This window comes from Notolepis coatsorum (assembly GCF_963971535.1).
Source record: "Notolepis coatsorum genome assembly, chromosome: 18".
NCBI classification, from domain to species: domain Eukaryota; kingdom Metazoa; phylum Chordata; class Actinopteri; order Aulopiformes; family Paralepididae; genus Notolepis; species Notolepis coatsorum.
The window spans coordinates 26,401,697-26,462,644 of NC_140182.1; the positions used below are offsets into that span (position 1 = coordinate 26,401,697).

General features: G+C 44.6%; 2 protein-coding genes across 3 annotated transcripts; both read left to right on the forward strand.

The window, feature by feature from the left end:
* The first annotated feature begins 4,686 nt into the window (after positions 1 to 4,686).
* faap24 (FA core complex associated protein 24) lies at positions 4,687 to 10,430 on the forward strand. 2 transcript variants are annotated; one of them, XM_084334798.1, is made up of 4 exons: positions 4,687 to 4,899; positions 8,921 to 9,063; positions 9,186 to 9,341; positions 9,984 to 10,430. In XM_084334798.1, the coding sequence occupies exons 1-4, from the start codon at positions 4,797 to 4,799 to the stop codon at positions 10,227 to 10,229; spliced, it is 648 nt and encodes a 215-aa protein (XP_084190924.1). In that variant the 5' UTR covers positions 4,687 to 4,796; the 3' UTR covers positions 10,230 to 10,430. The 2 variants fall into 2 exon arrangements, with proteins under 2 accessions (XP_084190924.1, XP_084190925.1); XM_084334799.1 differs by lacking the exon at positions 9,186 to 9,341.
* A 4,567-nt stretch (positions 10,431 to 14,997) lies between these two features.
* Positions 14,998 to 52,453, forward strand: cstpp1 (centriolar satellite-associated tubulin polyglutamylase complex regulator 1; the record flags this gene model as incomplete). The annotated part of the gene is made up of 9 exons (XM_084335505.1): positions 14,998 to 15,120; positions 15,479 to 15,581; positions 16,151 to 16,281; positions 26,584 to 26,668; positions 41,376 to 41,461; positions 44,067 to 44,268; positions 45,816 to 45,925; positions 50,171 to 50,234; positions 52,285 to 52,453. Exons 1-9 carry the CDS (start codon positions 15,066 to 15,068, stop codon positions 52,451 to 52,453), a joined length of 1,005 nt encoding a protein of 334 aa, XP_084191631.1. The 5' UTR covers positions 14,998 to 15,065.
* Positions 52,454 to 60,948: the final 8,495 nt, after the last annotated feature.

The following is a 60,948-nucleotide window of genomic DNA, read 5'->3' on the forward strand; positions in this document are numbered from 1 at the left end:
TGAAGCGTTGCAGAGTTGTGATGGCCCAGACAGCATCACCCAAGACTCCGTGGGTGAAATATGAATACCATGACGAAAATATGAAATATTGATCTCAAAAACGCCGTACGGAGTTATTGGCAGACAACGCATGGCGGAGAAACCCGCCTTAACACGTGATTGGCGGAGAATGGGTTAATACTCATTGTTTTACCATTTTAATTAAGTTCATAATCTTAATGTCTATTTACCCCACAATACATGTTATCAGCCACTGATTGTTTCATAATGTTGGATGAGACATTTGGCACAAGAGGTGGACGCGGGCAAATACTGAGGCATGGTCATGCTGGACCTACAAAAGGCCTTCGACACTGTCAATCACTCCATCCTGATGGACAAGCCAAAAGCAATTGGTTTTGATAGTCTATCAGTGAGCTGGATGCAATCCTACCTGGAGGGGAGAGAACAGAGGTCAACGGTACTCTACCCCCCCCCCTCACAGTGAGCTGTGGTGTTCCACAAGGAAGCATACTAGGACCGTTACTGTTCCTAATTTATGCAAATGACATGTCGTCAGCTTGTAACTGCAACTTGTTCCTGTTCGCGGACGACTCAGCCCTGCTGGTCTCTGACAAGAACAAGTTACAGGTTGAAAAAACCCTTAGCTCGGAACTCGGCAGAATCTGCACCTGGCTCGCTGATAACATTGATTGATTGATTGAAAACTGTATTAACAGATTGCAGAATGGGTACAATACAGTACAGCTCAATACACACAATTGTTAAGGGGATGCAGACCAGAGAAAGACTTTCGTCTTGTTTACATCAGGGTCCCCCATTTTCAATTCATCAGGACATATACATATATATACATGACATACAGATAGACAGTACTGCTACATCTATACATTTATGACATACCAGATTTGCAAATACAGTACTGTTTGTGATACAAAAAGAGTCCAGAAAAGGGAGTATATACATTTGACATGAAAACTATACATTGGAGGAGGTTGGTGGGGTTGTGTGGGGGGGTTGGGTAGGGAGGGGTTGGGGGGGGGGAAACACTGTACAGGCAAAACTGTACATTGGGATATTGACAACCATACTAGGTAATTTACATTGGAGGGGGTTGACAAACTATCATTACACCTGGGTAAAAAAAAATAAGTCCATTCTCTTCGGATCAAATAACAAACTCAGCAAGACCGACGGCTTCTCAGTTACAGTGGGTGACAATATTGTCACAAGGAAAGATGAAATTACATACTTCGGTTCCATCCTAGAGGCAAATCTTTCCTGTGACAAAATGGCATCCAATGTAATCAAAAAAGTCAACCAACGAACTAGATTCTTGTACCGGATCTCCTCTCTGGTAAACAAGAATACCCTGAAGACTCTGGCAGGAGCACTCATTCAAGGGTACTACGACTATGCTTGCACCTCATGGTACCAAAGCACCTCAAAGGCGCTAAAAACAAGATTACAAACATCACAAAACAAACTGGTCAGACTACTTGTAGCTAAGGGGCTACACAACCCTGACTGTATTTAAATAATGAGATTGACAAATACAAAATTATTAATTAACCGTTCTAAATGTACACAAAATGGCAGACACTATTAAATGGGAGGGTAGAGGGGTACCAGGTTGGGTGGAGCTTGTGCCTGCTTGGTGGCCAGTGTCATTTCAGCCGAACAGGATAATGGAAAAATGATCCCACCCAATGGCCAGACGTGTCTTATGGCGACATCTACAATTACCTCATTGAGTCTCCAGGTATACAGACTAATGTTTATATTAAGTGCAGTGGTCTATAGCCGCTCCACTACCACCACAAGCTCCCCCCTCCCCTGGAACATTCAACATTCAGATTTTTTTTTTTTTTTTTAATATCATGTGGCGACCCCCCCCCCCCCCCCCCCCCCAGGGTAGGATGTGTTGCGTTACATACTCCAATCCACAAGATGGCGATATTAATGTAAATGTCATGAACGTTCACTCATAACTTAAAAACCAAGAAGGAGGGATTTGACTTGATTGATTGATTGATTGAAAACTTTATTAACAGATTGCAGAATGGGTACAATACAGTACAGCTCAATACACACAATTGTTAAGGGGATGCAGACCAGAGAAAGACTTTCGTCTTGTTTCCACCAGGGTCCCCCATTTTCAATTCATCAGGACATATATGACATACATGACATACAGATAGTCAGTACTGCTACATCTATACATTTATGACATACCAGATTTGCAAATACAGTACTGTTTGTGATACAGAAGGAGTCAAGAAAAGGGAGTATATACATTTGACGTAGAAACTGTACATTGGAGGAGGTTGGGTGGGGGGGGTTGGGTACACTGGGATATTGACAACCATACTGGGTAATTTACATTGGAGGTGGTTGGGGGGGGGGGGGGCACACTGTATAGACAAGCAAAACTGTACATTGAGGGGGGGGAGACTCTGTACAAACAAACAAAATTGTACATTGGACTATTGACAAAACCATACTAGGTAAATGACTGTACATTGGAGGGGGTTGGGTTAGGATATTTACAGGGGCCAGTGTTGAATTGCAGTCTCCCGTAGGTGTCTCTTGAGAGAGGTTTTGAAAGTGGGTAGTGATCCACATCCCTTTACAGCTTTGGGTAGGGCGTTCCACATTGATGTGGCATAATTGCGAAACGTGTTTAGTCCCTTATTTGAGCCGAATCTGGGTTTAACATGATTTGTGGAGCTCCCTCTGGTGTTGTGATCGTGGTATTCACTGACCTTTGGGAAGTATTTTGCCATGTACATGGGTACCTTGGTCGTGTAGTGTATCTTGTAGACCAGGCCCATTGCAAGTTGCTGTACTCTGTCATCTACTCTAAGCCATCCTAGGTTGTCAAAGTGGGCAGGGGTGAGGTGGGTTCTAGGAGTAAGGTCAAGCAGTAGTCTGACCAGTTTGTTTTGAGATGTTTGTAATTTTGTTTTTAGCGCCTTTGAGGTGCTTTGGTACCATGAGGTGCAAGCATAGTCGTAGTACCCCTGAATGAGTGCTCCTGCCAGAGTCTTCAGGGTATTCTTGTTTACCAGAGAGGAGATCCGGTACAAGAATCGAGTTCGTTGGTTGACTTTTTTTATTACATTGGATGCCATTTTGTCACAGGAGAGATTAGCCTCTAGGATGGAACCCAGGTAGGTAATTTCATCTTTCCTTGTGACAATATTGTCACCCACTGTAACTGAGAAGCCGTCGGTCTTGCTGAGTTTGTTATTTGAACCGAAGAGAATGGACTCTGTTTTGCCCATGTGTAATGATAGTTTGTTATCAGCGAGCCATATGCAGATTCTGCCTAGTTCCGAGCTGAGGGTTTTTTCAACCTGTAACTTGTTCTTGTCAGAGACCAGCAGGGCTGAGTCGTCCGCAAACAGGAACAAGTTGCAGTCACAAGCTGACGACATGTCATTTGCATAAATTAGGAACAGTAGCGGTCCTAGTATGCTTCCTTGTGGAACACCACAGCTCACTGTGAGAGGGGGGGATAGGGTACCGTTTACCTCCACCATCTGTTCCCTCCCCTCAAGGTAGGATTGCATCCAGCTCACTGATAGACTATCAAAACCAATTGCTTTTAGCTTGTCAATCAGAATGGAGTGATTGACCGTGTCAAAGGCCTTTTGTAGGTCCAGCATGACCATGCCGCAGTATTTGCCTGCGTCCACCTCTTGTTTGATGTGGTCATTCAAATAGAGAAGGCATGTGTCAGTGGAGTGGGATGTTCTGAAGCCAGATTGGAATTCGTAGATTAGATTTTTTTCCGCTAGGTACTTTTCGACCTGTTCGTAGACTATTTTTTCCATGACTTTCGAGATGGAGGTGAGAATAGAAACAGGGCGGTAGTTGCCTGGGTCTAATTTGCTGCCCTTTTTGTGCAGAGGGGTCACCCTAGCAATTTTGAAGTCCTTGGGGACGTGTCCCTGTTTTATGGAGAGGTTTATTATGTGTGTGATGATTGGGGTGATGGCGGCTGCTGAGTCTCTGAGGAATTTGGAGGGGATGTTGTCATGGCCAGTGGCCTTGTTAGGTTGGAGGGCGCTCAGTTTATTGAGTACCTCATCTGTTGTTACCATTTCCAGCTTGAAGTCGTCCTTGCGGACCCCTAGGTTTTTGTAGTAAGCTACTATGTGTTCTACCCCATAAAGCCCTGAGTGGGAGGGTAGTTTGTTTACCAGTGTTGTGGCTATGTTTGTGAAGAAAATGTTTAAGTAATTGGCTACATCCAGCTTGTCTGTGATGAGCGTGTTGTCCGTTTTTATGTTTATGTTTGAGAATCTGGTTTTAAGTTTTTTACTGCATCCTAGTTGATTATTGAGTAATTTCCAAAGTTCACGTGGTTTGTTTTTGTTTTCCTCAGTTTTGTCATTGATGAAATTCTTTTTTGCAGTTTTGATCATGGAGTTTACGTCGTTTCTTAGTCTGTTTCTTTCTAGTTTGAGTTCAGTCACGTGGGCTTGGAGTTCACTGCTCGTGCTTTTAGTAAGCTTTGACTGACTTTTACGAAACTCAGAGCATTTTTTGTCTCTGGTTTTCATAGCGGCCAGTATTTCGGAGTGCATCCACGGCTCAGCGCGATTTTTTACCCTGGTGGTTCTTCGGAGGCAACCAAAGTGAAACGACTCAATCACGAAACCAGAGACTGTTCTTCTTAACCAGCTAATTATCTTTGACTGAACCAAGTTGGGGCAAAACTAGCCCCTTACGTGACTGCGATCTGCAAGCCAGGGGCTTTTAGAACCAGTTCTGGGACAATAACAGACATGGAGGCAAAAACGTCCGCTCTGTTGAATTCCGTTCCTCCTTATGGACATATTATTGCTCACGAGAAATGGAGAGGCTCATCTCTGATGGAAAGCATAAAGGGTAACGTAATGTTAACTTGTGTGTATGACATGTGTACACAGATGTGGACGCCTGGACGGTAATTAGGGGAGAGACCACCAAATAAGTCGCCTCACAATTCAAAGCGGAACTACGCCACATTTCAGAATTCATACAGGGTCCGTTTGATTGATTGATTAAAGTTTAATGGGTACAATACAGTACGGCTCAACAATACACAATTGTTAAGAGGATGCACACCAGAGAAAGACTGTCGTCTTGTTTACATCAGGGTCCCCCGTTTTCAATTCATCATAACATTTATGACATACAGATAAACACAGTGGCGGCCGGTACATTCTTCTCCATGGGGGGCGCTATACCAAACATTTTGCAAACATGTACCACGCATTGGCATCAGTGGCGGCCGGTACATTCTTCTCCATGGGGGGCGCTATACCAAACATTTTGCAAACATGTATCACGCATTGGCATGTCACTGGCAGCGGACAGCTGACCAAGCGAACACTGACTCCCCACAACACTACCAAACCACCAACAACACACAACCAGTCAAATAAAGTACAGTCTAATTCACAACTTGAAGCACAATATATAAATAGAAAAGTTAGAAACAAACTCGCTCCGTCTCCAAACACACGCATACGCACACAGAGAGAGAGAGAGGCCACTCAGGGCCCTTTCTCACTCACTCTATTCGTTTCTATTTCGTTCCGTTCTTCCCGTACCGAGATCTGATCCGAACTCTCCCCCCCCCCCCCTCTCCCCCCTCTAGTTTGTGTACACACTTCATTCTGGGTGCGCTCTGGGTTTTGTTTACGGTTTGCGTTTTGAGCTTGTAAGCTTGCCGTAGTCGATGATGTCACGCTCGAAATGTAAACACAGGAAGTGTTCACACGGAGACTGGAGAATGGATGTTGATATAAAGATACAAATAACTAATAAATATGAAGTTATATTTGAACCTCTGTTGTCAAGCCTTGTCAATATAACCCACCCCCATTTTCTCACGAATGGAACTCTGTTGTAGAGTCCGCTTTTGATCGTTTTGCAGCGTTAACAATAACGCTAAGCTAACGGCTAACGCTAACGTTACTGCAACATACTAGTAACTCGCATCGATTATATTGAATGTCATTGATCTACTGGTCGACCGAAAATGTAAACGGGAATGTCTTAACACGACTGCGGACTCTGGATGTTGATATAAAATGAACAAATTGCCAATAAATATGAAGTTATATTTTATCACGAATGGATGGTGTTGTAGAGTCCGCTTTTGAGCGTTTTGAGCGATCTACTGGTCGACCACGGCCGACTTGTTGGGCACCACTGGTCTAATAGAAATAAATGCATTCGAACAATGTTATAGACATAGCAATGGCAAACAAAATTTATGACGTTATGTCAGCACCAGGCGCCACGCCCGTGAAAAGGTACAAGCTCGCAAAGCCACACCCCCCGTTCTCCCGGGACCGACCCCGAGACCACCTCTGCCAGCTGGTCCCGTTCAGCGGGGGGTGAAACGATTCAGCGCCGTTTCGCACCCCAAAAGTGGTGAGTGAGAACACTGCCCCCGTGCTCCGGGACGGTGATTCGGTACAAAAGGCTGAGTGTGAAAGCCCCCTCACTCACCACACTACACACTGAGTAGCCTACTGTGTGCGTCAGAGAAACCACAAGCATACAAATATTTAAGTAGGTACAGTTACAGTACAACTATCACCATATTGAGCCGTACTGTATTGTACCCATTCTGCAATCTGTTAAATAAAGTTTTCATTCAGAGAGAGAGAGAGAGAGAATCACGGAATCACGTTAGTTAGTTTAGCATTAGCTGAGTGGCTAACAGCGGCTAACGTTAGCTGAGTGGTTAAGAGAGAGAGAGAGAGAGAATGAACTCACTTTGTTTAATTGAATCGTGGTCCAGCCGGAGGGCTTGATAAAGTGTATGTGTATGTCCACTGACTGTCCCCCAGACTGTTGTCGATGTATATCCACTGCCCACTGTCCAGACTCGAGACTGCATCACAACACATGAACACACAGCATCGAACATCCTGCAAACTCCACTTCTAAACAAAACCGAGAAATGCGGCTACGGAAAAGTACTGGCATCGCGTCGGCCAATCGGAGAGCGTCTCCGCGAAATACGGCTACGGAAAAAAAACTGCCGTCGGCCAATCAGAGAGCGTCTCCGCGAAATGCGGCTACGGAAATTCTAGACGCTGCTAAGGCTGCTTGCCTAGACCGCTTCAAATCGCGCCCGGCTTCCAACATAATGCATCATATTTCAACGCACAGCGCGTTACGCACTGATTGGCTGCGACGGATACAGCGATGACGCACTCGGAGCGCTATTGCGTCTAGCCCGGGCCGAGAGAAATACGGCTAGGAGAAATGCGGCTATGCGACAGTGAGTCACTTCCTGTTCAGGAAACGATTATTTTTATTTGATATATTAACGTTATATTGTGCATTGGAAACACAAACATACTTAAAATGAGTAAATATTATTAATTTTAAACATGTTTATATTATTTATAGGGCTATAAAACAAAAACAAATATTTCTTGTTCTTCTCTCTTTTAACAGGGGGGTCGGCGCCCGAGCGCCCCCAGTGGCCAGCCGCCACTGGATAAACAGTACTGTTACATCCAGACATTCATGACGTCCTATGGTCTAACATTTAGTGTAGTGAACACGAACAAGTTGGAACAACTATCTTAAATCTAAATACTGATCATGAGATGTTAGGTTTGTTATAATCAAGAGACGATATGACACAGGCGATAGCTTTCGAGTCCGTGCGTGCTTTATTTAACCCCCCCCCCCCCCCCCCCCCGTCACACATCAAGATTCCTACCGCACAAAGGTTCCCATACAAATATAACCTAATACTACACTGATGTTATTGATTGATTGAAAACTGTATTAACAGATTGCAGAATGGATACAATACACACAATTGTTAAGGGGATGGAGTCAGACCAGAGAAAGACTTTCGTCTCGTTTACAATCAGGGTCCCCCATTTTCAATTCATAGTATTTATGACGTACACAACATACAGATAAACAGTACTGTTACATTTATGACATACAAATATACAGTACTGTTTAAGAGACAGCGTTTCTAAAAGAGAGTATACATTTGAGGGGGAAGAAAGTTAAACTGTACATTGGGGGGGGGGGGTTGGATATTTACAGGGGCCAGTTTCGAATTGCAGCATATAGGTGCTCTTTGAGAGCGGTTTTGATTATGATTATTATTGTTACTCATACAAGGGTACTACGACTATGCTTGCACCTCATGGTACCAAAGGCACTAAAACAAGATTACAAACATCACAAAACAAACTGGTCAGACTACTGCTTGACCTTACTCCTAAAACCCACCTCACCCCTGCCCATTTTGACAACCTAGGATGGGTTAGAGTAGACGACAGAGTACAGCAACTTGCAATGGGCCTGGTCTACAAGATACACTACACCACTAAGGTACCCATGTACATGTCGAAATACTTCCCAAAGGTCAGTGAATACCATGACTACAACACCAGCGGGAGCTCCACAAATCATGTTCAACCCAGATTCGGCTCAAACAAGGGACTAAACACGTTTCACAATTATGCCACAACAATGTGGAACGCCCTACCCACAGCCGTAAAATAATGTGAATCCCCTACGGGAGGCTGCAATTCGAAACTGGCCCCGGTAAATGTCCAAACCCCCCGCCACCCAACCCCCTCAAATGTACAGTTTCTTCCCCCTCAAATGTATATATTCTCTTTTAGAGAAATGTAAATAAGCAGTACTGTATATTTGTATATCTTGTATGTCATAAATGTCTGGATGTAACAGTACTGTATATCTGTGTCGTGTATGTCATAAATGTTATGATGAATAAAAAATGGGGGACCCTGATGTAAACAAGACGAAAGTCTTTCTCTGGTCTGCATCCCCTTAACACTGTGTTAAGTCTCTCTCTAATTAAGGACCACACAACTGTCATTGATTACATTGATTGTCTTTTGTACTGTAGGTGGAGGTGTCAAAATTGTCTTTGAAAATCAACTTGGTGTAGTGGACTTTCATCTGCCCAACAGAAGCTGTATCTTCTATGTGTCTGAATGTGACATTGTGGCAGGAAATGACTACAAAAGAAAGCTTGTTCGCTTTAGAAACGTGAGTAGGAGGAAGTATAAAAAGCATTCATGTTACATTACTGTCTATGTATGATAACAGTTCTTGTATCCAGTCTCTCCATTTTATTCTGTCCAAAATAATGATTACCCTCTCTTTTCAAGGCCAACAGCAGTTCCTTGGAGATTGTGCTTGTAGAGAAAACCAGACTCACCGAGCAGTACCTCACTGCCATGCAGAAGTTTGTAGTGTTTGAACTTGGTCTGACACTGTTGCTAGTTGGCAGTCAGACAGAGGCCTCTCAACTTATTACTCAAATTGTAAGTAATGGCTTCAGACCAAATCAGATCAATTGTCTCCGATTATTATATACATATTGAAGTAACTATGTAAGGGATAATGTATAGCTACGAGGTCATTGTCGCAAAATAATTGACCGACACAGAGTTTAAAATACCGAGGCGCAGCGCCGAGGTGTTTTAAACGTCAGTGAAGGTCAATTATTTTGCGACAGTGATCGAGTATAGCTATACATTATCCCGCTTATTACATGGCTAACTTACTAACAATATACCTAATTCATTTTACATCGACAAGACGAGATCAAATGCAGACGCAGTTCTGTTCTGGCTCCGCTGTCATCGTCACACACACTCCGCTGTCAGCAGGTGTGTCTGATTGGCTGCACTGATACAGTGTGTCGGTGGCCTTGATCGCGAACAGCTGCGCACAGCGGTCATTATTGTTCCACAGAGGTCCGTTATCGAGTAATATCGGACCTCTGACGAGCGCTATTGACCAATCACAAGCAAGCATTTCGGCGAATGTGAAAACGCCATGTAATAACATTAGATATCATCCAAAATGTACAAATGCACATGGCCTCTCTAACTCTAAATGTGACATAACATATATAACGCCGGCTAATATTCACGTGGTTTGTAATGTTGTGCCTTGTGCAGGTGCATGGAGAGAGCAGTAGAGACAACCCGTTTAAGAGGAAGAGTGCATCTCGGCTGCTGGACCCTGTGGTCCTGGCCTTGGTGCAGAAGATTCCTGGGCTGGGGAAGGTCAAAGCCATGGCCCTGCTGCAGCACTTCTCCAGTATCCACCAGCTGTGTAATGCCGCAACACATGAACTGGAGCCCATTGTGGGCCAGGCTGCCGCCCAGAGCATCAGCAGCTTCTTCCATAACCCCATGGTATGATGACTGCTCTACCACCGTGTGTCCGGACACACAGAGGGACAGACGGACGCGGAGGACAGTCTTTCTCTTAGCTACCAGTATATCAGGGCTGAACAACAGCTTTGGTTTTGTTGTGGCTAAAAACATTACTATAGTCATCACCAGTTTAGGAAATTAACTTAAAGAGATTATTTTCACATTTATGATTTATATAATTTTATATAATAATTGTATTTGTATAGCACCTTTAATACATTACATTTACATTTTTTTAATACAAACATTGCAGCTCAAAGTGCTTCACAGCAGTAAAAAATAGAACAAAATTGGCAGATCAGTGTATCCGTTATGTAGACGTATAAAACAAGCATAAAGTGGAGTAGTGGGGATCCTAAATAAACTAAACTTGATTTGATCTTTATTTATCTCGTACATTTCAACCATACTTGTTTTTATTGCTACCTCAAAGCCATTCCAAATGGATACCCCACAAACTGAGATGCACTTGCTTTGGATTATAACCCCCATCTCTGCCCATGAACTAAACATGGTAAGGCAAAATTTCATTAGGTTTTTCACATTAGGATCTAACATCCCAATAGGCCTCTTTGTTTACGGTTTGATTCAGTTTTAAAATAGACAGTAATAGTGCGGCCGGGTAGCGCAGCGCACTAAGCGTCTGTCTACCACCACAGAGCCAGTGGGATCGAATCCGGCTTGGCCGACCATCCACACTAACACAATTGGCAGTGTTAGCGGGTGGGAAGCCGGCGCGGGTGGGTCCTGGTCGTTGTAAACAGCGACTCCTACAGTTCGGTCGGGGCGCCTGCACAGCAAGGGAAGGATCTGGGAGAGGTAGTGTGACCTTCCACACGTTACACTCTCCCAGTGAGAGTTCACGCTGCCAGGTGAAAAGAAGCGGTGGGCTGGGTACACGTGTGTCGGAGGAAGCATGCGATAGTCTCCGCCCTCCCAGACCGACTGTAGGGGGTAGAGTGCGCAACGACCAGGAAGGGGATTGGGAATTGGCATAACGACTAACATTGGGATGGGAGAAAAACGGAAAAAAGGAGGAAAAAGATAATAATAATAAAATAAAATAAATAGACTAATAAAAAAAGAGTCAAATAGAATAGACTGAGTAAAATGATGCAGCAGTGCAATAAAATAGTTCAATAAAATAAAATAGCCCTCATTTACAATACAATAATCAGTGTTGATGTAATGAGTATAGGCGGCAACAGAGCAGTGCAGTTCTAAATTACAACGGAGCAGTGCATCGCTCTTAACACTTTGAGTTTCTTTACAAAGTTCAGTTCTAAATTACTTTAGAGAACAACAGAGCAGTGCATCACTCTTTTTTGTTCATATTTCAAGGGGATTTTATGAACTTCCAGGGTATTCCTGTTAATCTCCCACCTTCATAGTCACTATGAGGGGGCTAGAAGGTGTGTGTGTGTGTGTGTGTGTGTGTGTGTGTGTGTGTGTGTGTGTGTGTGTGTGTGTGTGTGTGTGTGTGTGTGTGTGTGTGTGTGTGTGTGTGTGTGTGTGTGTGTGTGTGTGTGTGTGTGTGTGTGTGTGTGTGTGTGTGTGTGTGTGTGTGTGTGTGTGTGTGTGTGTGTGTGTGTGTGTGTGTGTGTGTGTGTGTGTGTGTGTGTGTGTGTGTGTGTGTGTGTGTCTGCGAGGGAGAATGAGAGAGAGCAAGTGAGCATGCAAATGGAAAATGGTGCATTTATATATAGCTTTAAAAAAAAATTGTTCCTCACATTCACACATTCACGGTGGCGGCAACCATGCAAGGTTGCCACCCTGCTCATCGGGAGCCATTAGGGGTCTTGCTCAAGGACACTTCGACACGCTGCCCGGGAGGAGCGGGAATCAAACCAGGAACCTTCCGATTACTAGATGATCTCTCTACCTCCTGAGCCACTGTTGTCCCCCATGCATGTGTACTATGAAGTCAATATTGTGTATTACGCCTACAATAAACCGTATCCTGGGACAACTTGCATACATTTGATACCAAAAGATTCACAAAATGACAACAGTGTTACAGTGATAACACTACCATCCCAGAGGGAGAAGAGTCTTGAAATCCTCCGAAATTCCCCGTTTCCACTTTTGACTATTCATTGACCCATGCATAGTGGGCTGAGCTGAGACATACAGGGACCTTGCCAGTATTGACAGTAACTTTCAGGGTTTGAATATCTTTAAATATATATATTATAAATCTTTTCCCCTCCAGTTTTAGATTGAAGTGATAACGTTCAGATCGGACTTTAACCCTTTCACTAGCACACTACAAAGGGTTAAAGCTTTCACTACCACACTACAGAAGGTTAACCTTTCACTATCACACTAGACGGTTAACCCTTTCACTACCACACTGCAAAGGGTTAAAGCTTTCACTACCACACTACAGACGGATAAAGGGTTAAATTGTACAAGAAGATGAGAGACGTATTCTTCTTCAACTGTTTATTTAGTAAGAAAATGCGTGGCAGTTACAGGTGCTCACTGGGAAGTCAAGATGTCCATACACTCCGGTCTGCTTGTCTAACGCTCTTCATCACATCTGTGAAAGGAGTTGTTGACTTGGTTCTTGTGAATGTATTACGACCCCTGTGTCCCCTGTTCCAGGAGCCCCACGTCGAAACAGCCCATGACCTCTGTTGTCAAACAATAAAAGTACTCTTATTTTTTTACCTGACTGCTAATCTCATGTCTGCTATTCTCTTGTGACTGTGTTGTAATAGCTGCCAGGTCATGTTGACCATGGCATTGACTATAATAATACATTTAATTTATATAGCACATTGACTTGGTCTCACCCTCAGTCTGGGTCTTGACTTGGTCTCAGTCTTGGTCTTGACTTGGCCTCGGTCTTGGTCTTGACTTGGCCTCAGTCTTGGTCTTGACTTGGTCTTTGTCTGGGTCTTGACTTGGCCTTGGTCTTGACTTGGCCTCAGTCTTGGTCTTGACTTGGTCTTAGTCTGGGTCTTGACTTGGTCTTAGTCTGGGTCTTGACTTGGTCTCAGTCTGGGTCTTGACTTGGTCTCACCCTCAGTCTGGGTCTTGACTTGGTCTCAGTCTGGGTCTTGACTTGGTCTCACCCTCAGTCCGGGTCTTGACTTGGTCTCAGTCTTGGTCTTGACTTCGTCTTAGTTTGGGTCTTGACTTGGTCTCAGTCTGGGTCTTGACTTCGTCTTAGTCTGGGTCTTGACTTGGTCTTAGTCTGGGTCTTGACTTGGTCTCAGTCTGGGTCTTGACTTGGCCTCAGTCTGGGTCTTGACTTGGTCTCACCCTCAGTCTGGGTCTTGACTTGGTCTCAGTCTTGGTCTTGACTTGGTCTCACCCTCAGTCTGGGTCTTGACTTGGCCTCAGTCTGGGTCTTGACTTGGTCTCACCCTCAGTCTGGGTCTTGACTTGGTCTCACCCTCAGTCCGGGTCTTGACTTGGTCTCAGTCTTGGTCTTGACTTCGTCTTAGTTTGGGTCTTGACTTGGTCTCAGTCTGGGTCTAGACTTCGTCTTAGTCTGGGTCTTGACTTGGTCTTAGTCTGGGTCTTGACTTGGTCTCAGTCTGGGTCTTGACTTGGCCTCAGTCTGGGTCTTGACTTGGTCTCACCCTCAGTCTGGGTCTTGACTTGGTCTTAGTCTTGGTCTTGACTTGGTCTCAGTCTGGGTCTTGACTTGGCCTCAGTCTGGGTCTTGACTTGGTCTCACCCTCAGTCTGGGTCTTGACTTGGTCTCACCCTCAGTCTGGGTCTTGACTTGGTCTTAGTCTGCGTCTTGACTTGGCCTCAGTCTTGGTCTTGACTTGGTCTCAGTCTTGGTCTTGACTTGGTCTCACCTGTAATGGAAATGTTTATCTATGTCCATCTGTGTTTAAATCTCTGCACAGCTTGACTAGTTTAATATAGGTCAACTAGTATAACAGCCCAGCCACTATAGCTACAGTCTGACTGTCTCTTTTAACAACAAACCAAGGTTGAGGAGATATGACCATGGCTATTTCTCCAGTCCTAGTGTGTGCCATAACAAGGCCATAGCTAATCTTTGTTATGATTCTCTAACTGGGGCATATTTTGTTGACCTTTTCTGTCATATCTGGTGTCTAATGTACGACATTTAAATTATGTATTTAATGTGTGTCCGACCAAAAGCTCTTGGTCACTTTGTGGTCAGAAGCTTTGTGTGTACAACATGTTGTCTCTGATGATAAACTGATCACTTCTTCTATGGCTATGGCCATAGAAATAAACTATGTTCTATATTTTTACAAATGACTATCTGAAATTCCTATACAGCTTACTGTCATGGCTCATTTTAAATATTCCACAACACACCCTTAGTCTTGGTCTACAAATATTTAACAATCAATACAGAGTAACAAAAATAAATGTAATCATATGACATACATTTGCCATACATCTAAAGATAGATAATTAGGTGGAGGTTGTATAGGTAAGTTAGATATAAATGTTAATGCTTTTATTATTATGATTTTTTCATTAATATTTTGTATTCTCAAAATGGAGTAATCACCAAACGAACTGTGGGAGGCAGCAATATGCCACGATGCGTCTAGTATGCCGAAAAAGAAGAAGAAGACATGATTTGGGAACCAATGGGAACCTTTCGCAACTGCATATTGTCTACGGGGGCTCTAACTATTGAAACACAACACCCAGCTGTTTCCATGGAAGCCTAATCTCGAAGCTGAACGATGCTAATGTGACAGTAGTCAGATAAATTACAGAAATGTCACGTATCGATTGATATAGATGACAAACAGATTAGTTGTTATAAATCAACATAGGTGGATATCTGTGACTGTGACGTTAGATCCTGCAATGAGCGCTAAAACGAATCGTTTTAATCCGACCCTTTCTGTCGATGAGTATCTCGGTACGTGAATCCTCTGGACTGGTCCTGTTAGCATAGCTAGTTGCTGGCGTTAGCTAATCTAGCCTCGTTAGTTTGCATTACTACCTGGTTTGCATTACTTACATTTTACGCTGGAAATTAAATGCATGCTTTTTTTTAATGCCACTAAGATTGAATTCAAACCAGTCCACCAATCCATGTATCTAACGTTATTCATCCATCCTAGCTACCACCCGTAATGTACAGACACGCGAGAAATTAAATGAAAACCCTGAATAAATCAGTGGAGAAACATAATGAATGCAGATGTTTCCATACAGGTGTATGGTGCAATTAAAATAACTTTCTCTCTGTCTCTGTCTCTCTCTCTCTCATATAGGAGAGACCAGTGTGCTGTTCTATCTGAGTGATGCAGTAACCCAGCTTCTGGAGCATAAGGAAGAGTACACCCAGTTTGGCGTTGTTCGCTACTTTGCTGAATAGTATGTTTAATGTCCCTTTCCATGTATAATAATATACACAAATAATGTTGCCTTGTAGCTCACTAAAGGGATAGTTGATTGGTAGAGTCGATTCTCAGCACAACGGATAATTAGCCACAAACAACCCAATGCAAAGTCAATGGGGTCGAGCACCTGTCTGTACAAGCTGACAGAAAACGACTGAAATCTACTCTACAGTGCACACAAAGTAGATTTCAGCTTGTACAGGAGCTCGACCCCATTGACTTTGCATTAAAAACACACCGATGCCTTGTGTGTTTTTAAAAACTAGATATTTTCTTTTTTTAGCTGCCTAGAGCTGACTTTGATCTGAATGTTTCTTTCATTTCATTGGTTGTTTTATTCATTTTAATTTTATTATCTTTATCCCCTTTCATGTAGCACTTTGAGTGGTGATTGAGAGGGATTATGTTTGTATGAGAATATACATTTTATTAGGATCATTATACTCAATATGCCTTTACGGCTATAGCCTGACACCTTTTTATTTGTAATTAAAAAAGCAGTTTTCACAGATTAACCTGCTTGATTGATTGATTGACTGTCAGTTTCAGCAGTGTGAAGAACAGTAACCATGTTCTGTTCAGAGAGTTCAGCTACATCAGAGCTACTCCTCACAACAGAGCCTCCTTCATCAGAGTCCTGTGGAGATGCTACAGACAGACTGGCAAGAGTGGAGGTAGGAGTGTCTGTCTGTCTGTCTGTGTCTGTCTGTCTGTCTGTCTGTCTCTCTGTCTCTGTCTGTCTCTGTCTGTCTGTGTCTGTCTGCCTCTGTCTGTCTGTGTCTGTCTGCCTCTCTGTCTGTATCTCTGTCTGTCTCTGTCTGTCTGTCAGTGTATGTCTGTCTGTATCCGTCTGTCTGTGTCGTGTCTGTCTCTATCTGTCTGTATGCATCTGTCTGTCTGTCTGTCTGTCTATATAGACGGTTTTAACATACACATTCTAAATGGCTTACATTTGATTTCCTGTCAAATATTGATATTAGACATCTCTATGAACATGGCCCGCACTCAATTCCGGTGAATCTTTCAATATTTATTTACATATTCAAGGTGAGCACACTACAAATGGCCAAGCATTTTGTCGTCCTTCAGTGGCTGTGTCCCGTTCATGTTCTGTAATGTTCCCTGCCCATAGTCTAGTGCAGGGGTCAGCAACCTTTACTATCAAAAGAGCCACTTTTCCCCCATCCCACAAAATAAAATGCTCAGGGAGCCGCACAATTTACCCTTAAAATGAAGATAACACAGTGTATAACGTTTTATATATCCCCAAGCATACCCCACATTTAGCATAAAACGCCTGACAATTTCATACCCAAAGTAATTTGCGATTTATTATACTTTATACTTATAGCACACAGTTTGTTGCATTAATGGGATTATAAAGCAACATATTGCTGTTTTTTACCTGTTATAACAAAGGAAAACCTCAAACTCTTATGAAGAGGAGAAAAAATACTGGCTGTGTAGACCTATTTTTAAATAAAACACAGAAGAGGAGACAAAACACTGGTGTCTGTAGACTGACTTTGAAATAAAACCCTGAACTATTAAGTTCAATTTGAGTCCTCCCCTTATTTGTGGAACATTTATAAAATAAAAAGTACTCCACTTTGAAAAAAGACTACCATGTGTAGACCTACTTTGAAATAGAGCACAGAAAAGGAGAAAAAACACTGGCATCTGTAGACCTACTTTGAAATAAAACCCTGAACTATGCAGCTCTATTAGAGTCCTTCCCTTATTTGTGGAAAATCTATAAAATAAAAAGTACATTTTTTGTTGTTCGCAAATTTTGCACCACATATCAGGCATACAGGTAAGCCTTTTGTTGACTAAATATCTTAGCTGATGAAATATTTTTGAGTACATTTATTTTCTTTTTTTTTGGGCCAGGGAGCCGCAGCTGATTGGCTAAAGAGCCGCATGCGGCCTCGGAGCCGCAGGTTGCCGACCCCTGGTCTAGTGTGTTTTCCTCTGTTGTATTTATGACCAGTCTGTTTTCTCAGTATCTGTATTATGATTTTTAGTTCTGTATCCTAGTCTGTTACTTGTTTTCCCCAGCTGTTTCCTGTTTTCGTAATTAACTATATTTGTACATTAGACCACCTCCCCTGTTTCTCCAGTGTGCGGTCATTATTCATGTTACGTTTCTCCCTGTACTCTTGTGTATTCTGTGTCTTGTAGACCTGCCTATTCGTGCCGTGACTACTGTTCCAGTATTCTCCGTTTTGTATTGCCCAGCTCGTCAGAGCCTTCGTTTTGTCCTGTGAGCTTTACTCTCAGTTCTCGTGTACCCAGTTCGTTTGTGTTCCTGTCCTGCTGTTCGCGGATTTTGTTTCCCTATGCCTTGTTCCAGTAAGTTAGGTTAGTGTTCACGTTTTTTGATTGCTCTTTTGTTTCGTGTCTAAGTTCGTTTTCTGGTTAGGGTTTATAGTCTTGTTTGTTTGTTTTCCCTCGAGCCAGCCTGGCCGCTTCTACGTTGTGCTTGTAACGTTGCTTGATTTACTGCTCAGTGAAGACATTTCATTGTGACCGTTCGCCTCCCGACTCCTTCCTCGCTCACTGTCAGCACAATATGGGTTCCGCCACCAAGCCGACCCGTAACCGATCCAGCTGAATGGTTCTGCGTCGGGTCATGTTTATAGAGCTGTGTGGAGCCTCCCTCCCCGGGACCCTGCGTCGGGTCGTGTTTATAGAGCTGTGTGGAGCCCCCTCCCTGGGACCCTGCGTCCGGGTCGTGTTTATAGAGCTGTGTGGAGCCTCCCTCCCCGGGACCCTGCGTCGGGTCGTGTTTATAGAGCTGTGTGGAGCCCCCTCCCTGGGACCCTGTGTCAGGTTGTGTTTATAGAGCTGTGTGGAGCCTCCCTCCCCGGGACCCTGTGTCGGGTCGTGTTTATAGAGCTGTGTGGAGCTCCCTCCCCGGGACCCTTGTTCCGGGTCGTGTTTATAGAGCTGTGTGGAGCCTCCCTCCCCGGGACCCTGTGTCAGGTTGTGTTTATAGAGCTGTGTGGAGCCTCCCTCCCCGGGACCCTGTGTCAGGTTGTGTTTATAGAGCTGTGTGGAGCCTCCCTCCCTGGGACCCTGCGTCGGGTCGTGTTTATAGAGCTGTGTGGAGCCTCCCTCCCTGGGACCCTGCGTCAGGTCGTGTTTATAGAGCTGTGTGGAGCCTCCCTCCCTGGGACCCTGCGTCGGGTCGTGTTTATAGAGCTGTGTGGAGCCTCCCTCCCCGGGACCCTGCGTCGGGTCGTGTTTATAGAGCTGTGTGGAGCCTCCCTCCCCGGGACCCTGTCAGGTTGTGTTTATAGAGCTGTGTGGAGCCCCCTCCCTGGGACCCTGCGTCGGGTCGTGTTTATAGAGCTGTGTGGAGCTCCCTCCCTGGGACTCTGCGTCGGGACAGTCTGGCTACAGAAGCAGCTTCTATGAGTGAGCACATTGTCTACCAAGCAGGAAGTGATATTACCAAACACTGCGACAACAAATACACTTGGGTCTAAGCTGTTGGATTACGCAATTTAAAGGAACATGCCAACATTATGGGAAATATTGTCTTCTCCAGAGTCAGACGAGAAGATAGATACCAATTTCCTCTTTGTGTGTTCAGTAGAAAGCTATCCGGCTGCAAGCTAGCCTAGCTTAGCACAAAACATTGGAAGCGGATATGGACCAGCTAGCCTAGCGGTATCTATCTTCTTGTCTGACTCTGGACAGAAGATTTATGGCCGGTTCACAGGTGGACTATGATGTTGTGTGGGTGTAGCATCTCTCTATGCCCCTTTTCCACTGCATGGTACCTACTCTACTCAGCATTTTCGGTTTTACATTACCAAAGTACCTGGTACCAGGTACTTTTTGGGTACTTTTTGGGTACTTTTTTAGTCCCTGCTCTGTCGAGGTTCCAAGCGGGTAGAAGTGGTACCAGAAAAGTCACGTGAAACACTGCAGACCACTGATTGGTCAGAAGAGAGACGCGTCACTCCTTGGAGAGTCTGAACGAAAACAGAAAGCCGCCATCTTTAATGTCTCGCATAGGATTTCATTATGTTAGCAGCAGGCACAAGTGCAATAAACAAAGGATACAGTCACTGTGTATTCTGCCTCATTTATTGATTAAACAAAACCGACAACACAATTTGCCACCGAGCGGAGAGTTTAGTCTCGCAAAAAGATCGCTGACTTGTTAAGGCTTAAGCTTGTTGTTAGGTGCTAATGTTGTGCTAGCGTTTTAGCATGGCTATCGTACATAACGTGATCAATATAACTCGCTATTGATTGTTTGTATGAGTAACGTTAATGCTAGTAGAATAGACACAACGTGAGGTAATCACCATCCATTTTAAACCGGTTATTACCTAATGCTAACGTTAGCAAATAGACGCTGTAACGGCCAAAATGGACTTAATGTGCAATGGATTTATGTGACCAGGGGGTGGCGCTTCTTTTATATAAGCGTCAGGTACACCTGTAGGAGGAGGAGTTTTGACCCGGAAAAGGCAATGGTTTTTGACCGCACGCACGTACGAGGTCTCAGGTCGAAATGTTTGTATCCAATTAGGTATCATATTCATTATCATTTAATCAGTTTAAGGAACAAAAAACAAGGATATTCTGTTTGCACGGTGAAGCAAATAAATATCATTTTCCAAGAAAGCTGCCTGCATTGTGTCATTGGGACAAGGACTGTTTGGTATGAGACCAGGAATATAACGGCGCGTCAGCCAGTCTAACTGGGGATCAAGATTTCTCAGTAGCTCCGTATAAGACGGGAGCTCCTTTAATATTAGTCAAAAACCGCGCACCAGTTGGACTCTTGCTTGGAGACTGGGGAAGATTCGATGCGTTAGGGGACGTCGGAGAATCTCCACCGGAGGAAGGCGAGGAGCTGCTGCTGTTGTTCTACTGTTGCTGCTGCATCGCGGATCCGCCTGCAGCCGTTCGTGGAGGAGGAAGACACCGGTGCTGACCCGAAGTGGCTGAGGATCAGTACTGGACCGCGAGTACTGATCCGTGAGGCGACATCATGGTACCCAACGCAAGGAGGTATGTGAATAGCGCTATATAAATACATGGCCATGTAAAATTGTGTGCACACATAACTTGGGGTTGAGCGTAAATCCATGGTTGCTGAAGAGGAATAACACTTGACTACGCGGACCTTTTTTGTAGTGACTATGTTGCGCGACTCGTCACCAGCCGTCTCGTTTTAATTCAGACAATCTAATAACATGGCGACGCGCAAAACGGCATCACACGTTTCCATGGAGACCACAGCGCGCTCCGCTGTTAGCGGTGACGTCACTGGGAAACGTGTCGTTAAAATGACTGCCAAGGCTGTTGCAGAACATTGTGGCAAATTGGTTGCCAGCAGAAAACGTAAATTTAACATGGCAGCCAAGATAAAAGATTCAATTCTTGGTTTCATGTTAAATAATGAGAAGGAAAAAGTAGAGAATGCTCTTACAGATTTGAATCAGGTGTGTTATGAGGCGAAATGCATACATGACAATCTTCTGTTGGGTTATACGTTACATGATGAAAAAGAAGAACAAGACACCTGGTTTAAAGCAAAAATGTTGTCAATCAATGAGTGTATTTCAAATGCAAAACTGTGGGTTTCAAATATTGAAGGTATAACGAATGTATATGATGGTAAAACAACTGAAGGTGATTTGCATTTAATGGATGATGGTATTGCTCCAAATGACAGTGTGTCAAACATTGTGAGCAAATACTCAAAAACAAGTAGCAGGTCATCTGCCAAGATTTTAGCTGAAGCCGATAGAGCTGCACTTCTCGCTCGTGCTGATTCTCTAAAAGAAAAACATGCTTTGGAGGAGCAGGAGCATCAGTTGAAGGAGCAGGAACTAAAGTTGAAAAGAAAAAAGGAACAACTAGAGGTGGACACTGCATTGGCTGCAAGCACTGCAAGGTTGGCCGTGTTGCACTCCTCTGAAAGTAAGCGTTCATCTCGTGCACCTTCAAATGCAATGAATTCCTATTTTGAAAGGGAACACCACAAGCTAAATCCTGTTGCAAGGGAATACCAACCTGGGACATTAACAAAACGAAGTCAATTGACACAATTGTCAATACCACCAAACAAGCCTGTGGATGTGAGACCAAAGGAACGTGGTCAATGGCATAGCACTGCTGCTAACCGCCAATATAATCACAACCACAAGGAACAGGAAAGCAGAATGGGAACAACTGACAATGTTCAAATCAATTCAAACCAACCTGCAAATATGCTTACCATCATGGAGAGGCAAAATGAGAACTGCTGCTCTGGTGCAGCAACAGCATTCCAGGTCTCTGCCACCACGAAATATCCCAACATTTGAAGGTGACCCTCTCCAATACAGAACATTCATCAAAGCATTTGAACAAGGAGTGGAGGAAAAGGCAACAGACGCTGATGCTTTGTATTATCTGGAGCAGTTCACAAGAGGACAGCCACAGGAATTGGTGCGTAGCTGCCAGCATATGGCTCCTGAGCGTGGTTACGCAGTGGCAAAGGGTCTTCTTAAAGAACACTTTGGAAACCAGTACAAAATAGGAAGTGCCTACATGCAAAAGGCCTTGGCATGGCAAACAATAAAATCTGAGGATGTCAAGGCACTTCAAGCCTACTCCTTATTCTTGCGTGGCTGCTGCAATGCAATGGAGGAGCTTCAGTACATGCAGGAGTTGGACATGCCTGTCAACATGAGGGCCATTATATCAAAATTGCCATTCAAGATGAGGGAGCAATGGAGGAGTACGGCTCATGGCATAATGGAAAATACACAGGAAAGAGCTCACTTCGGTGATATGATAAGGTTTGTGGAGCAACATGTTAGCCTTCTTTCTGACCCTCTGTTTGGTGACATACAGGATCCAAATTCTGGTGTGGTTGGCACAACATCTCTCACCAGGTTTGAATCATATCCCAACAGAGTGAAAAGAAACATTGTCGCCACCACAGTAATATCTGAGAGAGCCAAGGAGCTGACATCACCAACACCAGGTACCGTGAATGCTAGGAGAGCTGGATGCCTTTGCTGTGCTCGCAGTCACTCGTTGGAGGAGTGCAAACAACTGCAGGAGAAGAGGCACAAGGAGAAAATGTACTTTCTGAGGGAAAAGGGAGTTTGCTTTGCATGCTTATGTGTTGGTCACATGAGCAGAGACTGCGAAAGGCGCTTGGTATGCAAAGTCTGTGGTCAAACTCACCCCACCCTGCTTCACATCAAAAGGCAACCATTTTCTCCAGAACAGTTACAGCAACCAACTTCACTGCAAACATGTGGACATACAGGGGCCGGTAAGGACCGGTGTGTATTAGCCATTCTCCCTGTGAATGTGAAAGCAGCAAACGGAAACATAGTACAAACATACGCCTTCTTAGACCCTGGTAGCTCAGCCACATTCTGCTCTGAACGCCTAATGCAGAGGCTGAATATCACAGGCAGAGGAACCACCTTCCTACTGAGCACCATGGGGCAAGAGACGGGTGTTCCAGCTTACTCCTTGACTGGGTTGGAGGTAGCTGGTTTGGACAGCGATGACTTTTATGTTCTTCCGGAAGTTCTCACACAGAAGAAAATGCCAGTCACGGCTGAGAACATGGTGACACCTGAAGAACTGTCTAAATTGTCATATTTGTCCAACGTACACATCCCACGCCTAAAAGCAAATGTCGACCTGTTGATTGGAACCAACACTCCCAAGATATTGGAACCTTGGGAGGTCATCAACAGTCACAGGAATGGCCCGTATGCTATAAGGACAGTGCTGGGATGGGTCGTTAATGGTCCACTGAATGGAAACAGTGGTGTTGTGGAGTCAGAGTTTCCCTCTGCTACAGTGAACAGGATCTCTGTGTGCAGACGGGAAGAAATGCTGGCCGATCAGGACAAACACAACTTCAAAGAAGTAGCTGTGAAGGAGAAGGAAGTGTCCAGAGAAGACCTAAGCCATCTGGAAAAATTTGAAAGTTCAGCTGTGCTTCAGCAGGAGAGGTACTGCTTGAAATTACCTTTTAACAAGGAGGTCTGTCTGCCCAACAATGTGGGAGTGACTAGGCTGGATACAGCGTTTGAGGATGGACTCTTGAGAGTTGTAGGAACATTGAGCAGAGGATCAACACCAGAGGAAGCTAAACCTCCACTCATTCTCTCCAAGGACCAGCATGTTTCAATGCTCATTCTCAAGCATGTACACCAGAATCGGAGACATGGTGGAAGGACTCACACAATGTCCAAAGTGAGGAAGAAATGTTGGTTCACCAACGCCCATGCAGCTGAGAAGATCATCGCTGAATGCAGCTTTTGCAAACACTACAGTGACAGTGCAGTGGAGCAAAAGATGGCGGATCTTCCAGCAGACAGAATCCTTCCTGACCTACCACCTTTTACCAACACAGGGGTGGATAAAGGAAGAGGAAACAGGAAAGGAGGAGGAACAGGAAGTCGAAGAACCAGGAAAGGAGGAGGAGCCAGGAGTGCTAACTCGCTTCAGAGAGGAACCGGTGGCATTCATGGGTGACATTCAAGCCATGTTCCGCCAAGTGAAGGTCGCTGAGGAAGGCAGTGATTTTCTGTGCTTTCTCTGGGACATAAGTAGAATTAGTTTGGCAGCTGGAGATATTGTAGTCGTCATGGACTCTTCAGCTCTTCGTGGGTCCTGGCCACTTGGCAGGGTTCTGGAGGTCTTTCCAGACGAACAAGTAGCACCATTGTAAGGCCAGTGACAACTGTGTTTGGTTCATGAAAATGTGGATCCATGCACTTAATCCATGACATGTTTTGGCTCTTATTTGTTTTGTTTATTTTTTGAATTGTTATGTCTGCTTGCCTTAACAATTAGGGGCCGGTGTGTAACGGCCAAAATGGACTTAATGTGCAATGGATTTATGTGACCAGGGGGTGGCGCTTCTTTTATATAAGCGTCAGGTACACCTGTAGGAGGAGGAGTTTTGACCCGGAAAAGGCAACGGTTTTTGACTAATATTAAAGGAGCTCCCGTCTTATACGGAGCTACTGAGAAATCTTGATCCCCAGTTAGACTGGCTGACGCGCCGTTATATTCCTGGTCTCATACCAAACAGTCCTTGTCCCAATGACACAATGCAGGCAGCTTTCTTGGAAAATGATATTTATTTGCTTCACCGTGCAAACAGAATATCCTTGTTTTTTGTTCCTTAAACTGATTAAATGATAATGAATATGATACCTAATTGGATACAAACATTTCGACCTGAGACCTGCGTACGTGCGTGCGTGCGGTCAAAAACCGTTGCCTTTTCCGGGTCAAAACTCCTCCTCCTACAGGTGTACCTGACGCTTATATAAAAGAAGCGCCACCCCCTGGTCACATAAATCCATTGCACATTAAGTCCATTTTGGCCGTTACAGACGCGACTGGTAACGTTACAGCTTTGTTGTTAGCCTAATGCTAACGCTAACGTTAGCATACACAGCCTAGCTAACGTTAACGCTTGTAGAATATACACAATGAGAGGTAACGTTAGCGTTAGCAGAATGGACACAACGAGAGTCTCGTTAATGTTGTTATTGATTGATTGAAAACTGTGTTTTACTCTGGCTTGCGCCTAGCTCACGGACATAGCTATGCTGGAGCTCTCACAGAGCTATGGAGCTCTCAGCTGTACACCAGCAGCCCCGCCTCCCCACACAGAGACAAACTGAGTACTTTATTTTAGTACCTGCAGTGGAAAAGGAACGAAGTACCAGGTACCTAAAGCGAGTAGAGTAGAGTAGGGTAGAGTCGAGTAGGTACCATGCAGTGGAAAAGGGGCATATGTTGCATTCTGGGTAAATGAACAGTTATCAAGTTAAACGTTAGGCCTATAATGGATTATTTATGTGGTGTATTAGTTAGATTTGATTATATACAAATGTATTGTCATCATACAGCACAAGTACAACGAAAATAAGTTGGCATCTAACCAGAGTGCAAATGTAACAGTAAAGTGCAATATAGAATAGAATAGAAATACTTTTATTATCCCGAGGGAAATTTTACACTGCAAATCACTCAACATTAAACATTTAGACAGAACAAATCACGAATAAGAATGACAAAACAAATTGCCTAAGAATAGAATAAAATAAAATAAAATATACAGTAAAAATATACTGAAGTCTACAGTAGGTGTAATATTGCACAGTGCTGTTTCAAAGTCCAGGAAGATGGTAACTGTCACTCTGCTCAGTGATGCACTGAGGCACAGTGATGCATTGTATAGGCTGATGGCTGTCGGAATGAAGGACTTCCTGTGCCGTTCAGTGCTGCATTTAGTTAGTGTGAGCCTAGCACTGAACATGCTCCTCCTGTCAGCCAAGTCTTTGTATAGTGGGTGGGAGGGAGGGGTTTTCCCTGATGGCCTGGAGCTTAGTAAGGCTCCTCCTCTCCACCACCCTCGCTAGAGAGTCCAGCTCCATCCCAACCACGCTACTGGCCTTCCTGACCAGCTTATCCAGCCTGTTTGTGTCCCCTGCTCTCAGTCCGCTGCCCCAGCAGGTCACAGCGTACAAGAAGGTGCCCGCCACCACCGACTCATAGAACATCCTCAACATCCTTGTACAGACATTGAAGGATCTCAGCCTTCTGAGGAAGTAGAGTCGGCTCTGGCCCTTCTTGTACAGTGCCTCTGCGTGTTTTGACTCGTTCAGTTTGTTGTCGATGTGCACACCAAGGTATTTGTACTCCTCAACCATGTCCACATCGACTCGACTCCCCTGATGGAAACGGGGGTCACACAGGGGGTCATATACAGTGAAACTGCAATACATATAAATGAGTACTACTGAGTAATAATGCTAATCTGATTTATGTACAGTGTTAGAGTATTAGTATGTACAGTGATACAGGTATAAATACACTATGGTAACTAGTAAGAGTAGGTAAGGGATACAGTATATATACAGATTATGAATGCGTTATTGTAGCTATCTGTGTTATTTTGTGTGTTGTAGACCTGTTGTCCATGCTCGAGTACAGCTCCCTGCTTCAGCTGCTGTGTCCAGACTTCCCAGTGGAGTTGGTGCAGGGTGCAGCCAGGTCAGTAGCTACAGCACCAAACGTTACTACACTCAATAGGATATAGAACCCACAAACAAACCAGGGACTGCCCAACTAGCGTTGATCCAATCAGGTGCCAAACCAAGGACTGTCCAACTAGCATTTTTCTAATCAGGTGCCAAACCAAGGACTGTCCAACTAGCATTTTTCTAATCAGGTGCCAAACCAAGGACTGTCCAACTAGCATTCATCCAATCGGGTGCCAAACCAAGGACTGTCCAACTAGCATTCATCCAATCGGGTGCCAAACCAAGGACTGTCCAACTAGCATTCATTCATCCAATCGGGTGCATTCCACCTGGGGAATTGGGAAATAGGGAGGGGATACATGCACGCACATAACATGCACATGCTGCCCAAAGGTTGATGCCAAGAAACTTCCAGAAATAAGACAATACAGGCAGAGGGGAGGGTCTCTGCAAGTGCTTCTACTGGGTCACAAGTGGTGATTGAGAGGGATTATGTTTGTATGAGAATACATTTGATTAGGATCATTATACTCAATATGCCTTTTACAGCTATAGCCTGACACCTTTTTATTTGTAATAAATAATTTAAAAAGCAGTTTTCACAGATGAACCTGATTGATTGATGGAATACATATAAATCGTTTCATTGTTTCCTCCGGTTGGTCCTTTTGGACGGTCGTGGTGATCGATTATGCGACTCAAAGCACCATGATTGACTTTCAAATTAAATACGTTTTCATACGTTATGTTTATATGTTTTAGACGAGAAAGAAACGCTATTATCACCGTGTTCCATAATTATGAATGCAAACTTCTTATCCGACAAAACAAAAAGCATCCTATCTCTAAAACAACCAGTATTCTACTACTGACTACTGAGCAGCTATACCGGAGCAATTGGGGTTAAGTGCCTTGCTCAAGGGCACATAGGCGGTGGGTGTTGAGCGTGTTGTTTCTTGTCTTCCCCCACCTGGATGTTGGCACTGCCCTGCTTCATATTCAGCTTTCTATGGAAGTGCTCATCACCAGTGTTAATTTTGTCAACTAAAATGATGACTAAATATGGTCGTCAACAAAGCTTTTTTCCCTGACGACAACGAGACGTGACGTCACATGTGACACTAATGTGACTAAATAATTCATGCAATATCGTTGACAACAACTGACGACACAAAATGTAGTTTGCAAAATACAATTTTGCTTTATCGTCAAGACTGTTTACTTGCTAGCTAACAGTAGCTTGTTTGCAGTCTGCAGACAGGAAAGTATCAAACATAATTGTCCGTGCGGAACCTTATCCCCAACACAGCGTTCCGTGTGTAGGGGGCACCACTGTTATGCTGTGGGTGTTGTTTCCCCCCAGGAGATATGGGAGGACAGACTGCAACGGAGTGCTACATTATGTTTTGACCCATGCACCACAATAGAACATTAAATAGCTTACATAATGATAGGAAAACATACCTGCCCTCCGTCGTCATGGGAAATGTAAGATCACTGGTCAACAAGACCGATGAACTTTCGGCCCTGGTAAAAATCCAAGTGGAATACAGAGTCCAGCTTGCATGGAAATATCCCAGACTGCGGTCAGTGCGGTGGAACTGGATGTCTATCGCCATGATGCGATCATGCGAGCCGACAGAAACAAAGCCAGTGGTAAGTGGAAAGGTGGCGGGGTGGTTATTTTAGTTAACTCCAGAAGTGGTGTTGTTGTGATGTTTCAGTTGGTTACTTTATTGAACGTCAGTATCACATACAGCTGCTGTAGCGTTCTAGCTCGTGCCGAGCTTGTTTACATTCCAACACCGTAGAAGAAGAGTGACATCCGCTAGTCCTCCGAGGTAACCGTTACTGGATATTACCAGCCGGAGGAGTAATAACATCACCATAACAGTGTAATCCCCGACATGTTACGGTCAAGGAACATATAATGTACTCCAGACATAGAACTATTGGTGGTAGAACTGAGACCGTATTACCTCCCGAGAGAATTCTCACATGCAGTCGCCGTGTTTACATTCCACCAAGCGTGTGGCGTCATCCATTCTACCGTTGCTAGTCTGGGATACAGACAACACATCCCAACGCATTCATACTCATCAACAGGGATTTGAATCATGTCAAAATAACCAGGACCCTGACAAACTTCACACACTTTGTTTTTAACAAAGTACTAAATAATTGTATGTTATGTATTAACTGTTTTTTAGATGGCTGTGTTGATGCTGTGATGGACACCTGAATCTCCCCTTGGGCATAAATAAAGGTTTTCAATCAATCAATAAGTCTAACCAGCTAGCACTAACGTTCGCTTTTTTTGTTTAGAAAAAACTCATGCCAACTTATGAGGCTGTGACTGAGTGGCGAGACAAAAAAAAATTATTAAAACTAATAATAATAATAATACATTTTTTTTGAGACTAAACGAAGACTAAAATGCTCAGACCTGTTGTTGACTAAAACTGACTAAACGAAAAATAAATGAAGATGACTAAATATGATCAACGAAAAAGGAGCATTTGACACATGACTAAGACTAAAACTAAAATGAAAATAGCTGCCAAAATGAACACTGCTCATCACAAGGGTGCGTTCCAGAGGCTAGTCATAACGAAGGTTATATGAATACTGGCTGAGCGTCTCGCTCTGCCTATTGAGATATCATCTCTCCAGCACCTACTGTGCCAGTGGAAAATTTCACATACACCTCACTTGCACGTGACCACGCCTACTCCCGTGCGTGCCTCTACAAGATGCCGGAAGTGGTCACCTTTACACTAGTCATTTTAAGATTCACCGAACTTTCAAGATGCGAGTGCAAGATGCGAGTGCAATTCGTTTCTTTATATCGCTTCCTCCAGGTTCAAACTGTGTTGTTGACAAAATGCCATCATGGTGTGGTTAGCTACGGAGCATCAGAACGCTCAAACTCAAACACGCTCTCTTTCTCTCGCTCTCGGGCGGGATGCAGGAGAGGTCCCGGACCTCATGACTGCCTGGGAGACAGAACCCCCAGTCATGTCCATGAGGTAAAACCTAACGAAAGGACTCGGGGAGGACCAGGAGGCCGCAGCGCAGATGTCCTCCACCGAGGCCCCCCCCAACAGGGCAGCGGAGTCTGCCACACCACGAGTGGAGTGTGCCCTGATGCCCAACGTGTAGCAAAGGGCAATGCCCTCGCACAACCAATGTGACAGGCGTTGCTTGGACAGCACCTTAAGGCCTCTGCATGCTACAGAAACTTCAGAGCAACTGCAACACAACATCGGCGCGATTTCAGCGCGGTTGTTTTAGAGGGTCTTGTAGACTGTGTTGCTTGGACGTTGCGTACATGTCCCTCAAATCTAACCTAAACAACCGTTGCGTTGATATTGCGTAGCAGTGATTGGTTGGTTAGCGAATGGGGGCGGGGCTGTCATAGAATAATATTAGTCCCGCAGAGAATATCATCCTCCATTGTTGTTTCCAGCGTTGACGCTAAATAATTAGCGTCACATAGCTCGCCTTTTTCTGAAAACCCAAGCACATATTGTTCCATAGCATACGCCTTCAGTTGATCATGACAAATCCTCTCTTACCTTGACGATTAAAAAGCCTCCATAATTTAGTAAATAAAGCTGTAGCCAGCCAGCTAGCATTGGGTCTATTCAAAATGCTATCCACATTAGCTACATAGCTAACCAAGTAAATACAATGGTATCCGTCCTGAGGTAACGTTAAATACAACGTTTGCTAGTCGAAATGACTGGACACACACAGGGACAAGTTAAACATCAATCAATTAATTTATTCCAATAGGTAGTTTGAGCTGCATGTGAGCCGAGGTCCTCTCCATTGGAAACTAATGATGTTACGGTAACGTTAGCTCGAAAAGCACAGAAAGTTAAGCTGCTAGCAACAGACACTATAACACTTCCGGTCGGGGGGTTTCAAAATAAAAGAGCGACGTCTAAAATCACCGGAAATACGTTTATTTTGTACATTATCTAATGTTAACACAAACCTAAACTAACTTTAGTTAAACTAACTTTGCGCGTCGATGTTGCAGAAGCATAAAGGCAGAGTGTCTAAAACAACGTTGCTTTGTCGATGTTGTGTTGCAGTTGCTTTGAAGTTTCTGTAGCATGCAGAGGCCTTTACCCGCGCGAGGGCCACCATAACAAACAGTTGATCGGAAGCCCTGAGATCCCACGTGCGACTAAGGTAAACCTTCAGTGCACGGACAGGACACGACAGGTGAAGGCTCACCTCCAACTCACTAGCGTGAGGAGGAGGGTGAAACGCCTGAAGCACAATATCCCTGGAGCGATAAGAGCTCCGGATATTCTTTAGCACGAAGGCCGGATCAGGCCACCAAGTCACCTGCTATCGGCCCGAATAGACAGGTACTCTGACCGTACCGAGAGAGCACACGGCTCACCCACGCATTTAGCGGAGGTGATGGCCAAAAGGAACGCAGTCTTTTTTTTCTGATCCACTTTTTCTCCCATTTTCTATATTTTCTCCCATCCCAATTTCGTATCATCCAATTCAACCCTCCCCTGTCACGAACGCTGTTTCTTGCCTCCCACAAGCCGACTGCAATGTGGACTAAGTCATACATAGCACAAGTCCCCTCCGGTACTTGAGGTAACAGCAGTCGCATCTTTTCACCTGCGCAGCTCGATCTCTCAGTGGCGAGGAGTAACGCGTGGGAGGCTCACGCTGCTTCCTGATTCTACTGCGCAGGCGCACCAACCGACCTGTAGGAGTCGCTGTCCACAACGTCCCGATCCCCACCCATCAGTTTCCCACCCCCTAATACGGCCAATGTGTATTAGTATGAACGACCAGCTAAACTAAAAGCAATGTGGAGCGCTGGGCTCGAACAGGCGAGCCCAGCGTCTCTGCATTCGTGGCGAGCGCCTTGCCCACTACGCCACGTAGCCACCCTAGGAACGCGGTCTTAAGACAGACGATCCAATGGTGCCTGCTCAAGAGGCTCAAACGGGGCCCCCAACAGCCTTTCCAGAACAGTTGGAGGTCCCGACTCGGAGACAGAGAACGTTCCACAGGCTTGAGACGGCGTGTGCCAAGCAGGAAACGTCTCACGAGAGGGTGGCAGAACAGTGTTCTGCCCTCAATCAGCCCACAAGAAGATATAGCTGCGGCATATACCTTCACTGTCGAGGCCGACCGCCTATCCAGGATAGACTGGAGAAGGACAGAACCGAGTCCAGGGGGCATGACACCGGGTCCAGGCCCCCAACCTCACACCACTCTCGAACCATACGCCACTTCCCTGCGTAAGCCGCGGTAGTGGACGGAGCGTGTGCGTTCCGGATGCCGTTAACCACAGTAGAGTTAAGATGCATCCCCTCCAGATTCACCCTTTCAGCAGCCAAGCCATTAGAGGCTGCCCCAGAACAGGAGGCAGAAACAGAGTTCCGCGTGCCTGAGAGAGGGCCCGCGGTGACCACGGAACAGGCCACGGCGGGGCCACCAAGAGCTGAATCAGGGCCGGGAACCACACAGCTGTGCCCCGGTCCGGCGTGACCAGGATCAAAGTCCCGCGCTCCTGACGTACCCGCCCCAACAGCTGAGCTATCAGGTGTATGGGGGGGAACGTGTACAGAATCCCGGGCGGCCACAGACCGAATCGGCCGCCATCCGGTGGAGACGGCGGGGAGCGTACTCCTCCCTGTCTGTTGACATACGACGCCGATGTCGTGCTGTCCGTCCTGATCAGAACATGCTCGCCCATAACATGATGGCCGAGCCGTCCGAGGACTAGAAGCACTGCCTTCAATTCCAACACATTGATATGTAGTGCAGACCGGGCAGCATGGTCATTGCCAGCTGCCCCCTACTGCGTCGGTCCGACACGTCCCCCCCATCCCATGAGGGAGGCGATGGTGAAGACCGTGATGTGTGACAGCCTGCTGTCCATCGGGACCCCGCTGGTGAGGGCCCCAGGCCCCCCCCAGAGGGCGAGGTCCCCCAGTACTGACATGGGAACCTTCAGCTGCTTCCACTTGACTCTCACAGGGTCTATTTTCACACTGAAAAACCCACCTCTGTATCCTCCTCATGAAGAGGAGGCCAAGAGGGACCACAGCTTGAGCAGATGCCATAATACCGCACAGGCGTATCACGGTCAGCGCCGTAACCATCCTGCCAGGACGGAACCTCCCGAGCGCGCCGAGAATATCCTCTCGCCGCCGCTCTGAGAGGGATGCGCTTCACTGGAAGAACGCGGCCCGCAGTCAAAGGGGACAAATCAGAGCCTTGAGTCCCGTAGTGTAGTGGGGGGGGAGTAACCGGAGAGCGTGCTAGACACAGCTAGATGGCAACGGTTTTTCAGGGTGTGCCCATCTAATATAGCCGATTCCTCGGCCGCCGAGGCTGTCGGCACCGTGACCACCTGTTCTCTTTGTGTCCAGGTCATCTCAGGCGGGGGACACATGGCCGCTGGCCGGGGTGTGGGGCGGCATGGAGCCCAGGTCAAATACCGCCCGCGCCTCCGTGGACAGACCAAAAGGTCCATCCGCGGAGAGGGGAGCCCTGAGGAGGAGAACTCTCCTCCCCTCCTCAAGGGGAGATTGCTCCAACCAAAGATGCCTGTGAACAAGCGTTGACAGCATCCTAGCCCTCCCTGCGGTTATAGCTTGCGGCTGGGTCAAAAGCTGAATAACCTCAAACCCTCGCGCGATGGTTTTGACGTTGGCTGGCCCTAAGGCCCCACCACCGACACCATTTTTGACAGAAAAGCAGCCAATTGAGCAATGTTATTAGTTGCTGCTATTAGTCATCAGCCCACTCAGCCACCTGCCGGGCCGACTCGCCTCTTGGCGTCGGCCGGGCGGGATACCGTTCTACCATGTCAGGGCAAAGGACAGATGCCACCTGCTTCTCTAAGCACGGAACACCAGTGGCGGCTGCTGACCAAAGTCTATTACTAGTGAAGCACTGCTCCACTAGTAGTTATGCAATAACCTCCACTGCGGCACACCTGTGCACCCGTGTAAGGGATAAATGAATGAATGATCTACATCAGGGTCCCCCATTTTCAATTCATAGATTCACAAATGCACACCTGCCCTGAGCCCTGTCGTCAGGCCATCCACCCGGATAAAGGGTAAACAAGCCTCAGCCAAACCCCCAACATTAGACACCGATTGACCGTCAGTAATGAAATGGTTAATCGGAGGGAAAACTGGAGACAGTCCCGGCGGGACACATGGGACGGCCCCCCAAAACATTAGCATTAGTATCAGCTGCGCGCGCTAAACATTCAACAATGAGTCATGATGACCACATTTATCCAAATATCCAGCCTCCTGCGCCAATACATCGCCCGGTCGTCTCACGAGACAACGAGTAGTATTGAATATGCCAGTACCAACGCCTGTCGGCGTCGGTCCTACCTGAGCACGGCGTGGCTCAACTGCCAAACGCCACGCGTAGCCCATCGGTCCGCTGCCAAGCGACGAGGAAAGCACAGAATAGGACCGACGTTCCGTCTGGACGTGCCGAGAAGGTTCCGGGGGCTGGCGTACTTCTGGCGAAAGTCCAACATTGCGTAATTTCTCCCTTTTCTTCATAACAACGTTCCACCTGGTTGAAGTGCTGAGCAGCTCGACGGATGGAAAAGATAATGGAAGGGTGTAAACGTGACCACTTCGGGCGTCTTGTAGAAGCACGCACGGGAGTAGGCGTGGTCACGTGCAAGTGAGGTGTATGTGAAATTTTCCACGGGCACAGTAGGTGCTGGAGAGATGATATCTCAATAGGCAGAGCGAGACACGATTGGCCAGTATGATAATATAACACCCTTTACTCCGTTCTCTGTACTCAATTACTCTGTTTTTGTTACCTTGTTGATGTGTGATTTAAAGCTTAGGTCTGAGTTAGCAAAGATAGCAGACAGGGGTAGGTGGAAGGTGCAATATGGTTGTACAAATAATCAAACACACAGTCAAACAGCTTTAGCTCCCCGCTGGGCAATGGCCAGGGGCATTTATTTAAACAAAACAGAAAATTAAGAAACCAACAAAAATCATACTGGCTCCCAGTGAAGCACCTAACTGTCTTTGCTATAGTCCAGTCTTTAACTAGGCCGGGCCGCGTCTAGTTTTTTACCAACGGATTTCCAGTTCCGCGTTCGTGTTCTGCGATCTGATTGGCCACTGACGTTTCTGGTGCGATCTGATTGGCCACTGACGTTTCTGGTCATGTGACATGTGCGCCCAATCGCATGACGCGGCCATTTCCGCCTCTAACAGTCTGCAAACTACCTAACGCCTAGTTTATCACTGGTTAAGCTTAGGCGACTCTTTCGAAGTTGGTTAAGGTTAGAGTTTGGAATCAGGGCTGGTGTTCTATCGCCCTGCTCTAAGACGAACTCTAACCATAACCAACTTCGAAAGAGTGCCTAAGCTTAACTGGTGATAGAAACAGGCGTCACACGATTGGCGCAACCAGAAACGTCAGTGGCCAATCAGATCGCAGAACGCGAACGCGGAACTGGAAATCCGTTGGTAAAAGTAATCAGGCGGCCGGCCGCTGTCCGGCTTACCGGCTGTTAACTCAGTTTGGTTGTCTCCCAACAGCTCTCCCACTCTCCATTCCAAGACCCCCTCTGATGTTCTTGGTCTGTCCTCTTTGAGAGGCATGCTGATTGCTAATTGAAAGACAGCTGTGTGTGGGTCTGCATGTGTGCAGCTGTCAGTCTTCTTCTCTCCATTGCGGGGAGCCAACAGGCAGGAACATAGCATCCATTGATCACCATTCCCCTCAGCCCCTTACAGAGTCTATAATAGCACTAAGGCCCTGTTTAGACGGAAACGCTAGCAGGTGAATCCGCAAAAATATTTTTTCGGATGTGCCTTTCGTTTATACGGAAACAGCGTTTTTACGGGGTGAAACCGTAAAAAAGTGAGACCACCTTCCAGGGTGGAATTCCTAGAAACGATAGACCTTTGCGCTCTCATCTAAACTGTCAAACCGCATAAAACGATGACGAAAGGGTTGTCAAGGCTCTCGTCGCGCATACTGCTTACATCACAGGCATGCGCCAGTAGCCTAGAAGCGTAAACAAAGCGAACAAGCATGTCTGATTCTATCTACGGACTGGAGATCACCTGAAGGCTACATTGGCAGTACTTTTTTTTTGGCAGTACAAGAATCTGTCCCGCGGACTGGAGCCACTGTCTGTGAGTGACTCTGCTTTGGTCCAATCACATTCCTCACCCACAGTCTGCGAATCAGAGGCAGAGTAGGTCGGGTCTTCACAGCACGTCATGTGACATATGCGCCAATCGTGTGACAGCGGGGCTCAGTCGTCTCGAGTAGTTACAGCCTCGTCTGCACGGAGAATTCCACCCCAAAACACTAGTCTAAACGCAAAATTAAAAGTGAGACCGCAAGACGACTTTTGCGGTTTCTGTTCAGACTCTCTCCGTCTAAACGTAGCCTAAGACTTTGGGTTTGATCCAAGGAGTAAGTTGCCCCCATATTGCTCAGCAGTATTTATCTTTTTGTTATAGGGCCAAATAGTAGGATTTAATTTTTGTCCTAATTTAATTTTAGGAAGTTGTTGGTCATCCATTTGTTTATGGCTAAGAGAGAGGCTGAGATGGAGTTACTAGCTGTGGGATAATTTGGTTCAGCAGAGATGTACAATTGTGTGTCATCTCAAATCAAATCAAATCAATCAATCAATCAAATCTGTGTAGCTATGGAAACATGCATTGTGTTTTCTAAGGATGTCCCCAAGTGGCAGCATGTATAGTTAGAATAATAGTGGACATAATATTTTCTCCCTTTGATAAATGTTCTCAACCAGTCATACATAGTCAGAAAGACCAACTAACTTTTCTGCACTTTGGTTTAATAGGACAGGTATTCTAGTCTGAGGTCGCTAATTATTTTAGTAAGAGCAGTTTCAGTGCTGTGGTATGTTCTGAAGCCTTCTTCCATGATGTTGTTTTCTTTAAGAAAGAAGTTTATTTGTATTGTGACTATTTCTTGCTGATGAATGGAAGGTTGGATATAGGGCCTATAGTTGGTTAGTACATTACTGTCTAGTTTGGGTTTCTTTAGTAAGGGTTTTACGACGGCTGTTTTGAATGCATCTGGTAAAATGCCTGTTAGAAGCAATGTATTTATAATCTTTAGGACTGAAATACGTTCGAATATTCGCTTAAAAATACTGTGGGTATAGGGTCAATACAGGAAGTGGAGGAGTTGCATTCCATGACACTTTTATAGAGATCAGTTGTTTTCCCATGGTTACATATGGTATCTGTGTTTGCATCAGGACTAATGCTGGCTCTGATTGATGTCATTTTGTTTTTGAAGAATAATGCGAGTTCTTCACTTTTTGATGCAGGGGACTGCGGAGGGGTGGGGGCAGTGTTGAGTAGAGTTTCCAGCATTCTCTGTGATAATCTTAGAAAAGTAGTCCTTTCTTGAGAAATATGTCTTTGTTATAGGCAGTCATGGCTTCTTTATATATCGCAGTGGACTGAGCTTAGTTTCCCTGTTATTGTTTATCCATAGAGAGATTCTGACCAACACTGTTATTGTTTAACCATAGAGAGATTCTAACACTGTTATTGTTTAACCACAGAGAGATTCTAACCAACACTGTTATTGTTTAACCACAGAGAGATTCTGACCAACACTGATATTGTTTATCCATGGGGAGATTTTACATTTACATTTAGTCATTTAGCTGACGCTTTTATCCAAAGCGACTTACAAGTTCGACAAGTCATCAGGAAGGGTACAACTCTATCAGCTGAGTAACAATGTTCATCAAAGTGTTGCGTGTTACAGTGTAGGTTAGTTTATTAGGACAAGTGCATGACAGTAAGGTTAGTTAGGGTTAGAGTTAAAAAAAAAATTAAATAATATTATTATTTCAGATAATGGTTGAAGAAGTGCGTCTAAAGTCGACGGCGGAAGATTGGACGGGTTTCGGCTGTCCTAACTGGGGTGGGTAGTTCATTCCACCATTGTGGGGCAAGGACTGAGAATAGGTGGCATCTCTTTGATGACCCTCCCGGGGCTTGGATAGGAGTAGGTCTGAGGCGGCCAGAAGATGCAGAGCGTAGGGGTCTTGAGGGTGTGTAGTTAGAGACCATTGACCGGAGGTAGGCGGGAGCGGTTCCCTTTGCCGCACGGTATGCTAGGTCGAGGGCCTTGAAGCGGATACGTGCAGCAATGGAGAGCCAGTGCAGGTCCCTAAGAAGTGGGGTGATATGGGCCGACTTCGGTAGGTTTGAGATCAGGCGGGCCGCTGCGTTCTGAATGAGTTGAAGAGGCTTGGTGGCAGTGGTCGGGAGGCCACTTGACTTATTGACTTGACACTTGAATAAGTCACTTGACTTATTTTTTTTACCTCAATGGAGCGACAGCATCCAGTGTAAATTATAGGCTGTTGTTGAGATGTTCAACCATGCAGTTTAAAGAGCAGTCCAGGCTGCATGTAGGTTTTTACCAACGCACTTTCAGTTCCGCGTTCGGGTTCCGCGATCTGATTGGCCACTGACGTTTCTCTCAGCGCCAATCGCGTTATGCCTAGTTCTGCCTCTAACAGCCTGCTAGCTAGCTAACGCCTAGTTCTATCACTGGTTAAGCTTGGCGACTCTTTCGAAGTTGATTATGGTTAGAGTTTGGAATCAGGGCTGGTGGTCTATCGCCCTGCTCTAAGACAAACTCTAACCTTAACCAACTTCGAAAGAGTCGCCAAGCTTAACCAGTGATAGAACTAGGCGTAACGCGATTGGCGCTGAGAGAAACGTCAGTGGCCAATCAGATCGCGGAACCCGAACGCGGAACTGAAAGTGCGTTGGTAAAAACCTACACGCGTCCAGGCTGGATGGTTCAGTTAGGGGGCTTTCACACTAGCCATTCGGGGTCGAATCAGAGCGCGATCGCACCAAAAAAGGGTGTGATTGTCCCTGATGAGAACGCTCCCCTGCGTCCCCGGGGACGCTGATTCGCTCCAAACCTGGACCGCTGGAATAGGTGGTCTCGGGTGCGGACCAGCGCCCCCGACGACGGAGCGGCCGTGGTGTGCAAGCTTGTACCAAAACACGGAAGAGGCTTGCTGTATCAACTTTGTGACACACATGTCATTACTGTAATGCTTTCATGCTTGCTTGAATTTTGGGCAGATAAAAACATACAGCAACAACTGAACAATACCAACAAAAACGATATTTATGGGCAATTTGGCGAGTTCAGACCTCAACCAAACAAGCATGTTGAGCCTCACGGCTCAGTGGATGAAAACATGAAGCCACGTTACAAGCCCAAGACTTCCCTGGCTCGCATTAGGCCTGGCAATTCTTTTTGCCATTGTGTCTATACATTGGTTTCTTGTTCGAATGCATTTATTTCTATAGACCAGTGACATGCAAATATAATTGACGCAAGCAATGGGCTAACGTTAGCTGCTAAGTTATCCCATAAATAGGTTAATCTAACTAGCGTTAGCCACTAACCCAGGAAACGCTCAAAGCGGACTCCACGACACAAGTTCCATTCGTGAGAAAAGGGGGTGGGTTATATTGACAAGGCTTGACAACAGAGGCTCAAAGATAACTTCATATTTATTGGTTATTCGTTTCTTTATATCGGGCATCCAGTTTCCATCACCATCTGTTCAACTGCTTGTGTTGACGGTCGAGAGTGACATCATCGCCTACGGCAGCTTACACGCTCAAAACGCAAACCGTAAACAAAAACCAGAGCGAACCAGACTGCAGTGTGTACACAAACCAGGGGGGGAGAGGGAGGGGGGGAGTTCGCACTGGAGTTCGCACTCAGGACGGAGCGAGGACGGAGCGGAGCACCCGTTTCTAATGAGAAAGCCCCCTTAGTCTCATGATATTTGAGAACTTTTCTTCTGCCATGTCATCTAGTACTCTTCACTTAACAACGGTTACCGTTTTTGTCATTTTTGTTCATTTTAGGTTAGCATAGAAAAATACAAAGTGATGGTCGGATATAGGTAATTCGATTACTGACACTTAGACTTAGTGATAACAGCCTTGTTGTTATCACTAAGTCTTGGGTGATACCATGTTGGTGATACATGTTGTATTGGCTCAAAGCTGTCCAGTAGCTTGATAAGCTCAATAGCCTTGGGGTCATTCTTCTTCTTTTGAATATGAATATTCAGATCTCCATGTATGATTAATCTTTCACATCTACTGATACTGACCGAGATTAGCTCTGAGAATTCCTGTTGAAATTGTGATGAGTATTTCGGTGGTCAGTATAATGTGATGATGAGCAGAGACGGTTCAGCTTTGACTTCAATAGCAAGATATTTAAATGATATAACCACCAGGTCAATGTCATTACATACAAACGATGTAGATGAAATAGCAGCAACCGGCAAGGACGGGCTTCTATCAGCATTGTCGCACCAGTAATGTTGTTTAGCCAGGTCTCGACTAGGAACATGCATTGCCACATTTGTTTCAGTTATTAGATCATTGATTAAGAAAGATTTGTTGCTCAACGATCTGACATTAACTCATTCAGAGCCACGCCCTTATGACCATATTAGAGCTAGCGTGCCAGCACTGAAGTCAATGGGAGGATGTGAAAATTTGCGAACGCTTAAACTATATCTTAAATTATGGCTATGGGTCTAATACACCCGTCGCTTATCAATGACTTGCTTGCAGTCAACATGTACGAAACGGATTGTATTTTCATTGGTACATTTCCGTTTTATACCGTTTTGAATACGAGTATAGTTTTGGAGATGTCTAGTAATTCCAGAGAAATTCCGCGATAATAGCTCTTTAGTGGAATACACAAAACAAGTTGGCATTTTTCGGCTGATTTAAGAATAGTTTTCAAATAAACGCTAGATTATCGATAGTATATGTGTACTTATGCACGCTAGAGAAGCGGGCTGAAAAATCGCTTATCCATGACTTGGTCAGCACTAACGTTACGCACACACACACACACACACACACACACACACACACACACACACACACACACACACACGCTGCGATGGCGGAGAAAAAAACATCTGATTAACCCAATACTGGTAAAATACGGTCCTTACCTCACACCAGATGTTCTGCAAAAAGATTAATCCAATTCCTGATCGCCATTCCAAATATTGATCGTGTTTATTGATCCAACGTTATAGTCCAAAACACATAATCGACGCTGCTCCCAGCCTCCCCAGTGAATGTGGTAACAGCTACTGCATGCCCGAGAAGGGAAACCCCGGGACCGGAGTTTTTTTCTGATGCACAGTCCCATCCAATCCAATCCAATGATGTGCAATACCATCCGGGAGACGATAGGCGGCGGTATTCGCCCTTTTCGAGCTCAGAGCCATTCCCAATGATAACGTCAGGCTGGATGGATGAAAAATGAATGGATATTGCTAATAAAAGAAATAACGATTAAAACCCGAGTTTTCTCTGGTCTTGGCACGCAACACATGGCGAGTTAACCCGACTAATCTCGTGGTTGGCACTGAATGGGTTAAGAAGGGCCATTTTCAGTGATTTTGTGATGGTAGGTCTGAGGTTAATAGGTGTTACAGAGTGTGTTGAGTATTGCTTCTGGTAGTAGTGAAAACTACTAGCGAGGACACATCTATAAACCTTTGCCATGGACCCCAGGTCTATGCATGAATAAATACTGTAGAAAAGTGACAACATAACATCTGTTTTCTCTCCCGTTAGGATTGTATTGATGGATGATGCCATCGACTGCCTGATGACGTTCTCTGACTTCCTCTACGCTTTCCAGTTACAGTTCTACTACCAAGGTACATGGGAACTCTTTTTCCTCTCTCCTCTCTCCTCTTCTCCTCTCTCCTCTCTCCTTTCTCCTCTCTCCTCTTCTCCCCGTGGCATAAGTGCCGAGTCCCATTGTATCCACAGTCACATTAACTGTGCCCTCTTACCGCAATGGCACACTGGCGCGATCCCACCAAGTGACCAATGAGCATGGTGTTCGCGTGTCGAGAGCCAATCACGTCGGTCGAATGCTGTAGCTATCTGGCAACGATTTACAACATGAGGCAGAGGAACCTTTTCATATTTCTAATAACTATTGGAGGACCTTTTTCATAGTTCTAATAACTATTGGAGGACCTTTTTCATAGTTCAAATAACTATTGGAGGAACCGTTTCATAGTTCTAATAACTATTGGAGGAACATTTTCATAGTTCTAATAACTATTGGAGGAACCTTTTCATACTTCTAATAACTCGGGGGAACCTTTTCATAGTTCTAATAACTATTGGAGGAACCTTTTCATAGTTCTAATAACTATTGGAGGAACCTTTTCATACTTCTAATAACTCGGGGGAACCTTTTCATATTTCTAATAACTATTGGGGGAACCTTTTCATAGTTCTAATAACTTGGATGAACCTTTTCATAGTTCTAATAATTATTGGGGGAACCTTTTCATAGTTCTAATAACTATTGGAGGAATGTTTTCATAGTTCTAATAACTATTGGAGGAATGTTTTCTTTTTTTTTATCTATTTTTTCTTCCCCTATTTTTTCCATATTTTTCTCCCATCCCAATTTAGTCGTTATGCCAATTCCCTTCCTGGTCGTTGCACGCTTTTTGCCCCCTACTGTCGGCCTGGGGAGGGAGAAGACTACCACATGCCTTCTTCCGATACATGTGGAGTCAGCCAGACGCTTATTTTCACCTGACAGCGAGGACTCTCATTGGGAGAGTGTGGGAGGATCACACTATCTCCCCCAGATCCCTTCCCTGCTGAACAGGCGCCCCGACCGACCAGTAGGAGTTGCTGTTTACAACAACCAGGACACATACACCACGGCTTCTCACCCGCTAACACTGCCAATTGTGTTAGTAGGGACGACTAACCAAGCCGGAGGTACCACTGACAGCTGGATTCGATCCCAGAGTCTCTGCTGTGGTAGGCGAGCGCTTAGTCCGCTGCGCTACCCAGCCGCACCCTTTGGAGGAATGTTTTCATAGTTCTAATACGTATTGGAGGAACTACCCTCTTCTGTTGTGTCCACACTGCAGGAACTGAGGATGACTAGTTCTCAGAATGCTGTCGGACCGGCTTACGTCACACTGGAGCATTTTGGGGGGTTCAGTGCCTTGCTTAACACATTGTCTGCCACGCAGTTTGCCCATCTTATACCACTCTCTGCCAGTGCTGTAACCCTATGGAGTGGCTCACCTTCTTTGCAGGGCTATAACTTTTTAAATATTATAGCTATATCGACATTACTATGGCCCATTCAACATCGGGTATCTATCGTTCCGGATGTGGGAACGTTATATTTTTCCATTCATACATTGTCGTGTTAGTACCGTCGAGAATATAAGTATGTTTTTAGACTGTGTATAGCAGTAATTCCTAGAACGTGCAACGCACGTTATAGGCCCTGACGCGTATTATCGATTGGCGTTTCGTCCCTATACACGCTTTCAAATGCATATGATCGCTATACATTATGCTCCATCATGCGTGAAGGAAAGGGGGGGGGGTCGTTTATGATTCCTTGATTGTCAGTAACGGCTTTCTTTAGTAAGACACCATACGTTGATCAGATGGATTGCAATGAAATAAATGGACAATCGAGCTGGAAATAACGTTAGATTCCTCTTACCTCTGGCCGATGCGTCTGGAGAAAATATTTTCCAATTATTTGATGTTGATCTGCTAGATCCATTTTCCGTTTGTATGACGCAATAAAGTTTCAAGTTTCAAGTTTCTTTAATAGTTGTCATACAGAAGTACAGAATACTTTTATACAAAATGCTTCTTTCTGTAAACGCCGAAAGCATATTGATTCTTGCATCTCGAAAGTGATCCCATGCACTCGAGGTGTGTATATTGATCCACGTTACAAGATATCTCTGGCAGAGCTTTTTCCCTGATGCACAGAGCGCCACTTCCGGTTTAGAGTAGAGTGTAACTCGCCCAAAATCCACCAGGCAGCGGTATTGAGGCGTTGCAATATCAGACAGGGTCCAGCTGGCTCCCGGAGGCTTCCTGGATGAATTATGAATGCCAAATAGCGAATAAAATAAATAACGATCATAAAAACGAGTTTACTCGTTGTTGGCGTTATTAGATTGGCGGGCAATAACGAGTAAACTCGTTTTTGGCGCAGAACCAGTTAAGGGCACGTCGGTGATGGTTGTTGAGGGGGAGAGGAGTGATGTTACTTCACTTCTCTCTGATTTTCACATCTGGTCCAGGGATTCAAACTGCCAACCTTCCAGTCACCAGTGCCCCCCCTCTCTCTCTCTCTCGCCCCCTCCTCTCTCTCTCTCTCTCTCTCTCTCTCTGTCTCTCTCTCTCTCCCCCCCTCTCTCTCTCTCTCTCTCTCCCCCCCTCCCTCCCTCCCCCTTCTCTCTCTCTCTGCAGAGTTCTTGGACAGTGTGCTGACTATGTACCAGGACCTGTTATCAGGGAAGAGTCCCAACACTGTGATTGTTCCCACATCCACCTCAGTGGAGCACTTCCCCCTGGTGGTGGGAGAGGAGAATGACAGCCTGCAGCAGCAGGAGGTGGAGTCTTCTCTCCTCGCTGAGTGTATAGAGGGCTTCTGTGACAGGTTTAAACACAGGTAAAATTTATTATAAGACAAATAAAAATAAAAAACATAATTATGGAGGCACCGATATAACCTTTTCACTGCAGATACAGATTCAGAGTTCTAAACATTCAGTATCGGACGATACCAAGTACTGATCCATCCATTGCTCTTATTTTACTGATGCATTGAAATGTATTCATACTACATATCTCTAATGATATATATATATATATATATATATATATATGTCATTAGAGATATGTAGTATGAATACATTTCAATGCATAGAGTTATACACAAGCTATGTGTGTATTGATTGATTGATTGAAAACTTTATTAACAGATTGCAGAATGGGTACAATACAGTACAGCTCAATACACACAATTGTTAAGGGGATGCAGACCAGAGAAAGACTTTCGTCTTGTTTACACCAGGGTCCCCCATTTTCAATTCATCAGGATGTATAACTGTGTATATATATATATATATATATATATATATATATATATATATATATATACTAGGGCTGACCCCTATTAGTCGATTAGTCGACTAATCGGTCGAAAGGAGCCGTAGTCGACTAACGGCAACTTTTGGCCAATCATAGTCGACTATCCAAATCCTTAGTCGGGGAGAGGCCTAATATATATATATATATATATATATATATATATATATATATATATATATATATATATATATATATATATATACATACACACATAGCTTGGTTTGACTCAGAAAAATAAGGGCCTGTGTAAATGTTCCTCTCTCTTTCTTGTCTATCTCTCTCTCTGTCTCTTTCTCTCTCTGTTTCTCTCTCTCTTTCTCTATCTCTCTCTATGTCTCTCTGTCTCTATCTCTGTCTCCTCTCTCTATCTCTCTCTTTATCTCTCTCTTTATCTCTGTCTCTCTATATCTCTATATATCTATCTCTGTCTCTCTCTCTCTGTTTATCTCTCTCTCTATATATCTCTGATGCGCGTCGGTGGGGGCCCTTAGACTGCTTCATTACCAAATTCCTGTCCCCCAGTCTCCCATGTCCCCCCCCTCCCTTCATTCCGCCCTCCCTCCAGTCACCAGGCGCGATCCATCTTGTTTACTACTCGGTGTTTGAATGCTGCCGACTATCGCGCATATGGTGTCTCAGGCCTCCTGTAAGATGACATGTGTCAACAAATGTACATGTCTGTTGAATTTATGCTGTGCCATTGTTACTGTAAAAATGTAATGATTGTGGTGTTGTTATTATTAATGAGACGTTGAGCTGTATGTGTGTGTCACGAATTTCCCCAAGGGGATTAATAAAGGAATATCTTATCTTATCTTATATATCTGTCTATCTATCTATCTGTCTTTCTCTCTATATCTCTCTCTCTCTCTCTCTCTCTCTGTTTCTCTATCTCTGTCTCTTTCTCTTTCTTTCTCTATATCTCTTTGTCTATCTGTCTCCTCTCTATCTCTCTCTTTATCTCTCTCTGTCTCTCTATATCTATCTACTCCTGTATATATCTATCTCTGTCTCTCTTTCTATATATATCTGTCTCTCTCTCTCTCTCTCTCTCTCTCTCTCCAGCTATCCCTCCAGGTCTTGTATGAGAGAGGTGTTGGATCAGAATGTGAAGACCTCCTACTACAGTTTCTTAATGGCTTTGGCTAAACACGACACCGTCAACCATGACATAGGTTTGCTATGATTTCACTCATAACCTGATCACATACAAAGTCTTGATAACAGACTTCTATCTCTTTGAATGGGGAGTCATCCGTATCTTAATATAGGCTATATTCACTCTGCACATCAACATGTTGTTAGTAATACTGTATCCATTAGCTGTGTGCTCTATGAATTAACAAGTTGTTAATACTGTCATTAGCTGTATGCTCTATGAATCAACATGTTGTTAATACTGTATCATTAGCTGTTTGCTCTATGAATTAACAAGTTGTTAATGTTAATACTGTATCATTAGCTGTATGCTCTATGAATCAACAAGTTGTTAATGTTAATACTGTATCATTAGCTGTATGCTCTATGAATTAACAAGCACCTCATAGACCAGGGGTGGGCAATTATTTTTCCCAGGGGGCCGAATGAGCAACTGAAAATATGTTGGAGGGCCGGGCCAAAATTCCAAACTCAATTATGCATAATATACAAGTTCAAGTTCTTTAATAGTTGTCATACAGAAGTACAGAATACTTTCATACAAAATGCTTCTTACTGTTACGCTCCAGAGACTGTGCTAGACAAGATAGTATCAAATAACATAATAACATAATATAGCATGAATTTAGAAGAAGAAAATTAGGTCACAGTGTTCGGTATAGACATATGTACAATGTTCTGAGTTACCATATAATATACAATACACAATACTATGCAGTGTACTAATGTACAGTACTATCTAGTGCAAAGCAGAAATGGGATGAGGTACAATTTTAGGTACAATTTACAGTAAGGTGTACGAGTTGTAGTGCAATCCTTCATCCATAAATATAGTGTGGGGAGTGGGTGCTACAGTGTGTTTGTTTAAAGTGGGTGTGTGCTATAAAGTGTGTGGAGTGGGTGCTACAGTGTGTTTGTTTAAAGTGAGTGTGTGCGTGTGGATGTGTGTGCTATGTGCGTTTGGTGGTTGTTGTTGTGTAGTGTTCATTCATTGTTCGTTTAGCAGCCTGATGGCCTGGGGATAGAAGCTACTTCTGAGTCTTTCTGTGCTCGCCTTGAGACTCCGGTATCGCTTGCCTGACCGCAGCAGTTCAAAGAGGCAGTTGTTCGGGTGACTGGAGTCTTTAATGATTCTCTTAGCCTTGCCCTTGCAACGCTTGTAGTAAATGTTCTGGAGGGTGGGGAGCCCCCCTCCAATTGTGCGTTCGGCTGAACGTGTCACTCTTTGTAGTCTGCTTCGGTCTTGTGCAGTGCTATTCCCAAACCAGGAGGTGATGTTGCCGGTCAAGATGCTCTCTATTGTACATGAGTAGAAGTTCTTAAGGATCTTCTGGCTGACTTGGAACTTCCTTAGGCGCCTGAGGAAGTAGAGGCGTTGTCGTGCCTTCTTCACCACACTGTTAATGTGTGTGGTCCATGTCAAGTCCTCGGATATGTAGGCTCCGAGGTACTTAAAGCTGTTGACTCTCTCAACCGGTGCCCCGTCGATGCTGAGGGGGCTGTAGTCCTTGACCCCCGACCTCCTGAAGTCCACAATCATCTCCTTTGTTTTGCTGACGTTCAGGGAGAGGCTGTTTTCCTGGCATCATCCCGCCAGGACCTTGACCTCTTCCAGGTAGGCCCTCTCGTCGTTGGCAGAGATCAGGCCCACCACCACTGTGTCGTCAGCAAATTTGACGATTGTATTGCTACTCCGCTGAGCCACACAGTCGTGTGTGTACAGGGAGTAGAGGAGGGGACTCAGAACACAGCCCTGGGGGGCCCCTATGTTGAGGGTGATGGATGAGGAGGTGCAGTTGCCTGCTCTCACCACCTGGGGTCTGTCAGGAAGTCCAAGACCCACTGGCAGAGGTCATAGCCCAAGCCCAGGTCCCTGAGCTTGGCTATGAGTATGGAGGGGACTATGGTATTGAATGCCGAGCTGTAGTCGATGAATAGCATTCTCACATAGTTCCCCTGCCTCTTGTCCAGGTGTGATGCTGCTGTGTGCAGCACATGGGATATGGCGTCCTCCGTGGACCTGTTGGGGCGGTATGCAAATTGCAGGGGGTCCATGTTGATGGGGAGGGAGGAGCAGATGTAGCCCTTTACTAGCTTCTCAAAGCACTTCATGGCTATGGAGGTGAGAGCTACAGGGCGGTAGTCGTTGAGGCAAGCAGGCTTGGATTTTTTGGGTACAGGGATAATAGTGGACTTCTTCAGGCAGGTGGGGATGACAGCCTGTTCTAAGGACAGGTTAAATATGTCAGTGAATACTGGGGCCAGTTGGTCGGCACAGACTTTTAGGACGCGGCCGGGGATGCCGTCCGGACCTGCTGCCTTCCTGATATTCACTTTTTTAAAGGTCCGCCTCACCTCATGCTCTGTTACCCTGAACACTGCGCCTCCATCAGCAGCCGACCCCCCCCCCCCCCATTGCCGAGGCTTGTGAGCTGGTGTTGTTATTACCAGCATCAAACCTCGCATAGAAGGTATTGAGGTCATTTGCTAAGGAGATGTCACTGTTCAGTTTGAGGGAGGCGCCTTTGTAGTCTGTCATCGTTTTGAGCCCCTGCCACATAGCTCTAGAGTCAGCTTGTTCAAACTGGAGTTCAATTTTATCCCTGTAGCGCCGTTTGGCCTCTGACACTGTCCTCCTTACGTTGTGTCGCGCCACCTTGTGGTCATTCATGTTGCCTGCCACTAGGCCGTCATTGTATGCTTTGGTGCGCTCTCTCTATATAAAAAGCAGTAAATGGCATTGTTTTGACCCCTGGTAAGAGTGTATGTTATTATTTGGCAATTAAAAGGTGAGGTTAGCTTTCAAAAATATAATTTATTCAAATAGAATTTATTTCCAAAATGATAAACAAAATGTGAAACATTAATAACAAAGGGCATTTTGAGTTTCATATACTATTGAAACAAGGATTTTCTTAGCTTTCTAAAGACATCACATCATCTTATAGCCAAAATAAACAAGACATGTCACTGAACTGTGTAAAGAAAAGTGTCCCAGTTTTGTAGCCTTTTTTACTTTACATGCCTATATTAAACATTTAATGTTTTCAGAACTGTGCAAAAAAAGAAAAGAAAAAATATCAAGTGTCCCATTTCACTTGTTATATTTCCACATTTTAGTGTTCTTCAGTTCTTTTTTTTTTCATTCAGTGTGAGAAATCCAGTCTCTGTTGAGCTTTAACAAGTCCATCAAAGTCAGGTTGAATGTCTGAGGTGGAGATGCGAAGCACAGCTGCCAGATGTTCATCAGTGAGAGAGGATCTGTACCTGGACTTGGTAAACGTCATGACCGAGAATGTCTGTTCACATATAGGTGGATCCAAAGAGAACCAACATCTTCTGAGCATGTCTCCTCATGTTTGGAAAGTTCTCCTCCTTGAGAGCAGAGTAGAACTCTAGCAGTGATGCTGACTTAAAGTGCTCTTTCAGTAGTGAATCAGACTGCAGGTCAATGAGTTCAAGCTGAACAACTATCAACACTGCAGGTAAAGGGAGAGGAAACCAGCTGCATTTCATCCTCAACCTTTTTGAAATCTTGAAAACGCCTTGAAAATTCATCATGCAGTGCTCCCAACATGGATGAGTACCTGTGCCGGTGATCAGCTGATGGTTTGACTTCTTTCAGGGTTTTCATGTGTTTGAGATTGTTGCTGCCTAGTTGCCTTGAAATTAATTGCAACTTTGTCATGAAGGTTTTTACATGGCTATGCATTTCATGAGCAAAAATGCCCTTCCCTGCAGTTGTGTGTTCAGTAGGGATGGGTAACGTTCACATTTGAACCGATACGGTACCGGTACCTGTGAATCGATACCGGTACCCAACGGTACCTTTTTTCTGTACTTTAGTCTCTAAAAATGTAATCTACCTACCTCAGTTGTAAAAAAAAAAAAATCCAAACTTCAAATAACCACACTTTCGACCGTTTTCGGCTTGCCCCGACTGCTTTGTTGTTGAATCAAGTCAAATCCTAGGTAAGCGTATATTGTGCGTGTGAACGTTGACATGAAAATAAAAAAATTCAAAATTAAAATAAATCTAATTATCATGTAATCTTTTGCGGGCCGGTCAGAGTACAATGCCCAGGTCTGTCATAGACAATCATTCAGTAATTCAGTCATTCACTCACGGTTAGCCACTCTGCCCCCTAGTGGCGACTTACATGCAAGACACCTTCTATGACCAGTTCATGCGCCACTGCTTCTATGACACTGTGTCCTTGTTACACAGTAACGGCTTGTTGAAAGTCTCTCTCTGTCTCCAGGAGTGTTGCCCAACAAGTCAGACCTGCTGGTCGACCCAGAGATGGACCAGGAGCTGGATAAACTGTGAGCACATCTTTATTTATGTCCACATAAAGACAATGTTTAAAGGACACAAATATTATCAGTGCACTTGTACATTGTGGGTTATTCTGATACATTCGTGCCCAAATTGACAATGGCAACCAAAGTTACACACACACATGGATGATGAACCTGACAATCAACACACAGCTCATGGATACAGATAGCAGCGTCTTCTCCAAATTGCGCGGCTGCCAATAATTGCTGACACTGAGCAATATCTTGCTAATTGTTTGGCTCTTCTCTTCGGAAGACTGGCCATCTGAAGGCCTCTAACACCCAACTTATGAACATGACCCAGGCTTCCAAATATGAAGACTAAAAGTTTACAGTTGTAGCCGAGTTGTGATATGGTATGCTCTAACAATTGGTACTTTAATATTTTGGTTGTAAAGGCTTCCTCTAGACTGTAGTCAAACGTGCAGCCAACTTCTAAGGTGAGAACCTCTCTGTTATTCTCATTAACAACAACAACATCGGGGGTGTTTGCTGAAATACCTGAGAACAGTGAATTGTCCCTACACAGATTGAACATATATGGCTTCACACTGGTGTGCTTATACAGCTTATATGTTGCAGGTGACCCGAGTGTGGAACTGACACTGTTTGCAATCAGATCCACGATCCTATCATGCCTACAAATGTAGAGCATGACAGCCATTGAGTATGTGAGACATGGTTTCTGTTGTCTGTTCATGACCATGGTGTATGCAGTGTGGGCTATGACTGCCAGGGAACCAGATGGAAAGGTTGAGCTTCGATGGTAAAACCTGTAGCCTAGCTTTTAAAGTAAAAATGATGATGCTCTCATCAATAGCTACATTTTTTAAAACTGCATGCGAGACAGAGTGGTCAGCGGCAGGGAGACAGGCAAGCTTCCCTTGCAGTTTAAGCTCAGTCCAGTGTTGACGTTGGCGTTGTTGTTGTGCCGACATGAGATGGCCACGGGCATTGGTAAGTGGCAGTTCACGTTCCACAGATGTCAATGGTGGCCTTCACGGAGATGGTAGGGTCAGAGATGATCTCCTCAGAAACATTAACAGCGTCTGAGTCCGGCCCCACCCACTCCAGGGCCACGTTGGACCAGCCGCATAGGTCATTCAGGTCTGGCCAGTCAGACCACACCCCAAATCCGGGGGCGCGGCTGTCCAGCTTTCCACTTGGTTTCCTCTTGTAACCCAGGAAGTTTGGATCCGACCCACATGCCAGGGGGACCTTGCGTCGCTGCAGGTCTAAGAACAGAGAGGCTCTGGCCTGCTCTCTGACCTGCTGGTCGTCACTGTTCAGCATGTTGAGAAGATGACTGAGTCTCGTGGCAATGTACGTCCATTCAAAGTTGGGAACACCCAGGCCGCCCCTCCGCATGGTATGGAATATGATGTCCCGTGTTGAGTGAGTGCTCAGTCCAGTCCATTGTCTCACCATCTGTACGGTTTTATTGTTCATCTCAAAAAGAAATTTGCGAGGAATATGTACATTTGAGAATAGGTGCTGAACTTTGACCAGGGCTATCTGTCTGACTGCTTCAAGTTTCATGATGAGTGGCAGGGGCGATGAATCAATTAAATCTAATCTGGTTGAGTAATCAGAGATAATTTCACTCACTTGTTGTTCCCATTCACCTGCCACATTAAATGTATGACCCAGATAGGTATATGTTTCATGACGTGCGTAGACTCTCAGTGGCTTGTTATCAACTGTAAACACACACACACACACACACTGCACAGTACACACACACGCACACACTGCACAGTACAAACACATATACACAAACACACACGCACACACTGCACAGTACAAACACACACATACACACACATATGCAGACAAGGGTGACAGACAGTGTCTCAAAATAATCACATTCAGAGAAAATAATTAAATGTGATGTTATTTTATGTTGAGTGAAATTAGAATTGACTGCATTTTGAGGTGAAATGTGTAGAAATAACCTATATTTTATATATATACAGTATAACCTATATTCTATATTGTCCTTGTTTGTCCTCCTCCTCTCTCCTCTCCTCCTCAGTGTAGCTCAGCTGGCGGTGAGTCCAGGCAGTAACAGCGGCCACAGTGCGCTGGGAGCTCTGAAGGAGGTACAGAGGAAGGCCTCCCCCAGGAGGAGCCTCCACCACCGCAGGAGGATGGAGGTGGAGAGCGACGGCTCCACAGAGGAGACGGACTCCTCTGAGAACTGAGGCTTCAGCTTCCCGCTGGGCCGAGCAGCAGCAGCAGCAGCATCCTGGCCCCCCGCAGGACATCATGACTCGCAGCATGCACGCACACACCAAGCAGTGACGTGATGGTTGTAATATTAGATATCGTTAGCCTCGTACGATAATTGCGATAAGTAATTTTTCACGATTTTTGGAAAAGAAGAAAAAACAAGTTTTCCAGCAAATGTGTATGAGTTTTTAAGTTATATTTTGAAAATAAGTTCCACAAGGTGTATCAACTAGTTTGCAAAAACACAACCATTGCGTAACAAAATAAGGTGACTTTTAAACAAAATATATCGTGACTTAGGCATTTTTTCCTCGTACATACATACTTTACATGTCATACACTAAGGCAGTTGTTATACTTGCCTAAGTCATGCGATCGCCATCTGTGTATGTAATTTTTTTACGTAACACACGTTCTGATTGGCTGAGGACATAGGCACTAAACCAGGGCGATGCAGCAGTGTGAGGAGATTACAGTTAGGCAGGAATATCAATTTGGCCAAAAAAGAAGAACACCGTAAATGTTTAACTACAGATGGAGCTATTCGAGAAGAAGAACACAGTAAAGGTTTTAACTACAGATGGAGCTATAGGGAGGTGTAGTGGTTACAGGAGGCGACACCTCCCTATTCCAGTGGACTTTTACAAAGCTGTGGTGAGTTTTGTTGTTTGTCTTTCCCACCAGACTATATGTAACATTACAACAATCCTGTAGCTGAGCTCGGTGTGTGATTAACCCTTTCACTGCCACACTACAGAAGGTTAACCGTCTGTAGTGTGGTAGTGAAGGGTTAACCTTCTGTAGTGTGGTTGTGAAAGGGTTACATTTCTGTAGTGGGGTTGTGAAAGGGTTAACCCTTTGTCGTGTGGCAGTGAAAGGGTTAAGTTGAGCAGATATGAGGAAATTGTGTGGCCCATATATGCACTGACGAGCTGGGACGCTGTAGCGGCTCAATAGTGTCTAGATCCCATAGCCCAGAAGTAGGGATGCACCGATCCGACTTTTTCAGTCCCGATACCGATACCTGGCTTTGGGTATCGGCCGATACTGAGTACCGATCCGATACCCATACCATTATCTGAAATGAAAAAAAAAATCGAACCCCAACTAACCTTACTGTCATGCACTTGTCCTAATATACTAACCTACACTGTAGCACTCAACACTTTGATGAACATTGTTACTCAGCTGATAGAGTTGTGCCCTTCCTGATGACTTGTCGTACAGAACTTGTAAGTCGCTTTGGATAAAAGAGTCAGCTAAATGACTAAATGTAAATACCCATTGTATTATTAATTAATTAATTAACTCATTGGACTCCGACAACGCTTATATACGTGTTTGTCTGACAACTGTTGAACGCCAACCACGTAGATATACGTTATTTGATCGTTATTTCTTTTATTCGATATTTCTATTCATTACAGGCCCACTGACTCGGGGTTAACATGGGGAATCCTCATGCCAATGTAAAAGTGCAATACCGGCCGCATCACGCTAGACGGCAGTATCGAGCACCCTTTCTACCCTTGTATCTTTCTCTGTGGGGCGGCCCCAGGTCTCGGGTTTCATTTTCCCTTGTTGGGCAAGGCCAACGGTTGTCCCGGTTCCATCGAAGCCCGTAAAATATCTCCGATCCATATGTTGTGGTGAATTATGCTGTCGAGCAAATGGACATTGGATATAGCAGATGGCGATCAAACAATTGGAATATTCTTTTTGGATTACTCCCGGCCACAGGTAAGGGCGATTTGACGTCAATTTTAGCTTGATCCTGCAATGCTTTCACACCGATCGGGCCGATAACCGTTTTTAGTGTTCAATGCGAATGCCGTTACTCAAATAATCAGAAACGTGCATTCATGATGGAACATAATAGCTATGATCTAGATTTGATTTCGGAACAATAGCGGGTTCAGGCAAGAAATGGCAACGTCTACAATGGAATCGACGTATACTGCCATAACTAAGCATTTCATGAATTACCCTAGACCGCTCTAAAACACTTATATTCACCACGGTATAACACAGGAACGTATGGATGGAAAAATGATCTCTTTTTTGCATCTTGACCGGAAGAAACTGAATGTCAAATGACTATAGTATTGTATCCATGGCTATAATATACAGAGACGTGCACAGGACTTTAAAGGGGCAGGTGCTCAAAGGCTGAGAAGGGCACTATACCTGTGTGTTTTAACCGAGCGCGCGTAGCGCACAAGCCCGATTTTTAAGGGCCCTATTCGGGCGGGGGGGCCCCCTTTTTATGCTTTTTGGGGGGTTTTGGTGATCAAATATTGAATATCGAACTATAATAATCAGTGCAGGAGCTCACTTATCCTTGAAAGATACTTTTATCACTGACTTAAAAGGCCCATACATCTCCATAAATGTTCAGGGGGGAGGGAATAAGTGCTTACCCTACAGACCCCAAGAAGTGCTGTATATTCTGTATTGTTTAATATAAATGCATTTTTTATTCCAATCCCGATTTGTATTTGAGATTCCCAAATCCCATCAGACTTGACTTCTTCGTGTCCCTCAGTGAGTGTAATACCAGCATTCAACTGTATGCGCCACAGCGGTTTCTATCATCATCATCATCACCACCCACGCTATGCATAAAATATATAGGTCCGCGGAGAGGCACGCTGAGGAGGCCGTGCAAACTGCAATGGAATATGGGGCATCTCTCTCTCTTTACCTAATATTTTGATTATATCCTGTAGGGGTGTAACGGTACGTGTATTCGTCCCGTGAATTTACGGTACAGCCGTCACGGTGCGGTACGCGCACGCGCACCCATGCGACGAATGCGCCCCACAGCGCAAACACACCCACATGCAGGCACTCGCGAGGTCCGTGCGAGAACAGCGCTCGTGGCCGGGCACACCGAGCTCAGACTTCAGAGCGGCGAAAGTGCACGGAACAGCTGCAGGGTCATTACAGTTTTCTTTCGTTTTCTTGTGCGCCCAATACTGTTAACCAAATGAAACCAATGGAAAGAAACACACACGCGTCGCCGACAAACGCATCAACATTCTCCCCCGCCGGACTCACAGGCACAATCAAATAAAAAGAAGAACCTACTTTTCCGGACAGATCATCTGAGCTCCACTGTGTTTAAATCCAAATAATCCTCTGCCATTGTTGTAACATATCATCTGTTCTCTAGTATTCAGTCTGGTCGTGAAGTAAAATTCTCTCTGGAAGTGAAACTGAAACTTAGCAAGGATACGTTGTTAAAGGGGCAGTAAGCAAGTGGATGCCTGAACACAGAATGACACCAGTATCACTAATTACCACGGCAAGCCTATAGAAAATTATTCTATTTAATAATAATAATAATTATCATAAATATAATATATACATTTAAAAAAAAATTAAATGTAAAAAATAAATTACAAACAAATTATATTAATAATAATTATAAATATTTTTTTTCTGTTGTACCGAACTCGTACCGAACCGTGACCCCAATACCGAGGTACGTACCGAACCGTGGCTAGTGTGTACCATTACACCCCTACTATCCTGACATTTTTCAGTTGGAAGGGCAGTCTATGCATAACGAATTTATTTAAAAAAAAAATCTTCAAAAAGGGCACTTTTTTTACGAGGCTCAAAAAGGCAGGTGCTCAAGCACCCCTTGGGCTCTATGTGTGCACGTGCCTGATAATATAGAATATAGATTTAGCTCTACAAACAAGGTGACTAACTCCCATCGTTTACAGCATGCCAGTAACTACCACAGGATAAGGCTAATCCCCGGCGGCCAATGAGTAAACTGTATGCCTCACTGTGTGGAAGAGACTGGGGTCATTCTTTTGTGCAAGGCAACATCAGGCTTGACTTAAAACATTATACTTTCCTAACTTAGTGAAACTAAATGTAACAAATTAACACATAAGATATAAATTATTTGTTATTTCTTATTTTAATTCTTATTATATTATATTATAAAAAAAAATTATAAAAAAAAGAAGAAATATCCGATATATATATATATTTTTTAACCGATACCCGATACAGCTATTTTAGTGATATCGGGGCCGATATCCGATATCAATATCGGATCGGTGCATCCCTACCCAAAAGGACGTTTCCATGGGAACCTATAGCTGCAAAGCCATAACTCATAATTCTCACCTAAAAATGTGTATAGAAACGTATTCCTTACCTTAAACTTTCCCACCACTTAAACATTATAAATACACGCACAGATGTAATTTTCGGCTATAGGATCTAGACACTTCACTTCTCTGGGACAGTCTAATCAGACTGTTTATCCTCCCTCCCTTCTCACCACAACCACAGCCTGCCTCCTTGCATCTCACTACTGTGTCTCTGGTGGAGCATCTCACTACTGTGTCTCTGGTGGAGCATCTCACTACTGTGTCTCTGGTGGAGCATCTCACTACTGTGTCTCTGGTGGAGCATCTCACTACTGTGTGTCTGGTGGAGCATCTCACTACTGTGTGTCTGGTGGAGCATCTCACTACTGTGTGTCTGGTGGAGCATCTCAGTACTGTGTCTGGTGGAGCATCTCACTACTGTGTGTCTGGTGGAGCATCTCACTACTGTGTGTCTGGTGGAGCATCTCACTACTGTGTCTCTAGTGGAGCATCTCACTACTGTGTGTCTCTGGTGGAGCATCTCACTACTGTGTGTCTGTAATGTTGTCGTCCTGTCTGAGATGTACCAGTTAACCACTGATCTGAATGTCCTTGTCTGTCTGAGATGTACCAGTTAACCACTGATCTGAATGTTGTCTGTCTGAGATGTACCAGTTAACCACTGATCTGAATGTTGTTTGTCTGAGATGTACCAGTTAACCACTGATCTGAATGTTGTCTGTCTGAGATGTACCAGTTAACCACTGATCTGAATGTTGTCTGTCTGAGATGTAACATAATAATAACAAACTCAGCTTCTCAGTTACAGTGGATGACAATATTGTCACAAGGAAAGATGAAATTACATACCTAGGGTCCATCCTAGAGGCAAATCTTCCCTGTGACAAAATGGCATCCAAGGTAATAAAAAATGTCAACCAACGAACTAGATTCTTGTACCGGATCTCCTCTCTGGTAAACAAGAATACCCTGAAGACTCTGGCAGGAGCACTCATTCAAGGGTACTACGACTATGCTTGCACCTCATGGTACCAAAGCACCTCAAAGGCACTAAAAACAAGATTACAAACATCACAAAACAAACTGGTCAGACTACTACTTGACCTTACTCCTAGAACCCACCTCACCCCTGCCCACTTTGACAACCTAGGATGGCTTAAAGTAGACAGAGTACAGCAACTTGCAATGGGCCTGGTCTACAAGATACACTATACGACTAAGGTACCCATGTACATGTCAAAATACTTCCCAAAGGTCAGTGAATACCACAACCACAACACCAGAGGAAGCTCAACAAATCATGTTAAACCCAGATTCGGCTAAAACAAGGGACTAAACACGTTTCGCAATTATGCCACATCAATGTGGAACGCCCTACCCAAAGCTGTAAAGGAATGTGAATCCCTACCCACATTCAAAACCGCTCTAAAAGAGCACCTACGGGAGGCTGCAATTCGAAACTGGCCACCGTAAATGTCCAAACCCCCCCACCCCCTCCTATTGACAGTCTCCTCCCCACCGTATGTATATATTCTCTCCCCACCGTATGTATATTTCTCTCCCACCCACCCCCTCCTAATGTACAGTCTCCTCCCCATCATATGTATATACTCTGTCAGGATCTATGGGTAACAGTACTGTATATTTGCATATCATGTCACAAATGTAACAGTACTATATACCTGTATGTCATGTATGTCCCTATGCCATAAATGTCATGATGTCATGTGTTGTGTATGTCATAAATGTCACTATGAATTGAAAATGGGGGACCCTGATGTAAACAAGACAAACGTCTTTCTCTGGTCTGCATCCCCTTAACAATTCTATGTATTGAGCCGTACTGTATTGTACCCATTCTGCAATCTGTTAAATAAAGTTTTCATTCATTCATTCACCAGTTAACCACTGATCTGAATGTTGTCTGTCTGAGATGTACCAGTTAACCACTGATTTGAATTTCCTCGTCTGTCTTGAGATGTACCAGTTAACCACTGATCTGACTGTCTGAGATGTACCAGTTAACCACTGATCTGTCTGTCTGAGATGTACCAGTTAACCACTGCACCGTTACCTCATAACTTACATGTGCTTTGATGATATTGATGTTATATGAGCAGTATATTTATGTGATGTTACGCGTGACATCACTAATAAAAAAGAACCGTCCAAGATGACTTTGCTGTGTTCTGCGTCTGCACTCTATACTAGATTCATCACATTTTATCTTCTTAAAGGGGGAATTCCACTCTGGATGTCTTGTATTTGTAGACGCATTGCTTTGTTACAGAGTAAAATCAGCTCACAGGCCATGAACCTAAACCACTGCACCTGCATCAGCCTCCTGCTTTACGGAGGACTATACAGCAAGACACGTTGTGGTGTCAGCCAACAGGCTCAGCAAGTGGAGCGGTCGTCTGGTAATCAGAAGGTTCCCTGTTCGATTCCGTGTCCTTGAGCAAGACATAAACCACCAGACGTAGAGCTACGTGTCATCATGACATACAGCTCAAACTGACGTAGAGCTACGTGTCATCATGACATACAGCTCAAACAGACGTAGAGCTACGTGTCATCATGACATACAGCTCAAACAGACGTAGAGCTACGTGTCATCATGACATACAGCTCAAACAGACGTAGAGCTACGTGTCATCATGACATACAGCTCAAACAGACGTAGAGCTACGTGTCATCATGACATACAGCTCAAACAGACGTAGAGCTACCTGTCATCATGACATACAGCTCAAACTGATGAGCAGCTTTTGTGGCTGATGGTACTGAGCAGAGAGCGCTTTGGCAACAGATAATTCATTAGTTACACCTCAAAATGTTGCTTTGTGGTGTAATTCCCCTTTAATTAATGTATTTGTTTATTAATCATGTCTGTTCTAATACATTGTGTGCTGCTGACTACAATGTCCTCATGGAGATGTACAAAGATCTCATCTTAAAGGGACAGTTCAGATTTTTGGAACCCTAGCTCTATTTCTTACTTGGCAATAATGAGTTCTTAATCAGCACAATCCATGCTGTTCCTCACACCAGCTCCAGACAGTTGGCCACAAACCAATGCAAAGTCAATGCAGCTCGAGCTCCTGTCTGTACAAGCTAACTGAAGCTCGCTGAGATCTATTCTGTGTAGATTTCAGTGAGCTTCACTTAGCTTGTGCAGACAGGAGTTCAACCCCATTGACTTTGCATGGGTTTGTGGCCAACTGTCTGGAGCTGGCAATCTGTCTATTGCCACCACATCTACCTCACTATAATATATACATGTCTGTGCAATACGACATCTACCTCACTATAATATATACATGTCTGTGCAATACGACATCTACCTCACTATAATATATACATGTCTGTGTAATACGACATCTACCTCACTATAATATATACATGTCTGTGCAATACGACACCTACCTCACTATAATATATACATGTCTGTGCAATACGACACCTACCTCACTATAATATATACATGTCTGTGCAATACTACATCTACCTCACTATAATATATACATGTCTGTGCAATACGACAGATGTTTGGGACATGTGCAATAATGTCATTGACTACTAAGGTGCAATATCTTTTTCTCTACTGTATGATACAATTATATAGTATATAGAGGTATAATATAGAATAATACATGATATAATACAACAGTATACACAGTATATAGACAAATGTGTATAAATGAATGAACCTCAGTAAATATGCAATTTAACTAACAGATAGACAAAATGTATTCATTTATGTTAATGTCATTGTGTTGATGTTTTCATTTTTTCAAAATATGTATGTACATTTGGTTTGGTTTGGTAAACATTGCACTATGAAGAGTCTATCAGTGTACTGTATGTGTGTAGGGGCAGGTACAATAAGAGTTTTCTTCTTCCTGGGCGGCTACGTGGCGTAGTGGGCAAGGCACTCGCCACGAAATGCTGGAGACGCTGGGCTCGTCAGTTCGAGCCCAGCGCTCCACATTTGCTTTCAGTTTAGCTGGTCGTCCGTACTAATACACATTGGCCGTATTAGGGGGTGGGAAACTGATGGGTGGGGATCGGACGTTGTGGACAGCGACTCCTACAGGTCGGTTGGTGCGCCTGCGCAGTAGAATCAGGAAGTGTCGGGGGCAGCGTGAGCCTCCCACGCGTTACTCCTCGCCACTGAGAGATCGAGCTGCGCAGGTGAAAAGATGCGACTGCTGTTACCTCAAGTACCGGAGGGGACTTGTGCTATGTATGACTTAGTCCACATTGCAGCCGGCTTGTGGGAGGCAAGAAACAGCGTCCGTGACAGGGGAGGGTTGAATTGGATGATACGA

Bases quoted from the DNA above. Each gene is read 5' to 3' on its own strand.
- faap24 (XM_084334798.1), top strand. From the start codon at position 4,797: ATGGAGGCAAAAACGTCCGCTCTGTTGAATTCCGTTCCTCCTTATGGA. The intron at 4,900-8,920 runs GTAACGTAATGT...TTTGTACTGTAG, and splicing joins TCTGATGGAAAGCATAAAGG to GTGGAGGTGTCAAAATTGTC. The intron at 9,064-9,185 runs GTGAGTAGGAGG...TCTCTTTTCAAG, and splicing joins AGCTTGTTCGCTTTAGAAAC to GCCAACAGCAGTTCCTTGGA.